Source organism: Cyanistes caeruleus, chromosome 5, assembly GCF_971803275.1.
Source record: "Cyanistes caeruleus chromosome 5, bCyaCae1.hap1.1, whole genome shotgun sequence".
NCBI classification, from domain to species: domain Eukaryota; kingdom Metazoa; phylum Chordata; class Aves; order Passeriformes; family Paridae; genus Cyanistes; species Cyanistes caeruleus.
In genome coordinates, this window is record NC_141705.1 from 73,668,128 (window position 1) to 73,740,216 (window position 72,089).

Below are 72,089 nucleotides of genomic sequence, written 5' to 3' on the forward strand. Positions count from 1 at the left end.
TAATCTGTGCATAACTGATTCCTTAGTGAAGTTTTCACGTCAGAGATAGGTTTTTGGATATATGTCCAGAATGTTAATTTTCAAGATGTAGTGAAAAATCATCCCATTGACATCATCATATGAGAAGGAGAAGCATTCAACTAAGAATTTAGGAAGATTAAGTAAAATTAACAAATAAAATCAAAACTGTTGTAACTTTTCATTATGGTTGATAAAGTAATTAAAAGAGATAATTGAACACCTTTTCCTGCTGGTCATAATTGTTACCAAACATCAAGCTTTGTGCGTTGTATATCACCTTATCTTTAAGCAATTAATTTGGCCATAGCGAAAATAATTGAAAATAATAAGCAGAAAGAGTCACAAACAACACAGCAAGACAATGGAATACTAGCAAAGAATCTAGGATGAATTAGTTTTAAAACTATTGGTGTCTCCATCAGCCTCAGTAGAAACAATTATTTTCCCTATTGACTTAAAAATCTGGGTATGTGGGAAAGAAATGATTCATGCCTCAAACACTGTTGTGAAGGAGTTTTGACCATTATGGCAAAAACTGTATAAACAAGAAGAAATGACTGATGTCCTTGAAGATGCCTGGCTGGAACTTTGAACTGTGAGTTAAGCCACCTAGATAAGATAAAGGTGACACTATTGTTCAATCATCTCAGGTCTAGGGAAAAACAAACAAGGCTGAGGGAAAGGAATGCATCCACAAGAAAGCCAAACACAGCAAAGAATCATCCCTGGCTGGGTTTGGGGTGAGAGAAACCACAGCCCACAGAGGCCAGGTTTGCAGAGAAGCACCCAAAATGAGGAGAGGAGGTTTCAGGTGTGTGGCATAACCTCTGGTTAGAGGCAGTGAACACTCATTCTTCCTTACACAAACCAGCCCAGCTGTGAAACCCCTAACCCCACAGGCCACATCCATGAGACATTCGTGTGGGAGGCAGCTGAAGGTGTGCCATAATCAATCAAAGACCCCCAAAGCACCCCCCTCAGGCCTTGCAGCAGAGCACTGCACATGATGCAAAATGATGCAAAAAATACAGAGTCTGCTACAAAATCTGGGCAATCCCACCTGGCCTGAGTGTGTACTAATCCATTTTATGCTTTTTGGGGAATCCTCACCACACCAAGAAAACCAGCTGGAGAGGTTCACTGGGACATCGGTGGGATCCATGGAGTGGTATTTTTTTATTCTGTCACTTTTTTCTGTCCCCCATCTGTTTTCTATTTCTTTCTCTTCCTTTTCTCTCTTTCTCTCTCTCATTCTCTCTCTCTCGTATATTTGCCATCAAATAAAACCCATACTAACTGACAATGGTGTATGGTCTTGTTTGCATCTTAATTTGGGGCAGAGGCATTTCTAGTAACTTTAAAAACTGGACCATAACAGTGTAATAAGGCAATACTATTGCACAGGAATGTGATCTTTGGTATCTGCTGCAGTGGCTGTTAAATGAGTCTGAAGTTCTCTGAGAATCTCTTGCTGCTCTACCTATTTGTGCATGCCAGAAATCCCTATTCAAATGCACATGGTGTCTGAAGAACGAGATAAGGTCAGGCTGCACAATTGCTCCAAATTCTACTGAAACCTGATCTGCTTGGGAGAAGGAGATATCAAAGTGCATAAAGAGTGGAGCTGATAACATCCCTTCTGAAAATGAGGCTGACTAGATTAATTTCTTAATGAGATGGATGCAACTGAAAATTCCAGATTTTCTCAGAGCTGTATGTAGGAAACTTGAGCTTATGTTCAAAACAGTTTTTGCTACTAATTATAAAAGTATGAAATTTGAAATTATCTTTAATGTTTTGACCTATTCTACATCCCTATTTTTTTAATTCCACTTCTTTTAATCTATGAAAAATAGAGGAATCATTACCTTCCATGCTGCAAGAGATTCTACTAAAGAAAAAATAGCAAAAAAACCCCCAAAAAACCCAAAAAACCCCACCAAACCCAAACAAAAAACCCAACAACAAAATCAAAAAACCAAGAACCTTTACTTCCTTTTCCAATCCTGCTGCCTTCAGGAGGCAAACTCATATCATCCTCAACAACTGTTCAAATATTAAATTTAAAGAAAAATCTGGAAATCTATCATGTTCCGTAGAATGATCATTAAAAGCACCTGAAATCAGCTAAGTGTTCCAATAAATGTTCCAAGAAATAGGAGGAATAGAAATATTCATAATTAAAATATGTCCAGACATAAGGTAAATGCCTATTTCCTAAAAGTCATTGTAACTTTTTTTGACTACATTATTTTAATTTGGGTTGTTTCTCTCATTACCTTCTATATTGCACTTAGAATCTTTCATGTTTCCTTTGTCAGTTTAGGAAATTTATGGTAACAACATACAAAGTAGTAGATGGAAGTAGATTTACATTTTCTGTGTCATTGCATGCTTTTTGTATACTGTAAAAATTAAAAGGCAGGTGGCAAATTAAAGCAGAATTCATAACAGTGCCCATAAGAATTGAATTTTGTTGTCTTGGCACATCATCATCAGTAAGATAGAGGTAAGTTTTCTCAGTATAAATAAATACTCTCTTGATAAACAGCTCTCTACGTCTCAGTAACCAGTGATGCTCCTGGGTATATTCTCGCTATAGTTTGCTCAGTTTTGCCACCATGCAAATACTGCAAGTATTCTCCCTGAAGGACAATAACAATCTTGTCTACATGATTCTGTGTAAATATGCATTAATGAACAATAGATAAAATTGTCACTTTATTTTGCATTTTTACATATATTTTGTATTTAGAACAGTACTCTTTTCAAAACACCAAATTGATGCATAAGCTTTTGTTATGGAAACTTCACAAAACACAGCAAATTCACAAAGATTGACTATTTCTTCATAGACTATGCAATAGGAGATATCCTAGAAAAACTTCCAATTCATTTCAGATAGAAATGGAACAGCTTTCTCTTGAAATGTTCCCAGAATTAACTGAATTTTCATAGAGAAGGAAGTTAAGCTTGTACAAAATTATTTGTGAGATAATGGTTCATAGATACTGCTGGAGAAATTTGATATGGTAGACCAATTTTAATATGAATTTTTGACTAAGGGGAAGGTGTCTTCCTTGAAAAGGCCTAGTGAAAAGTGAGAAGATAGAGCACCTTATCTCTTGGACAGCCATAATGACAACATCATTCATTTGCCCTGAAGAGCTTCTGATCTAAAGAGATGAGATGAACAAAAGAATAAAAGTGAACTGCATAGGCAGCAGGTCAGCACCAGAGCTGCAAAGAGAATTCAAAGTGTCCATTAGCCCATCTACCTTTGGAAAATCTTGTGTGCAAGGCATAAATGGACAAATGATGATGAGAGATAATTCTTGTGCAGTAGATCTTAACGTCTCACTGTTTTGGTTTTTTTTAATATATAATAAATGTAAACCATTAGGCTTCAGCATACTAGAAAAAAAGAAGCTGAAAGAAGAACAGAGCTTGTCACAACTCATTAGGGAAGCTATAAACTTTTCCTTCCTAAGAATTAAAGCCTATCCAGATCTAGGCAGAGAAAAGAAAGTAAATGACATTTAGACTCTTGAAAAGTACTTGTAGCTACTGATGAAGCAGTACCCATATCTAACTTGCACTTAAGCAGCAAAAATCATCTGTATTGCTGCTCTGTTATCTTCTCTTTAAGAATCTTAGGAAGGTTTTGCAGGTCAGTGATTATATCCTGTTTGCCCTAAGTTTGTTTCAAGTCTGCTCAGGTTCCATAATCAAAAGTTTCTTAAGTTACTTCTATGAGGACATTCCCTGAAATAATTATCCACTGAGAAAAGTTAAGGAATTGGTTTCTACACAAAAAAAAAAACCAAAAAACTATACCTTTTTAAAGTCAGTGAAAGTAAAAGTGATATCTTCTGATTATTTCTTAAAAAAAAATTCCACAATAACTAAGTTATCTTAGCACTTATGTAGATAACAGGAGTGTAGGTACATTGAATTTATGGTATCTACTCATGCTGTTTTCTGTATGAGAATTCTGTATGAATGTAACACTGTATCTTACTTGAGTCTGAATATTCCATCAAACACAATGTCTGCTGCATCTGAACAGTGAATGTGGTGATACAAATTTTTAGTGCCTGTAGCTGGTGTCTCCATTATTCAGGGGCAATAAGTTACTCTTAGTTTACTCATCCCAGCCTCTGTCAATGTCAGTCTCTGGAGTCCAGCTATTCCTAATTCTTGTTGCTCAGAGGAAAATTGGTGCAAGTCCTCTAGGGGTAAGGAAGAAAGAAATCAAAAAAGACATCTGTCTTTGCCTCTGGAAACCTCTGCCCTTCTTATCTTTTTTTTATCAACAGGAAAACTTTTACCATCTAAACATATTGTAGGTTTTGCCTCCAGGTTGCAGAAAAGTCCCTTAAGAGTGTCTAAGGACTGTGATTTCTAAAACTTGCTGTCAAATTGTCTCTGTCTAAGTTTGGAACTTCAGCTAAGAGTTTCCATAGTTGGGTATTAAACTAGAAGAAATTTTAAAACTTATTTCTGTATTTTAATATAGTACTCAGTTGAAACTGTGCTGTTTCAAAGATAGGCATGCATATAAGTACCAGTATTTTCAGGTTTTTTACACAGCTCCAGATATTTTGGTACACAGGTCACCTTGTGTTTTTGAACTAAACCAATCTACCAGTCAGGAGTATCTGGCACTGGTCATTATCTGGAGATGCTTTTATGACACTCCCTTTAGATTTTCTCTGCACCAAAATCCTATATTCATGTATAGTCACCTTACATGTTGGTGACTACTGTGACTTTATTGGCAGCCTGTTTAATACCCAAACAAGTTCATCTGAAATGAATGGAGGAAACATTGTGTTTTATAGTGGGACAATGTGACAAAGCTCAGCAGTGTAGTGGCATGGAAAATAGTCTGCCACATTGTGAGCCCTCCAAAGGTCCTAGAGGCTGAGTGATGCAGCTCAGACCAGCCGTGTGCTGGTGATTTCCAAGATATTTTAAGGGTAGAACCATAGCAAGTGGCTGTTCCTTCCCTCTTCCTGCTCTGCTCCGTCCATATGCAAACTGATTTGTTTTGAGTATTACACAAAAATTCAATAAGACCAAATTAATTCTATGCTATTCTATATTAATTATTTTCAGATTATAATTTCCTTCAGAATTTCTTCTTTCACTGTACATTCTCCACAAGTATGGAATATTCTATGAAATCTATTCTTCATCCACTTGTCTAAATTCTGGATACAAGAATATACTTGGACTTTTAAGCACTCGGCACATGTACACCAGTGTCAAAATGGACTGAGAAAAATGGATTGAAAAGTCAAACATGCAGGCTAGAGACGGTAATACTCTGTCCTGGACCCTTATTTGAATGACTGCAAGAACAGGAACTAAGTGGTTGTTATTATGAAAATATTATTCATTCTTAGCATAACCTTTGTCTCCTCATGAATTAATGAAACCCCATAAAACACATTTTAAAATGAATACTAATTCAATCTTTGTGTGAATTGGACTATGGGGGTATATCATATTTCAAAAATAGTATGTAGTCATCAAAAAAAGATTAATTGAAAACAGAGGTAATGTAAACCAAATATTGAATACCAAATCAAGCAGAATATCTGAAACATGAGTGGGTTTACTTGAACGTTACACTACTATCTCTAAGGATGCATACCTAAAGTTATGGAAAATAACTTTCCAAGGCTGCACAATGACAGCTTTTCATGTCCTCTCTCCATGAAAATTTTATAGAAAAAAAACATTCAAAAGTTTTGCAAAAGCAGCTTTCTTGCTCTGGAAGAAACCTGCCTACCTTGATGATCAGCTGCGAGTAGCAATGTGGTCAGCAAGACAACAAAACTGCCTACAAGGTAAACAGGCTTTTTTTCTCCTTTCCCCCCACTCTCCTCCCTCTCCTCTTTTTCAACACATTTGTTTTTAAATTAGAAAGCCAGACTCAGCCTACCAGTGTCCTCTTATCAAGATCAATTGCCTAAGTCATGGTGAATGTTTCAGACTAAACTGTTGACCTTATGATAAAAAACGTCATCTGTCATCAACAGATATTCTCTACAAAGAGACAGGAGAATGTCTGCAAATGTCTGCAGCTTGACACATGTTGTACATACATTTCTGCATGGTTTGAAAATATTGGGCACATCCCTTTCACAGCTCTAGAAGTGTGCATGGAGCCAAACCTAAACAGGTGAATGAGTGTTGGAGGTTAGGATTTGCTCTGTTTTTCTCTTTGGGAATTTTTCTGCCATTTGTTGCTTAAGAGACCAGAAAAATGAATACTTAAGACAGACAAATGTGGCAAAGATGGGGGGGGGGGGGGGGGGAAGGGGTGCAGCTGGCTGCAATCTTTTAGCTGGGGGGCTTTCTCTTGGGAAGTACAGAAATACCCTCAGATTTTGGCTGAGGGATCAGGTGACTGGGCTCTGCCCTCGCTCTCTCTCCCTCTCAGGACCAGAGGTGAAATAGTTTCCTTCCGGTGGGGGGAAAAATTTGGCAGCCACGTGGTGTCAGTGTCTGACTGGAAATACTGGTTTTTTTGTGTTTTTAGTCTGGTTTTTTTTGTTGTTTTTTTTTTTTTTTTTCTTTCCTTCAGCACTGTGACTCAGGCTTGCCTCTCTGCTCCTCCACTTGCTTGGGAGCTCAGGGTTGGTGCGTGCTGCGCTGGGAGCCGGGAGCATGCTGTCCCCCGTCAGGCCGCTCCTTCTGCAGGGTGGCCTTACCCCGGGACCAGCCATCACTGGTGAGCTATCTGGAAGAGCGAACCCCCACCCAACCGTCCTGTTTTCTGCTGATGCTTCAGGGCTTTTTGCTACACTAACCTGACATCCTGTGCCCACACCAATATCCTTGTGGGTCCTAGCACAGCTCCGGAGTTTTTGCTATACTTTGTTTTGTCAAATAAAGAAACTCACTTTTGTCAAACTCACAGAAACTGATTTTAGAAAGATAAGTTTGGCAACAAACAGGCACACCATAAACCAAAAGCTGGAGACAAAAACCACAAATGCTATTGAATTGTATCACACTGGATCTACCTGGACGCATGCCTTCCCTTCCTGTCATAACCATACCATTACTCTTTTCAGTTTGTTTTCCAATTTTGGTTTGAATACAACAAAGTTACTGAGAGAATCAAGCATAGAATAGAAGAAATATCATTAGTGCAGTTTGCATTTTGGCATTTTCAGTACTTCTGGACACAGCCTTCTAAACCATTACTAAAATGTCGATTCAGTTACAAGGCCTAGCTGATACAGCTTAAGAATTTTGGCCACAGGCCCATAAAATCGTTTTAGAGATTCACAATGTTTTTCCCTGGCTCCCACAGAAGAACTGATTTCCTTGTGTGAAGCCTGGGGAGTTGGACACATCAGAGTGTGAGGCACAACAATAACAGCATTCACATGAAGCAGTTGTTTGCTAAAAAAATATTTTATAGTCCTTGGTGTAGAAGCCAAAACATAGTCCAGCTTCTGGATAAGTGCCTTAACTTCAAGGCTACCATGTCCTTATGCATCTTTAACCCTGGGTTATGAACCATCTGCTAAAATTAATTTATTTCCTCTTCTCTCACTCAGTCTTTTAATCCTCTGATCATTTTCATGAAGAAGTATTATCTTCCATATAGATGTGAGAAATGAAGATAGTCTATATTCTAAGACTCCCTGTAAAATTTTGTTCTGTGAGGGAGCCATGCCTTTTATTGATGTCTTTTACTAGTCCAGAGCTTTCATCCTAATGCTGACTTTGTAACATCAGTTGCTCATACATGGAAGAGTAACTCTGGTTGCATCTACATGTTCCCTTAGTGGAACTGCTGCACATTTGATGCAGTCAACCAATTGACTTTCAGAGTTCATCACTGTACTCACCAAATAAAGACAGTCAAAATCCACAAACTTTGTATTTATTATTTTTATTATTATATTTTGAAAATGTCTTACATGTGCTTTTTGCTTTTAGTTAGAAATTTTCTTATCTTCCCCTTTAGCAGCTGACACTGGGAACTGCTTTGTGCTAAGCAGAGTTGAAATTGTCTATATTTTTACCATTTTACCATTAAAAACTACAGTTGTGATCTAAAGCTCTGAATTTCTCTAAACAATTATAAATGATTATTTGAAGCAGAGATGAAAAAGTATCAAACTGGGTAGATCAGAGGAAACAATTTGGTAGTAAATGACTATTCTATGATTGTTGTATATTTGAAAATATTTGAAGGGCTGACTGAAAACTTTATACACTTTCCCATAATACTGAAGCATATGGCAATAGCTCTTGCTTCACAATATGAATCTCCAAATAGTACAGAGCCAGAGCTAATTAGAACAAATTTCAGTATATTCTATATTGCTATAGTTGAACAAGTTAAGGATTCTTGCTTAGAACATTCAATGGCAATTGTAGGAAAAGTTCAATATAGAAACCCCCTTTTGAAAAGTTGTTAGTATTTTTGTATTTATTTATTTACTTATTTACTTATTTATACAGGTCTTCTGCAAATGGCAATGTTAAGAACAGTCTTGTGACTTCTTTCTCACATCCATCTTTTTTTATTTTGTATCCATTTTCATGAAAAATTAGTTTACACCCCCAATAAATGGTTGTATTATGCAATTAAATGACTGTTATTTTTTTCAGGTTTTGCATAAATAATGGTGGCTTTTAAAATATCAACATTTCACGGCCTCTGTGCAATTTTTTAGACAAAATTTAAACTGATATCAATGAGAATTTTCCACATAAAAATACATAGTGGTGCCTAAAGATGAATCAAGGTATCCAAGAGTAGCCCCGCTGTGTAGCCCGATGGGGGGATACTGCCCAATCAGACTCTCAGTCTGTAGAAATAAATGTATTATTAAAGATAAAAGTGGTACATTATGAAGTTTCTCTAGAGCTCAGAAATATATCCAGACAGGTCCTCTAAAATGGTGAATAATAGATTCCTGGAAAAGGTTTTTCTCTCTTATTTGTGTGTCCCTAAGAGTGTAAGATGTATTGTTGTGTGCTTCTCAATAACTCACCCATGACTTGGGTAGGGGCTCACAAGAACAAAAACATTAGCTGAAGGCTGATTTAGATAAGGCTATAAAGGTAACTTCTAGCTTGTTTTAAGGGCCAAGTGTGAAGAACATGGTTATCTCCTGTATATAAATGTGATATATCATTGACTTTTTAAAATGTTGTTGAGTGTATATCATCAGCTAGGGGAAAGATTATTTTATTTGCTTTTCTCCCTGGGAATTAAGACACATCTTTGTCATCCATACCTGGTTCTACTATACTGTGTATCAGAACTGGACAACCTAACCTGAGAACATTCCAAAAAGTCTTTGATCCCTTCAAATAGTTACTAACACAGTGATGATCCATCTACTAACTGACTCAGCCACAAAAGGAGAAAGCGCATGATTTCATTTGCAGAATGTGAGCAACTGTAAGTAAATTTGATTGGTTTTTAAAATTTTTTAAAGGAATATAAGTTTCCTCCGGACAACAAATAAAAGTTTTAACTTAATTGTCAACATTCATTTTAATTAATGCACTTGGGGGTAAACTGCAGAATTGTATTGTTTCTCATTTTAAAAGTTACTTATAAATAGCTTAGAGATGAATCAAATTTTAGGTCCATTAGTTTAATTTAAATTATTTATGTCAATAAATTTGCACTAGAAATCAGCTTCTTTACCCATTCTAAGATTATTCATATTAATGTTAATGATAATACTTATGAATGCTAAACAGTTGATGTAGCCATTCTTTTGCCACCCATTTCTACTTTTCCTGAAAATATAAAAGTTTTACTGGACATCTGCTTGAAATATCTGACAGAAAAGATTCTCATAGTTTTAATGCAATTATTTTTTTCATTACTTCATGTTTCTATCTTGTGCTCTCATGTTTAAATTATCTGTAGCCATCCTTAACCAGATTTTATTTGAATGGCTCTTTATTAGAAATACCTCATAATGCTCTGTGACAACAGAGCAAAAATCAAACTGTTTAACCAAGTCATGCTTAGTAGAGATGGAATGTGGACAGAAAAGGCTTTGCTGAACAGTTATTGATCCAACTGTAAAAGCTTTGGCTGCACAGTCTCAGGTATTCTCCATTAGATTGTGATTGCCATCTTATTTACAATTATTATTTGATATTTGAGCACCTGTGTTTGTTTATTGTAACAATGTAAGAATATAAAAAGCAACTGCAATGAAAGCCCCATTGGTTTTCCTTACTTTTAACCAGTTTGGTAAATTACAGAAATAATATTTTATTACCATGGATATAAGGAAGTTGAATAGATTTCAGTTGGTGCTATATGAGTCTTCCTGTCTAACAAGCTTCTAATTGTATAGGTCTCCAATGTACACAAATGAAAAACTAATGTCATAATATAAAACTATGTTTATTATTTCTGTTCTCAACTTCATCATATAACCATGACATCTAAAATTCCAGTTTAATTAGTGACAGAAAAGGTAAAAAGCTAAAAATTTGTGTTAAATTGGGTAAAACAACATCTTGGATTGCAGAGCATCATATGGATAAAACAGGATGGTAAAAGGTTGTCAGGGATTGGAAGAGTTCATGCCTTAATCATACAAAATTTTGTCCATTATAGCAAAAACTGCATAAAGAGGTCACAACCACAAAAGCTTCCTTGGAACTTTGGGCTGTGAGTTAAGCCAGCTAAATAAAATTAAGTGGACACTGTTGTTCAATTATATATCAAGTTCAGGATGAAACAAACAAGGCTGAAGGAAAGGAACGCATCCACAAGACAGCAAATGCAGCAGAGATTCTTCCTTGTCTGGGTTCGGGGTGAGAGAGACCACAGCCCACAGTGGCCAGGTTTGCAGAGATGCCCCCAAAATGAGGGGGGAGGAGGAGGTTTCAGGTGTGTGGCATAAAAGGCAGTAAACACCCATCCTCCCTTACACAAACCAGCCCAGCTGTGAAACCCCTAACCCCACAGGCCACATCCATGAGACATGATGTGGGAGGAAGCTGAAGATGTGCCATAATCCATCAAAGACCCCAAAGCACTCCCCACAGGCCTTGCAGCAGAGCACTGCACATGATGCAAAATGATGCAACAGATCCAGAGTCTGCTGCAAAAGACTGTGTCAAACTGCCCCTGCCAGAGAGGTATCTGGGCAATCCCACCTGGCCTGAGTGTGTATTATTCCATGTTATGCTTTTTGGGGAACCCTCACCACCAAGACCAGCTGGAGAGGTTCATTGGGACATTGGTGTGATCCATGGAATGGTGATATTTTTATTCTCTCTCTGTCACTATTTTTCTGTCCCCTCATCTGTTTTCTATTTCTTTCTTCTCTCTCATATATTTACTATCAAATAAAACCTATACCATAGACATTGGTGTATGGTCTTGTTTGCATCTGAATTCGAGCAGAAGCCTTTCTAGTAACTTTAAAACTGGATCATATCAAAGCTGAAGGTTCTAAAGAGAAAATTATAATATAGCTGAAAAAAGGCAGTAGCTGTGATTAGAACACAAGCTTAGAGGACCAGTTGGGAATCCTGTTACCCTTCTGCGCATGATCTTCTTGGCGTAAAAAAGGTTTAAAGAGACAAACTGATTTTATTGTACTTTTGATAAATGTAAACAAGTTCTGAAAATTATTATGATGTGGAAGACTTGTTCCCTTTCCAGCCCTAGGTAGCTCCCTGAAATTTTATAAAATTTGTATAAAATCCTCTTACAGTTATTTCATTAACTACAAACAAATTGGTTTTTTTTAAGAAATTGAGTCTTAAATTCTCATTTAACTTTTTTAAAATATGAATTATGTCATAAATGATTTAATATCCTATTCCTTATGACATCCATTTAAGTCAAATAAAACTGTATATATTCCTAAAGTCTACAGTCGTATGACATGTGATTGAAGTGACACAATGAAAATTATATAAACTTATAATTTGTTAGTAAAACATATCCTTTCTGATTCTACAGCATATACCTTCCTGGTATGGGTACATTGTCAAAGAGACCTGTATCGTGGCTGAGGGGTTGGTGGGATGCAGAAATCCCGCAACTCTCCCTAGCTGTGTTTGTGATTTCTGCTCTGAGGCTTTATAAAGGCTGTTGTGAGTGAAAATCAGCTCTTCAGAGTGACACAGAGGGAAGAGAGGTGGGACTTTGTATCTGATCTCTTGGAGGCTTTTAATCCATCTCTTTGCCCCAAGAAATCTGTAAATGAATGTCAACAGAGAAGTTGACTTTTTATGCCCTGTAGGTCAGAGTGGTTCCAAGGAGATAACCAATGAGAAACATAACATGAAACGGGGTAGGGACAGGTGGCCTCTAAAATCTCTCTTCCCTCTACTGAGTGATGGGTGTACCATGGGCTGGCTCACTGTCCCTCACATATCTGGTTCATTTTCATTTGGTCTTTTTACAAAATAGTAAACTAACTAACTTCTCTGATTTCTTAACCTTTTCTAGAACATTACCTTCTTGTTGCCACAGAGCTCCAATGGGAGAGGAAAAATGCATAAGTGGACTTGTAATTCTGTGGGAGTTTTGTCGCATATTTGTGTCAAACCTTTGTGTTTTGCTATGTTTTTAAAGGCAGGTATGGCTGTAGATTTCTGGGCTTTATTCCTGCTGGAAGAGGAGGAAAGCTTAAGATGTTTTCAGTTATCCTTTTGAAGTAGAGTTACCTTGTCTGGACAGCTTCTCTTTCCAAAAGTAAATGGCAAATCCTTTATGACTGCATTCAAGTTGAGTTTAATTCACCAGGTCCAAAGGTACTTCCAAATTTGTGTATCACAAAGAACACAACAGCACCACTCTACAAACTGACAGCTGTGGAATATGTGTAACAACAAGAGAAAGTGACTTAAAATTCTTCAGTTTGTTATGAAGCAGAAAGTGATAAAATAACAGATTTTTGTGTGGTTTGTTTGTCGCTTTGTTTTTTTATTTGTTTGAAATATACAATTTAAATAGTATTGTCATTTCAACATATAATAATCATTCTACTTCATTTGAAAATAGAAATTTGACAGATGTTATGACTAATTAGGCAGACATGGGAATTAATAATATCTTGATAGTAGGGGCTTTTAACAGACAGTGGCATTCCTTACTATCCCAGTTTGCTCCATTACTTTTCTTAAACTTATTCTTCCATGAGGGAAAGAGTGTGGAATGTTGTATTTATAAATCAATCATATTGATGCCATGATCACTTAGTACACGTGGATGTGAGAATACTTAATATTGTAATTGAAGTATAGAAAAATTCCAGGTGATTATTTTGCATAGAAGCAATAAACAAGTTTAAAAATACATCTGTTGTCAGCCTGATGGGTTCAATATAAGGACAGACGTTCTGTCCAAGCAACAGAGATCTCCAGGAAGACAAATGTAACACAGATTTTTGCATTTCCTAATATGCATACAGTCAGGCTCCCGCACTAGAATAATTTAATAATATATTTCTAATCCTTGTTTTCTTCTTCTGAGAAAATACAGTAAGCTGACAATAAAATTTGAGATAAAATATATTTTTATGATGTGGATGTCCATTAAGTTAAGAATCAAGATGTTGAACTGCAACATTTCAATTGCTATTTAATGCCCTAAAGGGAAATTGGATGGTTTATTGACTTAAGAATTGTGTTCAGCTCTTTCCTTTTCCTTGCTCTGCAAGGTAACCATCATTACTGATAAAATGGGGGGGCATGATAGTCTCATTTCTGTAGATCATATATGTATCTATGGATCTATCTATATATAAATATATATAGAGAGAGACTTGCTGTATATAATAATGATGTTTCACTGTGGTTTGAATCATGTCTGGGAAAAAATGGTAAATTTGTTTATAATAATTCTTGATTACCTCACGCCAACTTAATGAGAAGGATGCAAAAGGACCTAACACGTTTTACAGACAGGTGGCTGCTTCGAAATCTCTTCTATATTTTAATATTCTCAGGCTGAGGATTGGAACCTGGAGCAACCTGGAACTCAGATTTCCATTTAAGCAGATTTGCCTGTTCCATTGCCTGTGCCTATCAAATGGTGATCTCTCAACAATTTTATAAAATAAGATATATCTCTGCTAGTGTCCTCTGACAACACAAGCCATTAGTCATTTGTTCCACAGTCCTAAGTGAGGGGCAGCTTTGTCGTATGTTAGATACTTTTATCCTTCTTACCTTTTGCTATTCTCACCTGCATTCTAAGCATAAATATTTATATTTGTTCTTCCCAGTGAGATCTGATGTGGTGGGTTAATATGAATGACTCTGAGCTGACATCACAAAACAGTTTTTTAAAATCTCAGACCTTTTCTGGGCCCTATTTGCATTTGGAATGCAAGTTTTGAGTCCAGAGATAACATTTGTCAACTTTGCAGTTTAGAGCTGGTAATTCAAATTCCAGAGAGCACTTCCAATGTGACCTTCTCACCCTCCCTACTCTCTCCTTTTCCTTCCCCTCTGTCCTCTCCTAAGTTATTTGAAGCAGCACTTGCTGAACAACTCTCTGTTTTTCCAGGTGATGGTAACAGCACTGCCAGCTCTGCACAGCCAGTCCCAGCTCTGGCTGTAAATACTTTCTGAACAAGTCAGTAATTAATGTTGCACTGATGACTGGTGGCATCTGTATGAGTTTATTATCATCTGTACTGAAACACAATGTACAATGAAAGCATGGGGGGACTCTAAAGAAAGAGGCTAATAAATTGACATGAATTAACATTAAATTTAATTTGCCACATGCCAACCAAACTGTGCAGATCTAAATCCTTTAAAAAATATAGATTTCTCTGTTGCAGCTGCTTCCAAGGCCTGGCTGCTACACTTCAAGACTTTGTTCTATTTCTCAATTATAACTGTTTCCCCACATGCTGACTGATATATAGGATATATATGAAGTATTGTTTTCTCAATTAGAGAAACAATGTATTTCATTTTATTTCTTAAGAATATTGAAACCATTAATTTAACCATGCTTTTAATATAATTCACAGAATAAATATGATCTATTAGTGCCATTTTCTCTCTTGCCAAAATATGAAAGGGTGCTGGAAAACTAACTCTAATGAAATTATACTTTTCTTTGTAGTATTTAGGCTAAAAATATGATCACATCAAACTTGATAATAAAATGTAATTAAAAAGGACATTACCACCTAGTTACCTAATAAAGAACGATAAGCTGACTCCTTCTTAAGGGTTTCTGTAGTGGCTTCTGGCATCCCCCAAAACACCAAACACAGGAATAAATAATGTTAATATTTATGTCACTGTTCTAACAACCATGGTGTCAAAAAGAGCTCAAATTCCCAATAAGCATAAAACACAAAGAAATAGAAAGAAGACAAAGAAAGACAGAAGGCGTCCTGGTTTGGGATAAATCTGGAAAGGTACTTCCAAAGGGATGATTCCCTAAAGGGCAAAATTCAGCTGCCCTTCCCCCCACCTGTTCAGGAGATAAGCCTCCTTCGAGAAAAGTAGAAAAAACCTGTTTATTTACAAGCAAAGTACTCACAAACATGAAAAAAATTAGTAATATTAAAGAATAGAACCTCTCGCTCTTCTGAAGAGATGGAAAAGTCCTTCAAAAAGTCCCTCTGTAGCTCAGAGAAATTCCTCTGTGGGCATTTTTCGGGTCACTGTCTCTCAGTCCCTCCATTGCTGGAATGCAGTTTCCCGGGCCCTTGTGGGAACCCGGGTTGATGGGACCATGACCTCTGGGTGTTCTTCTGGGTTTGCAGTCCAAATCAGGGCTGAACAGTTCCAAGTAAAAGAAAAGCCACAGTCCGGGGAACTTCTGTGCCTCAGCTAGCTAAAGAAAACTAACTAAAAGCAAAGGAGAGCTCTCCTATTGTCCGTGCTGCAGACAGCACAGCCCAGGAGCTGGAGGAGAAGTGCAGTTTCTGAACATAAACTGAGAGCTTTTTCTTTCCTCTCTTCACCCCTGGAACCAGCCTTAAAGGTGAAGAACTTAATATCCAGCATAAACAGAACAGACAATTGGGGATACAAGCATCATAAAGTCACCCGAGGGCAGCAGAAGCAAAACTTTCCATCAGAGAAGTTTGTCACGATTTCATAGCTCAAAAGCATACATTTGTCCAGTTTTAAAGGGAAGTGAATGTAAAATCAAAGTCCAAATACAGATTTCATTATAGTCCATGCTTCTACTACAGTTTTGAATGTACCAGATGTCACAGAAAAAAAAAATAAAAAAAAAAATTACATTTTCCTGGGAACTTGCAGGTTTTTTGACTAGATTTTTTTCAGAAAAACTGAATGAAATAAAATTTCCTAAATCAAAGTATACAAAATTACATTGAATTGATTTATTATCTGAAAAGTGTTTGGTTAACTGAATCTAGTGAAAAGCTGAAAACTGAAAGATTCTTACAGGTACAGAAAATTCTATTGATTTTAAACTTTAGCTTAAAATTTTGGTAATTGCTGCAGGCCATCCATGGGGCAGCCAGAGGTGGTTCCCTGCAAGGACAGAGGAGCCATGTGCTTACTGTAACTGAGGTGTCTGTTCCTTGGTAGCTACTGGTTTCTCTGAAGCTACAGCTGCTGAAGGGCATCTGGGTCCCTATACCTCAAATTAAAATCTTTCTGGATGTATTGTGTCCCAGAACATCAGTTTGATTTTACAATATGTACTTTAGAGGAGATACTGTATCTAAGCAATTTTTCAGTGCCTATATTTGCTGCGACTCCTACTGTAGGGGCTGCTTTAGTAGGTCAGAAAGAAAAAAAAACATAACAAAGCACCATTGATAATATTTTCAATATAAACTAGTAATTTATCATAAAAGCATACTGCTAGTATGTAATTCTGTAACCAGTATAGTTTTCAGTGAAAAAGTTTAATTGAAAAGTTGCTAATTTCATAACAACAAACTCCTGGAAGAAAGGTGGCTAATCCAAGTCTGTAAAAATTAATGCAAATGAAAACATATTATTTCTGTTAATTCTTCTGTCTTTCAAAACTTGCCAAGGTTTATGAGTAACAAGGAAATGGCAGGATGGCGAGTACTTATATATCACAAAAGGAAGAAAGAGGTTTGAAAAAAGTTAGAGCTACACAATGTTTTCCTCAGACATATGCATGTCATCACAGATTGCATTGGAAAAGTGCTGTCAAGCCAGCAGTAGTTAATGAGTACATTGAAATTAGATTTTCAGTTAGAGAAATATGACTAAAAGAGTAGAAAATGCAATTGGTCACCCTCTTTTGTTTCTAAGGATCCATTATTTTACATAAGGGTTTTCTAGTTTACTTATACCCTGTCCTTCCTTTTCTCCTAATTTTTGTCCTTTATTTTAAAAACTGCGAATGAAAGAGAAGACTTGTTTGAAATAAGATTAGATTAATACCTTCAACAAAGTATGTTTAATGTGACTATGAGAAAACATCTCCTCTAGTAATAAGAAAGTTTCAATACTGAGAAGCCAGAGCATCTGTGAAATAGTATATTTTTTTTTCTGAATGAAATACAACAAGCTGCATATTACATTTTTAATTATAAGGAGAAATTTAAATATATTGTCAACTTTAAACAGGTGTCTTTGACAGAAAAAAATCACTTGTACCCTGTATTAGAAGATATCAAGGATTTCACAGCAAAATAAAATGCTCTGAAAATAATTGCTATGCTTTATTTTCACATCCCTAAATGTACTTTAGTTCTCATATACAGCTACTTAATCAAATAGTTTGGCAGAAAAACTGTTTCCACCTTCCTTTTTGGTTGTGTTTGAAAAGAAGCAGGCCAGAGAGTAGAGAAAGGGGTTATGCCTAACTAACTAACACACTATAGGTGTCCATTCTTTGCAGTACAGATTCTGATGCCTCTGTTGAAAGGAGATTTAACGTTTCCTTCATAAGTGAGCATTTTTATTTCATACAGACTGCTTTAACTCATCAGAGAAACTATAATTCTTCATATGAATTACATAGGGTAACTGAAATATCCCAAAACAGGCAAATCAATGTTTCATGTTACCAGGTTGGCTCTAGAACAAAGCCTGACCCTACACGTGCAATTCTACAGTGTTTAGTTTAATCTGTTACAGACGAACAGTTCATGTTTAGATCTTCTGATCTTTAAGAAGGATTAAATGTTTCACCTTAACCTGTTTTGTTGTCATATCAAATAATTTGAGGTAACTGGAGAGAAAGATAATTGTACCTGAAGCTCTGCACACCAAAGTGGTTATTCTGAAGGGTTATCAAGTCTTTCAGTGAATACAAGACTCCCTTAGCTTTTTCTCTACAGTCTTCATCTACAAAACAGTGTCAATTGTCCAAGAAAAAACAGGAAGAGGATTTTGCTGCATCTCTGTGTTTCTGAACAGCTTGACTGGATGACTTTTTGAGTCAAACTGCACAACTCTTTGCTCTTCTTTATCTGCAGTGTCAAGAATAGCATGGAGCCGAACTGAACCTGTCATCCATTCCCTGACCTTCTGTTCCTCTTTCCTCCCTGAGATATGCCTAACAAGTAGGTAAAGAGGATCTGGTTTCAAAGGTGAGTATTATCTTGGTGCTTATCAAAACTGAGACTCTCATGTCACTTTTACCTGTGAAAACGCCTGAAAGTGTTACCTCTAAGAGAATTCAGATGTAGGTAAATGTCTAAATTCCTATTGAAGTCTTATTACTTGTATTTAAATTGTGTTTTTTTGGAGGTGGGTGTTTGGATGTAGGTCTGAAGTGGATTGATGTATACTCACCAGAGATGGAAACATGGGTTTTTAAGAAAAGTTGATAGCATGACTGCGTGGGATGAAGGTAAACTCGGTTTATAACTATAAGCTATGAACTTCAGCCGCAACAGAATTGCCAATCACATCTTGTCTTACTAGTATACAGTTGGGCAAAACTATAAAAGTTCAGGGGAAAAGTTGCTTTTGCCAAGTATTTTAAGTAGCATTTTTAAATGTGCAGTTACTCCTTAAGTAATAGTATAATACTACTATTTTCAACAACTTTAAGAAAATACGTCTTTAAGAAAAGATTTCTCCATCTCTCTCAATCATTCTTTAACATTTTGCTGTTACAGTTCTAAGATTTTAGGTTTTATTACGTTTCTATGAATGTTGATTAAAATGTGGTTTTGGAAAGTGTGATTTTAACAAAGTGATTTTCAAATTAAAAAAATCCAAAAATGAGGAAGAAAAAGCTGCAAATTTAAACATTCTATGTATTTTTTAGCACTAGAATGTCACAGTATTTGTCATCCATCTTAATTTTTTATGATGAATATAACTGGATCATTTTTTTCATCACAGTATATTTTAATTCCAGTATATTTTAAATCACTTTCCAAATGAAAAATAATTTACTACTGAACTATATTTCCTCTGGAGAAAAATGTCATCTGTTTGTCAGAAATCAAAGGCTCAAATGTATCCAGCTGTTACTGAATTACCTAAAGAAATTGTCTTTTATTTTCTGATGGTTACTGCATGAACAATCTGGCTAAAAGAGAACAGTAACTACAATTACTGGATGAGAGATTTGGATAGGAGTTACATAATCTCATTATCTGTAGGGGGACAGAGAACTCAGAGAGAATACAGGTGTAGGTTTGTTAATGAGTCAAGCAAGAGGAATACCTGAACTATCCTGAAAAAATTTCTGAAATGCATTAAGCGCAATTGTATTTTAATGAAAGCTCTGTTTTGGATAATGCATAATGCATAGAGGCATCAACAAAAATTAACTGGTGTTTCTAAAGACAGTACACAACTTTCTAACATCAAAAATTTATGCCATAGCATAAACGAGTGTAAACTTAGCATAGCCAGGAGAATAAAAATCATCAGCTGATAACAGCATTATAGCAAAAAAGGCTTTCTTGCTATAATATTACATTTCATCTATATCATCTATATCATCTATATCTACATATCTATATCAGCTATATCTATATCTCTATAATCTCTATATACCTCTATCTGTATACACTTACGTCTTTATCTGTGAAGTTGAGGTGCAGTTTCTACAGGAATTTTAAGCACAGTTGAAGAGAGGAAGCCAGAAAATTCTGAGTAGAAAGAAATAGTTCTTTAGCAGAAGACATGCAAGTAAAAGTGGATCAAATACCCATGGTTTTATTAAGTTGGTCATTTTGCTGTTATCCAGGACAAATAATGGTAAACATTCAGTTAAAATACTGGTTACAAACAATTAAGTGAAATTGTATAATTAGTTGCAGGAATATATTTCTTTAAATAGAAAGTGTATCACAATAAGATGAATTTATTAATTTTTTTTTAATTTCTGAATCTGGCTAAGGTAACTTGGGAAAACTATTATATTGCCACTTAAGCAGGTAAAAGGACGATGATTAAAAAATGCAACAAGATATAAGTACAACACTTTTTAAAAAGACTGAATTTGACTACTTAGAGATGGAGAAAATATTTTAACAAAAAGAATAAGTAATAGCAAATAAGTAGGGTGACAGGGGCAGCAGCAATCTGCATTAGAATTTGTTAGTCTCAACATTTTCATGATTGATGGGGAAATTAATATTAAAATACATGTGAATTGCATTACATTAAAATATTTGGTGATACCAAGTTGGTGAAATGGTAAGAATTATAATTCACAATCTTATATACCTGAGTTATTTGCCAGCCCTGACAGAGCCAATAGGTGAGTGAAGGCAGTGCAACTCTTACTGTCTGTGTGCCTTATCCTAGGCTCCAGGAGTGATACCTTGCATAAAGGTCTGAAGGCATCCTAAGGTATTTCATCAGTGTGGTAATGAGTGGATATGGCTTTTCTTCAGTATCTTTGCATTTCACTAATTACATTAGTTGTAATTACATGCTGTTAGTGGCATTACTAACAATGTTAATGAGTCAAATACACTGGACTTTCTCCTGCCAGATAAATTTTTAAAGGCTGTTAAAAAGTTGGAGTAGGTCTCAGGAAAGACCTATGCATTATTCAGTAGTATTGAGCAGTAGACCTATCTTAATGTGAGAGCTTTAGAGAACTCAGTCTAAAAAGATTTAGAGGCAATTTGATTATTCTGCACAAGTACTTTCTAGGAAAAAGGATAGTGGATTCTGAAGGACACATTAATATAATAAGAGCTAGAAACCAAAATCAAGAATGTTTGCTTTCCCTGATGTTTAGCTGCATAGACATTCCCCCCAAACACAGTCTCTTTTCAGGTGTAGGGTATTGATGACCTACCAAGCATGCTATGGAATAATCAGTGCAACCTATGTTATCTTTGAAGGAACTGGCTGTGTTTCTGGAGATGAAGTCTACCGAGGAAGGGTTCCCCTTACTTGGCAGAGATCAGGTCAACTGCTGTGGTCACGTTTTGGAAGCCTAGGCAGAAACTAAAAGATATTTTTACATTAATAAAGAAGCCATTTGAAAAATCACCTTAAAATTGCAGATATCTACTCTTTTGCTAAATAGCATTCTACTCTGTTCTATGGAAAAGCATTGAGCCATTTTACCTTCTTTCCCATCTATCAATTAAAATATAAAAGGCATTTGCTTTCTCTAAGGAATATTTGTATTTATTTATAATTTTTAATATCTTAAAAAAATCATGAAATTATTGCAAACTTTTAAAAGGATCTTTTGATCTCAACATTTTTTCTAGTTTCCTTCATCTGCAGTTTTTTATTTGATTTTTCCTTTGCACTGGTATATATCACAATGAAGTCTACTCAGCTCGTGGAGTTACACGCATGTATGGATAATAAAACCTTTTCTATTTATTTGACAAACTTGATAATTTTATAACACTGATTTAGAGAACTGGTGAAAAGAATTCTCATTGCATCTCACATTCTGGCAATGTTTATATTAAAGTGAGTTCTTATTGTTTTACTGGCTGGAGTTTGTTTTAGCTCAGCTTGGGAAAACTGAGTGTTAGACCTATAAATCCTACTGGAACTTAGTGGTAGTTGCTGCTTTGGTGGTTTCCCAAGATTCGGAAATTGTCTCACTGTAATAAAGCCTACTGAAATGCTCACCATGCTGAAAATGAAAACAATGCATATTTTAATAAGAAAGAATGAATGAAAAAATATTTTATGAACAAGTTATATACAAGAATCTGATGAATGGTATGCATTGCAATATGTACCTTTTAGTTATAAACTTTGATTTTCATTGTCTGAATTTTTATTAAGATCTTCATGAATTTTAAGAGCAGTTTGATAAATTACAACCAGAAAACCTTAATAGAACATTTAAAAACCAGAACAAGAGTATTTTTTGTATTATCCTTGTAAATGGAGTAATGAAGAAATGACACAATGTTTTGCTTAAATGCATTGCTAAATCTTGGAGTAACATAAGACCACGAAAACTTTATAAAGTTTATGTACTTTTTCTTCGACTCAAATAATAGTTTTTCTGCATACACCTTATGGGATTTCAGTGTGGGAAACAAAGCCTAAGGCTGTAATCCTTTTAATTTCCATGGTCATCATATTACTCCAAAAGCAGGAACATTTCGTTGAATGAAATGTTTACTTGAAAAATAAATAATCTGGAAAAAACATGACTTATCAAGACACACTGTTTATGTTTCTTGGCACATTTTTTTATGCACATGACACCAGAGTTCACAGTAAAGAGGAAGGTCAAGGCTCTGTTTAGGCAACAAAATAGCATTTAGTGTAATTTAAGTAAATGACATGGCCTTGCCTGGGAATTCTATTAGCTTTGACCAAACCTCAGACATTTAATTTTTCTCACCACCTTTAAATTAGAGCTTGCAAAAAGACTACTAGAACCAGCTTTATGCCCAAGTGGTACACACAGAGCTTGCCCTTAGTTTCATCCTATCTGTATAGAAGGCATTTCTTCACTGCTGAAAATCACAAAGGAAGAGCAAATTAAGAATGAGGTTTATACACTGCTAAATTAAATTTCTAAATTTAAAGCTTAGCAGTTAAGGTATTAACAACTTTTTTATTTTCTTCAGAGTGAGGAAAAATGTATTGTAAAGTCTTTTAAATTATTCAATATTAATCCAAGATGTTTGTTTTTTAAATAATTATTTTACTATGCGTATTATATTTTCTGTCATATTTCAACTTTTTAGGTAGAAAACAACTTTTTAAGTTGATGTGTATCCAATATAGAAAACAAAGCTTTTATAAAAGGGAATCAGTACAACATAAGGAAACTATAAGAGCTTATCAAATCACATGAATGTAAATCAGCAATTATAAGTACTACTAATAATGCTGTTAAAAAATACTAATAACAAAAAATGATCAACCCCAAAACCCCAGTTTTTGATTTAGTTATAAATTATTACCCATATATAGCAAAACAAAACAATATTTTCAGATGACTTTTTTTGTTTTTTTGATAAAGGGTTGTTGGATTGTTTTTTTTTTTTGAGGGGAGGAGGATGTGAAAAGGAGGGAGAGAGAAATGTTTGTACATATCTAATTAACTGATTTTTTTAAGTATATTTATTTTACATGGTAATATTTATGAATGCTTTATTTGCTTAATTTAAAGCTACCCAATGCATATTAAAGTAGCCTCAAGAGTAAAGACGGGAAAAATCTAATAGCAGTATTCCTGTATCTGGTGTACAAAAATAACCAGTTGCTTCTCTGTTCAGAGATGAAAACAAATTATTTAGGCAATTAATCTGGCACTCTGACATTGAGGATGATTTTTTTATCCTGATTCATTTTCTTTAGGCCAGGGAGAAACTTGTGTCTGATAAATTAAGTGTGTGTCCTCATGAGATGGTCCCTTCTGAGGCATTTCAATGTAAAATACCTGATGGGATTTGAAAAGAGAAAAACCAGAAGATGTTCATGAGGACAATAGTTGAAAACAGGTTTAAGAGAGAAAATTTCTATTTCCATTAAAGGATTAATGCCTGATTTAATTGATAACTGTTATTTTTCAGAATGTGAGATGAAACTCAAGCTATTTAGAAAGCATTCAGCCATGGACATGATGCTTAAACAAAGGGGTTTTTATCCTTTAGACTTGGGAATATTCCATCTTTACCCTCGCTTCCTTTACTGCTCATGGTTAACTTTTACCAAAGTAAAATACAAATCAGGGCATTCCTTAGTCTCCTCTTTTCCAGAAGCAGTTGATTCCTTGTTGCTTTATAGCCGTTAAGCATAGACACACACCTACCCCAGCAGTTTGTGTGTTATACTTTTATGATTCAGCAACCCTGAGAAAATACAAGTCATTAAAATTTTGCTAAAACAGCTTTCCTACCCAATGACTGTTTAGTGGTTTTGTTATTAAAAATGATTAAAATATAATGTGAATTTTGAATCCCTAGAAGGTTGCACTTAAAACACAATAAAGGCTCACTGTCTAATAATATTAAATTCAACTTAGCATGAATATTATCCAAATGCTGTTATAGTAGAATTCTGTAGGTAAGATCTACGTTATTGTTAATGCCAATCTGCTGACATTGCCTTATACAATATATTGTTATTAAGTATCTAATAATTTTACAGACTTTCATTACAGTCAGCAGGACTTAATTCTGTAAGGCATTAAGAAGATGTAGGAAACCAGAACATAAGCAGCTAACCTTACACAGCACCGTAGGATTTCTGCTTTGCTCTTGATGTGATGAATCACCTTTGGGTAGAAAAGAAAACCCCATAAAATCCTTTATTACTTATACCTATTAGAGAGGATATTTACTGTGCTGTGGTTTAGAACTTAGTTCTGAAAAAGTATGGATTTTAAGAAAGCCATGTTTATCTGTTCTTTCTCTGCCTGCTTCTTTCCTTTCCTCCATTTTTGCTTCATTCTCTACAGTATGTCAATCATTAACACCAATTTTTCTCTTTGAAGGTTTATATCACATATGAATCCTTACAAATGAACTATTAATGTGCAAGCACCAGGATCCTCCATTCCCTCACAGCAGGCACTTTGTCCCTGAAGCTTAGCCTTCTACCACTCTGATTCAGACCATTGGCAACCTCATGGCTCGGAAAAGTGATTTTTTCCATTTGAAGATATGGTATACACTACGTGGCTCATCTATCAATAGATTTCAGGTTATTAATTGCTCATAAATGTTCATGAATTTGTGTCACTCTGATGAACCTCTTAACTTGCGTACAAGATATTAATTATTCATTTGTAAGTAATTATGCTGATGATTTTTGCATTCTCTATAGCAGTTCATTATGTAAACTAACCATGTTAACAGTCCCTGTACTGATTTAGACCTGAGATACAGCTTTCCCTGACAGCAGATGAAGACTGCAAGATTAGATTACTTCTTTTAACAAAGTACAAATTATTGATAGATATTAGTTCTTGCCTTTATAATTGACAAAATAGAAATATTTGCTCAAAAACACAACAAAAAATCTAATCTTTTTTTTCATTTCTTAAAGAAACCCATAATCATCATCTTAGTCTTAAAAATGAAGGGTGAAGTATTAATTTTTTAAAAATTGATTTGTATCTTGAAGAAAAGTATTTAGTTAGATGATTGGAGGTCAGGGAAATTTGGCTGGGGTATTGTGGGTGTATTAGGGATGGGTACCCCTGATGAAATGTATCTTGGAGATCCCAAGGGAATATTTGGAGGAGCCAGTTGGAGAATGCCATTCTGAATAGCAACATCATGTTTTTCTAACCCCTTTTTGATATCTAGTTTTGAGAAGGTCAACACAAAATGAGCTTATGACAATATCCAGAGAGGTTAACAAAACAGGGTATTTAGATCCCCATTAAATAAATGAGCATCTAAAAAAAACTACATATTTTTGTGAGAGAACAAGGAGTTGTATTTCTTGGAGGTAAAGTGTCATGATAGAAGAACAATGCTCTACAATCATTGTTTAATTAGAAGGATTGGTTGAAAAATAAGTTTCAGAAGAGATATAGAGAAAAAGACCATATCCAAACATGAAAAAGCAGAACTATACTAGTTCTAGAACTATGCTAGTTACTAGTTCTAGGTAAATTCATGATTTACTGAGATGATAAAGCACTTGAGAACCAAAATTCATTGAGTTGTAAAAAGCATGCAAAGTATTTTCAAACACTATCGAAATCAAGGAGTTTTTTCCTTATTTTATTTTATTTTCAGGGGAGGATAGACAGAAACTTATTTTATTCGTACTTAAATTCTGCCACTTTTGATTTACATTTATCTTCCTAGCTTTCTGTTCATACTGTACTGTTGAGAACCGACATGGAAGGATAAATGGAAAAAACCCCAACAAACAAACTCTGAAAAGACCCTCCTGCTTGTCTTACGTCTGAATATCCTAGGAATCTCAACTCCTTTGCATGAGGCACTTCACTGCACTGGAGTCTGTGATGTCTGCTTGGTAGGGCTCTCAGGGACTCCAGAACAGTCTTTTAAGGACATTTCCTAAAATAGGGAAAGCAATCAACCATAACCTGTTCGCTTTTCCATTTCATTATGAAAAATTGTGTCAGACAGGTGTCCTTTTGCTTAATAAATGTATAAAAGAAATGTAAGAACAATTTCTTTGTCAATGGCATTATTTTCATGGTTCCTAGATAGAAGGGCTTTTTTGAAATTTGTTGTGTGGTCTTTATTGAAGGTCTGGTGCACTGCTACTCTGGCAAAGCTCCACTGCTCTACATAATCCTCTTTTAACTTGCAGTTAGAATCTTGAATTAGGTCTTGGGGGTAGCTTGAATTGTGCTTAAATTTTTCAGCTGATGTACAGAGCAATTCACTAGTTTAAATTATGTAACACTTCCACATTCTGCCTACTATCTCCATTTTCGCACTTTGTAAAAGAGTCATATTAACTTGGGAATATATTATTTTATAATAAAACTGCTTTTGAATATACTCCTTACCCATAGGAGTAATGAATATTTGTTAATAACAATGGTAGCATTGTCAATAATCTCTAGCTTAGTAATAGATTTAAAGAGTTGCTGGACTATATGAATAAATACATGTTCACAGAAACTACCAAGCTGGTGTAATACTTCCTGTACTCACTTTACTAAAGAAGTGGGAAGCTGCTTTTGAAATTTTTATATGTATTTGTCAATGAAGATCATGAATACCATTTCAGCATTTAAATATCATGTAGGTACTTTCCTAAAAGCAATCAATAGTGCATATTCATCAGAGATTTATTACCAGCCAACACAGCACACCTATCAAAGTTCTTTTCCTTTCAACTGAGGTGCACCTCTCTTATTAGTGACATGCATTAACCAACTTCATTTGGGATTTTGCATCACTTGAGTAACTGCAGGATAATGCTTAGTTTATATAATGAGCAACAGTGCAAGAAGCAAAATATTCAGCATAATTAATTAGAAATGAATAATTAATGTCTTCCATATACTTACAAGTTCATCCAGCTGTCATGTACTATAAATGCATGAGAATTTTAGAAATTTAGTATCCAAAGTGATGCAAATACATGGTTGTTGAATGTTATTTTTATACTTTTTGATCAAAATCCTACTGTCTACATCAGACTTCAAGCTCTAGGGAACTGTGGGGGCTTTGCCTATGACTAGTAAAATATTATTCATCAGGAACTCTAGTGATAGGACAAAGACTTATGGGTTCAAACAGAAACGGGAAATTTAGGTTAGATATACGGAATAAAGTCTTTACTGTGGGGGTGGTGGGGCATTGGCACAAGCTGTCTAGAGAAGTGGTGGATCCCTGATGGATCCCCATCCCTGGAAGCATTCAAGGCCAGCTTAGATGGGGCTTTGTGCAAACTGTTCTAGTTGAAGAGGTCCTTGCCATGAAATCATTCTATAATCCTAGTTTGAGTAACATCCATTTTGATAATCAGATATGCAAAGATAAAAGTAAATAAGGTATAACTTCTCTAAGAGAGTATAAAGATACTAGTTCTTTGTCTTTTTGCTAACTCAAATTCACATATATTTAGAATCAAGTGGATAATTTCCTGTGAAAAAACACAGAACTATCCTGGTTTTATTCATGTCTGAGAAGCCCTCTTGAACTGATAGAAGTAGAGAGTTTCCAGGGAAAGCTAAGACCCATACATTAATGAAATATGGATGGAAAAATATAACATTCGAACATAGATGATAAAATTGTCTCAGGTGAACAAAAACCCAACAATCACCCATTATTAGATATTTCAGCAAATCCTTAGAGAAGATAGATCTTATATGTAAGTCTACTTCAGGAAAAGTTTCAGTTTGAGCTCACACATTTCTTGACTCAGAAAACATCTTACCACAGGGAACAAATCAGAGGACAGGCTTCATTAGTTTCAGTTCTACAGTTTCATTAAACTACTTGTTTGCTTTTTGGTTTTTTTAATCTCAAATCCTTGGAGGTTTAATTCTACATAGTCTGATTTATTGGCCTATAATGGTAGTTTTGTTTTCAATTTATGAATGTTTTACCTTATTTTAATTGATATTTCTGGGCTTTTAAATTATTTCTGTGTGGATCTCATTCTCAAAGGGTTTAATTTGGATCTGTGTAAAAACTGATGAATGTACAGAGGAATGGGAAAGAATAAAAGCAAAGAGCTGAATACAAATCTCGCTACTCAAAACGGCTCCCCAAGGGGAGATTCTTTCAAGCAGATCAGTGTCTTTCTGTGTTGAAGTCAATGGATCTACACTGGTTTACACCTCCTAGGGATCTGGATACACACCATTAATACCTGATTCAAAGCCCATAGAAATAATGTGCTTTTTGTAATGTAACTTTATGGCTGAAATAATCAGCTGGTATTTATGAGCCTCCTTCTTAATGAGTTCTGACGTTTGTTAGGGAGCCTGTGATTGTACCCTGCCCAGGGTAAATCTCTGAGGAGCAGTTTCTTTCCAGAGATGATCTTGGAGTAGTGCACACCTTCGTGATTGCTGGATATAAATAGGCAACCCAGATGTTGCTGTTGAGGAGATGTTGACTACGTGGGGGGAGGGAGGGGGATATTCTATGAAACTGTTTACTGTTTGTTTGTTTGTTTTCTGAAACACACCTCAGGCAGTTTTTGGCTTCTAATACTAGGAGCTGCAGTTGTTAATTTTGAAGCCCCTGTGAGAGTAGTAGAGAAAAAAAATGCTTAGAAGGGTTTTGTAAAATACACCTCCCACTCATTTATTAGTAGCAATATGGCTACTAGGAAATTTAGTCTTCTAACTATTTAGGTACTTAGGACATTTGTGGGTTTTGGAACAGGTGGAGTCATATGCCTTGCATATTTGCATGAGGAGGGTACCCTGAATCTTGGCTGAAATAGCTTTCAGAGCAGAACTGTAGCATAAAAATGGGTGAGGGATGACTTAGTGCCTGCATGGTAGTGACCTCATTGGTTTTTATTGTCTTAAAATATGAACATTTCACAATTTTTCTTATTTCTTTTCTGCAGACCGTGCTTGAGAACCTCACGAGACCAGTAAGAATTTTATTATGACACTTCTGTATGTTCTATTTTTGAGTAGGTTTCATCTGTACTGTTTAAGCAGTGTAGTCTCTGTCCCAGTACAGTTAAGCCTGGGCAACAGTAAATAGTAAGCAGCATGCCAGACAGAGAGAGCTGGAAGAAACACAAATGGCTTTTCATCCAGCTTGGGGTTTTTTAATTTCAAAATTATCTGCTAATATGTTTCATTCACTAAATGGTTTATCATTGAGATGCCTTATTTACTTGAGATAGTTCAGATGAATTTATATCAAATACTTTTGGTGGGTTTTTTTGTAAAGTAGCAGATAACTTGATTAAATGATTTCTGACACTTTGGGATGCTTACCAAAGACAAGGAAAAAATAATGCACCTCCATGTATCTTAATATACTGGATGAAATGTTTTCATCTCAGTTTATCAAGATGTAATGGCTATCTGTTACTCCAATAAAAAAAGAAAATATAAAATTAAAATAATTTGATAGATCTCAAAAAACCCATCTCATTAACTGATGATGGAAAGGATTATTTAATCCTTATATTTTGATTATTTATCCTTTATTTATTGTCATTCTTTGTTTAACTTTGCAATATCAATGCTATCAGTCTGTTCAGACTCGTAAACACAGTTGACAAATAAAAAAATAGAACAATTAGAATTTTTTTCATGTTTTACTTGGGTAAAATACTTGCAGTTACTGCAGTGCAAATGACCTTGAAGTCTCTCACATTTCTGATGAAATTCTCATTTTTCCTATAAATTCAACATGACTAGATATGTTGAACACTACCACTCTTAAGGCTAACTAAGAGTGATAAAAAATAGAAAAAAAGTAACTTTTAAATACAGAGGAAATGTAAGTAATGTGGTTCTCAACATGTGCTTCAGACTATTTTCTGGGTGCCATTACTCTTCTTTTAAGCTTTTTTTTAGACTCCTGTGCATGCATGCTATTGCTCTTTCCTCAAGGTACATAATGCCTATATCATAAACCATGAGAATTTTTGAGTGATACATTTTATGTAAAACTTTTAAATAGCATGTTTATAAACTTTTAAAAGAGATTTTTGTCTCCTAATTATAAGCTGAAAATAACTTTTCTTAGCTCTTTCAATGCCTGGATGTTATAATTCTCATTAGAGGAGAAATTACTTTCATTCATCCTATAGAGGATGAATGATGAATTCTTCTACTTTTAGAAGAAATAAAAATTCCAAAAGCCCTGACACAGAGCATTTGCAATGACTTTAATTGCTGAGGTAATTAATGTTAGTAGTACTTGTTCCCACTTAAATCCAAATTAAAAGTGCTTGGTTCCAGGGAAGTTGAGACCAGTGACTTTGTGACAGCTGTAAGATGGTATTCCTAGTTGTTAGGGAGTTGAAAAGCGTGGTGGCAGCTGTGCCAAAATTTATGGTGAATTGGTTCATAGGAAGCTGGTATGCCCCAATTTCATGGCAAGATGCTGGCTGGATATGAACTGGGAAAAGCAAAGTGTACACTGACATGGAAGTTGTTAAGAAGGTAGACAAACCTTTCCAAAACATAAAATTATTTTCTCAGAGACAATTTTTTGAGTAAATTTTTATTGCCACATTTGAAAACTATTTGGATAAAACTCACAAATTTGTGTCTGAGTCAAGCTTAGGTGTCCAATGCCTAGGAGAGAATTTGAGGATCGTTTGCACATTTATTGTGCATTCCTTTGGTCGTATTCTGTCTGATATTGGTAAGAAGTTGCACTTGTGGGGATATGGAATGCTAGTACCAATTGTCAATAGAAAGTAAGACATCTTTTATGAATAGTATTCTAACATTCCTGCTACTTAGTACTTACTTACTACTACTACTACTTTGTACTACTTACAAAACCTGATCTTAACTCTGAGACTGAGAGGATCCATAGCATTGTACATTGATACTGAAATACTGAGAAGATAAGAACTATATCAAAGTGGTAAACTTCAATGGGCTGGACATCTTTTGAGATATCCTTTGGGATAAGCAGAGGGTTTCCTCTGGGGTTTTCTTTATGTGTTCCCAGTATGTTGGTTCTAAACCTCTAGTTTAGCTAGACTTCTTTTTTATCAAGGAATAAGTAAACTGTTGGAATGAACGCCAAGTGATCTTCAATGTGAGCAGTAAATCAGATGAATATTAAAATTATATTTACCTCTTGTTTTTTCATGGTCAATCTGCTGATTCACAGATTGAATCAGAGAGAGAGAACTTCTGAACACTACAGTTTGCTGTGATAACATTGCTTAGCTCTTTTTTACATCTCTGTCATACTTTGATAACAGAGGCATCCACAAATATAAATACATCTGTGCTGTTCATTGCTGCAATATTCCTTCTCATATAGAAAGTACAGAATGAAATCATTTTAGGTCACCCTAGTTCCAAAAGTTTACATACTGCTGAGTCAGAAGCCAGGAGCAGAAACTTCTTAAAATATGTTTTTTTAGAATTCAATGTGACTACTTTATGACCCTAAAAATGTCAGCACAAAGTATCTTAGCACTGGTGTTGTTTATTTGAAAATACAATCACCTTAATACTACATGTATTTACTCCCTGCAACTTTTAAATAAAACTACAGCTTTTAGAAAGAAACCAATGCCTTTTGAGATTTGGACAATATATGCGATATTTACTTTATATGTTTAATCTCTCCCTCACTTTCCTCTATCTCAAAGCAGTAAGTCATTGGATAGCTAAGTTATATTAAGAAAGCTAGTAAAGATTACTTTTATTTTTGTGGAAAATCACATCAGATACTTATAAAACTACTGAAAAAAAAAAAAAGTAAAAAAAAAGGATTCTTTACAGTGAGCAGAACAGTGAAAAAGATATATGCCTTGTAAATCTCACCACGGATATGAAAATAAACACCCAGAATAAAGGGATGAACTTACTAGAGAAACATAAATGATACAGACAATACTTTGCAGAGAGCAACAAAATCCCAAATCAGATAAATTTTGTATTAGAAGAAATATTAAAGCAACAAAGGGCAAGAGAACATTGAAAAACCATTTCTTACATTTAAAGTAGTTGAAGAGTTTCATAAACACTTTTTAGTGACTGACTTTCAAGTGTCCCAAGTTGAATAAAGGGCATATGCAAGAAGTTCCTCTTTTTAATGACTCTAGCATTCTCCATTTTATACCTGAAAAAATAAAAGACAAATTTTCTGTATTTTTTTTTCTAACATTGCCAGAGGTCACCTGTAACACTGCTGCTGAACATAGCCCCTTAATGGAATAATTTCTCAAAGGCATGTATCTTGTTTCATCAGAGGTGTAGTAAAGTCATGTTTTCCAAAAGATGTTTTTGATCATACATCAGATTTACATTACTTAGGCTTAGGAAGCCCAAGAACTCTGAAACTGATGTTTCTTTTCCTTTAAATTAAACAGGAGATTTTTCTCTTTCCACATTTTCCACCCAGAAAAGGTCTGAAAAGAAATATCTTCTGAAATTTTCCCTAATTCATTTCACTTTTGCTGTGAACAAGAGTGCCATAAACAAGAGCCAAGCTCTCGAGAGCAGTGCCTCAAACAAAGGAAGAATTAGGTATTTGTTTCTGCATAAACATGTGCATTACTTCAGTCATCTAACATACCAAACCTCATCAAATTAGCATGATTTCAGTCTCTGTAGATATTTCCTTACATGCAAGTAGGAAAAAAAAAAAAAAAATTGGGAAATCATGCAGTTCTGATTAACAGTCTGGGTTTGTTAGAAATTTCAGGCTGTCCTCTCTGCATAATTCTGATTACAGGGAACAGCAGTAAACAATGTGTCTCTCCTGGACAGAGGCAAGAATGGGGTAGGGGGAAGAGTGGAGTGTGATAGATTGGCATTTGAGAAAACAAAGAAAAACACCTAAGGAAGTTAAAACTGCTGGAGGCTGATGGGAGTTTTTCTCCTAGCCAACAGCTGGACATTTCTAAGAATTGACAGCAGTTTTAACCATTGAAAAGTGAGATCAACCTGTGAACACCACCTTAAGACCTAAGCCTGGGAATTTCTTGGTCTCTTTGTTTCCTGGCTGTGAAAGGTAACAGAGCTCCAGGCCTCCTGTTCCCTCCCCAGGCCATGCGGCCCGGGCAGGGGCTGGGCTGGGCCTGCCGAGGCTCCCGGCCGGGAGATGGGGCCTGTGGGGCTTCTCCCGGGCCCAGGCCAGGCCAGGCTGGTCCCTGGCTTGGCTGCAGTTTTTGCTGTGACTGAATTCACCAGAGACTGCCGAGTAAAGACAGAAAAAGCTCTGGACCTGTGGCAGGCTGAGACACCGACCACACTCTCCAGAGCAGGCATGAAGAATCTTCCATCGCAGACAACTCCAGCTGCTGCTCCCGCAGAGGTCACAAAACCATCTACAAAGCCTGGGCAAGATTTTAACCTTTCATTACCCAGATGAGACTTGCAGATTAATCCTTTTATCCAGAGCAAGGAAAAGAGAGTAATCAACATGTAAAGAGACTTTATAAACTATCAGAGACAGTAAAGAAAAGAATTAAGCTTCAGAAGAGGTAGAGAATAAGGAGATGCTTTATAAGCTGAAATATTTTTCTGTTAAAGCTATGGAGATGGACAATAATGTTCTGAAAAAACTCCTTTAATTCATGACAGAGTATATAGAGAGGAGTGGAGTGTTCAAAGTTTGGATTTTGAGCAAAAGGTAGAGTAATTATGATACAGTGAGGTGCTGGAACAGAAGGAGAGAAGTAATAGTTGAAGATTTGGGGCTGCTTGAGGGAAAGAGAAAACTTCTGTTTTCCAGGGAAGCTCACAGAGACAGATGAAAAGAACTTTTGCCTTTGAATAACTCATCCTTAAAAATGACACCCCTAGACTCATTGACCCATACACACCTCAGAGTGGTGTGAAATGGGAGGGGTGAACTGATGACAGATTTCCAGGCAGCTGGCATCAGAAAAATAGAAAGCTATAACAGAAATAGTTTTCTTATGAGAAACTCCATAGATTAGCACAAGAAAGACATCTGTTTCTCTACAAAGACTTATGAAAAGACTCTAGCAGGAATTGGGACTGTTTTTAAATACCAAAGTTCCAAAGTTTTTTGTCTCTATGTTGTCATGTGAACGAGAGAATGGTTAAGTAGTGGGGGATAAAGGGGTTTTCTGGAGGTTTATTCTGGTGTTCTTGTAGTTTTGTTAATAAGCTTTCTTTATTCCTTTTAAGTTTTAAGCCTGTTTTGCTCTTGTTCTTATCCATATCTCACAGCAAGAAATAAGTAAGTTTTCTAGTAATTTTTTTAGTTACTGCCTTAAAACCAAGACAGTGGAGACACCTGCATTTTTGGGTTTGTAGAGAAGGAAAACTCATATACATGAAAAGACAGCCTAACATTGAAAGTTTCAAAATAATCTTGGGATATAAGGGCCCACAGAATTTGATGTGGGCTTTACTTCATTAGGATTTTCCTTCCAAAGAAGTATTAATTATTTTAGATTAACCTGAATACAGGATAAACACTGACTACACTAAAGGATGAAATCAAGGTTAATTAAAACATCTAAGTCTTTGATTACAAAAGTGATAATTGCAGTAGAATTAAGAACAAAATAACTCTATTGAGTAGTTCCTTATTAGGTATGCTCAACCTTTCCTATGAGAGCCTCAAAGAGTTTTTAACACCTTTTTTGTGTCTTTATTCTTATACTCTTTGTGTCCTAGAAAGACTGAAAGAAAACAAGGAAATGAAGACTGGAAGGGAGGAAGAAGGGAGAAAAAAAGTCTTGTAACATTTATGCAAAATATCTTCTTTTACCTGTCTATTTGTGGGTAGCCTGCTTCCGTCATGGTATGCTTTATTTCCTTATTTCCAAGACACACAAATATTTGCTGTTTACAAGAATTTGGTATAAGAACTGTAGAAGAGCAAAGTAAGCATTAGTTTAGTTGTTAGTAATGATGATGTTAGTAATGTAGAATTTTGTTTCAAAAGCTGAAATTGGGAGGAGAATAAAGTACTTTACCAGGACTAGGAGGAAAAGCTCCTAGTACAGCTAATAGTCTGTGGTGTCAGCTGCAACTGTGACTTTCCAGGAAAAGGCTGTAAAAGCTTTTTATCTTCCACTTTTTTATTCTCTTTTCAGCTTTATGCGTAGTCCATCTTATAAGAAGACTGGACTACAGTGTAGCAACAGGAGTAAAAGTACTGCCTCTGAAATATATTCTTTCTTTTCCTAGCAACGAAATTTCAAATTCTTGAGGATAATAGCTGAAAGGAAGGAGGAACAGGAAAGATTGTTAAAATGGAGGTATACTTAAGATGGTTATGAGGAGGTTCCTTGGGTGGCCCTGTTTCATATTGTCAAACACATTTTTTTATCATGAATAAAGTGCTCACTGTTGGAGAGCTGCCTTAGTGCTTCCAGATCCAGGTTTTCTGAGGTAGGTATGGTTGGTAGGGCTGAACATGCCCTTTGCCCAGACCATCCAGCTCTCAGGGAATGGATTCTGCCCACTGTTCAGCTTTCTCCATGAGGGGCCTCAGTGTCTGACTGTTCAATGGCTACAGGTGAAGGACCTGCGCAACAAAGCAAGGGATAATAGCACCGCTAATGCCGTGGACCTATTTCCATGATCATGGCTTTAAATGACAGGCTTAGCTGCTCTCACACAGTCAGCTTTGAAGGGAAGCTTATTTCACATAACATCTTGATAATAAATGGTATTGTCTAGAGTTAGAGCAACACATATAAAGCAGGCTGGGATCAATAGCGTGAAACTGAGAGAATTCATTAAACTGTGTCTTGAAGTAGGCCTCCAGAGGTGTGCCAAGGACAGGCTCTTCCCAGTTTAGATGAGGACACAGGCACTGCCTTATGGCTGGTGTGCTGAGGATGGGGTAGCCAGAGACAGGGGCTTCCAACCATGTGGAGAGGAAGGAGAGGACACAGCACCTGGGCTGGTTCCTGCCAATATGTTCATACATGCCTTAGAGAAATGGGGGTCTCTGGGGTGCCATCTGAGAAAGGTCAAAAGCATCACCTACACGTTTCCATCTCACTGTGCCTTTGTAAAGGGACCCGTAAGACAGGCCGATTTTGCTGCTCCTTGTGTTACCACTGGAAGATGGATGCAGCCCCAAGGCCTGGTCAGTGACTTCTGCTGCTGCCCCCCACCCTGTCTCTCAGCCACAGCTCTCTCTGAGCTGTGGGCTTGGGCACCTCCTTTGTGGGTCTGTCTGGATCCAGGAGCTGGTGCACTGCAGGGGTCCTGAAGAGTTGCATCAGCATCTCAAGGAACCCCACAGTTTTGGTGCAGGGAGCTCAGGCTGAGATCACAGACTTACAGAATAGTTCTGACAACAACTACAGAACTACTTTTTGTCTGAAGAAGTGGCTAAACAGAAAGTTTCTCTGCAGCTGGGTGAGCCCCTGAGAGTGAGATGAATGGGGCAAAATATCTTTTGTAACAGGGTATTTCTTGCAAAAGTTTTATAGTCCCTTCGAGGTGTCTCGTTAACCTGCATGCATCAGGGAAAGTCAAAAGTTTGGAGCCCTGAGTAGCCCTTGCCATGGAGAAAATAGCCTGGTTCATGTTGGCAGCGTGCACATGTGTACAGACACCATCATTTAAATCTCAGCCCATTGCCTACACTGCAAAAATTACAAAGATTTAAGAAAACACTCAAGGGATTGGGCTAAAGACCTTGGCTGTGATCAGAAACAGCAGTGACCTCAGGCCCTTTCTTATATGGAGACAGGAGAAACAAGTAGGAAAAGTGTTGAGTTGCTCATGGGGGTCTCTTGGTCATTAAGGAGACAAGAGCAGTTGTTGGTTGCTATAAAGACATTTATTGTTGGGGTCAGAAATACAAGATGTATACCTTTATCTGTGATGCCTAACTCTGACGCCCAAGAAAGCAGTGAATTTCACATAACACCATGCGGACTACTGTAAAAGTTAAGTTGAAGAAGAAGCTGAAAATGTGAGTGTGGAAATTAGAGAGTTTTCTTAAGTCACTGGGTGAAAAAAATAAAATTTAAGCTAGTTTAGAAAATAAGAGGGAAGATGGGGTAATTAGAGCATTGTCTCTTTTCCTTCTTCCTTCTTCATTTTCTTCTTCTAAAGGTTTTTAGGTAGTATTAAGTGATTAGATAGAGAATGCCGCAGTGTAGCACACAGGTGTTGGGTCATTGGGTCACTAAGAAAAATAATTTACTTGGCATTTTTTAATTGGATAAATAGACATATAAAAGACCTTGAAGAAGTTCTTTGTTAGCCATTTTGCACCTTTCTATCTTAGTGCATGTAGCTACTTGTACCCTGTATATATGTAATACAGATTAGAGAAGAATAAAGAACTAAGTCTGAACAAAAGAAAACTGCCTCTCTCTCATCACTCAGTCCAAAGGGGGAAAAAGAACCCAGCCACAAGTGTCCCATCAGGGCAGTTTATTATATGAGTACATCAATCTCAAACAAAAAGAATTCAGAGAGTTAAAGTCCTTGCTAAAAGCTTTTGGTATAAAGTCCCGAACTCTGAGCAGCAGCTTCCCGGTGTAGAGTTCTTTTGGTCTGGACAGCTGAAGCAGTTGCAGTAGTTCTTCTTCTGGTGATGATGATCATGATGATGGTGCTGTTGCTCTTCTTCATATGTGTCTTCCAATACAGGGGATTAAATTCATAAACCATCCAATCAGCTAAAAATATGAATCTAAAACATTCTACACCAATCTATGCTTAATTCTTAATGCACAAAAGCAGTGTCAGTTTTGCCTAAATTCTATGTATAAAGCATTATCTGTTTATGTGAGTATTCCTATCTGTTCTATCTAAAAATGCAAGCTATGTTTTCATTGTGTCTGAGACTAAGTTGAATCTGTGAAGGGTATCACTACTGAACTTTAAAATAGGCCTTAGGGCTTTTCACTAGCTAACACAGACTCTTAAGGCACTTAAGCTATATTTCTACTTACTTAAAACTAAAACCTGTGCTCTTCTTGCATGTCTATGTGGTTTAATATATTTTATTTCTTTTCTTTCTCTGAGGGACCCAGAGAGGCTTTTATTTCAGATTCCAACAGAAAAGAAATACTGTGTTTGTTGCTTTTAGGCAGATGCTCAAAACTCTACAGCTTGGGAAATGTTACATTTAGCTGTCTTCATGGTAATTAGTTGCTATTCTTTATTTGCTGAAAAGCTGGATATGCATTTTGGCAAAAGGGGCTGTGAGAATTTTTCAGCTGTTCCTTTGCTGTACCATATTCTTAGTCAATTAATTTTAGTCTTTCTGTATGTTACAGCTAATAGTACAATATTACTAGAATAACAGGGCTTTCTCTGATATCTTTAGTATTTTAAAATTAAAAATTATTAAAACTGAAAGGGCATTTTCCATTAAATTCTTCATTATCTTTTGTAGAAACAAGTGAATTAATTTTGAAATTCATGGCTCTTTTTACATAAATTACTACTTTATGTTGTTAGTAGGCAAATAGTTTTTCTTCTGTTTTCCTATTAATTCCAATAAATCTCTTTGAATTTTCAAGTGGCTTTTTGACTTCATATTTAAAAATATTATTTTGACTTTAAATTTTGAATTTCATTGTTTTAGGGAAGGTTTCTTAGATGTTTATGAAATTAGCTTATAAGATGGTGCCACAGATAAAGATCTTTCAGATCGTGGTTTTAAATGGTGAGCTTCCAGAAAAGCAGCCCCCTTTCTGCTCTTCTGGTGAATACAGCATGAAAACATGCCTGATTCTCTAACTCTACCAGGTTTAAAAATTTTTCTTGAGCTAACTGACTTCCTCAGTTTCTATTAGCTGGAAAGGCATATATATACCTTTATGTATATAAATGCTTTTGGCACTGCTTTGAATTGAAACTGTACTTACACTCAAGTTAATTTAACCAGAAAAAAGGAAATCTTAATAATTTAGTTTTGGTTAATTTTACTTATATTTTGCATGCTTTTGAATTCTGGTTATACAAAAATAGAGGGATGTGGTGATATTTTTATTTTCCCTTTCCCAGCTAAATTAGCTACTGCACTAAATTAGTTATAAGCTAAAAGAGCTTCCAAATTAATATAATTTGCTGGGCCCTCACTAAAAAAATGAAATACATTTAGGTCTTGAGACTCTCTTTACTTGTTTTAAAAGGTAAGGCAATATGAATATATACATTTCTCTCCTAACTTGCCACTTTTTAATTTAGTGAAAATTAGTTTGAGATTTTCATATTCTTAATTTTCTCTCAAGTATGGTTAAGAAATAAATTTTCCCTGAAGTATAATTAGGTTCAGTAAAAAGTTCAGCTTTGTCTCTAACTTCAAGGGAATTTTTTGGAGAAATGTATTTTCTAGTAGGTTTGTTGTTGTTTTTTGTTGTTGTTTTTGAGTGAGTTTTCTAATTCTAAAATTCTGAATGATAGGTTTTTACTATACATAAACATGCCCAAATTTTATCTGACAGATAAAATCTCACAATATTCTTTCAAGTTTTCTGCTAAATTTTAGCAACACAACTGGACTGTGCTCTTTTTCATTCTAATTTGATTTTGATTAGATACCCCTGCTTATCTTGATATAAAGTATTAAAATTCTTCACTTATCCTTTTGAAAAAGTATATGACCTTTCTCTTTTCTTGCATTATTATTCATTCTTCTTTAATATCATTGGTATATTGGTATATATTGATATATTTTCAGTGCTCTGACCTTCCTAGCATTCTGTCATGTTCTTCATGATTTTGACCCAGAAATATTAGAAAGGGAGGCACATTTTCAAAGAAGTTTCTTCCTACAGGAAAGGTAAACACATTGTTTGAAAGAAGCTACTTTTCTTCTGTCTTTGTGCTCTTGTTTTCCTTTGTTATTCTTTTCCCTTTGAATAATTAACCTTGATGTATGTGATCACCTACATTTGACAGCCTGTGAGGAAAACGCACATCAAAAATCATCGGGATATTGTGGTGTGGGGTATAAAACCTGAGTTAAATCAGATTCTATGTTCTTTTGTAGCACTCCAAACAACAAGGTTATTGAGATGAGTAAGATATAAAAATGATTTCGCATCCAATTCTTACTATAAAAGTCCCTGATTTTTTTATATTTTTGATGTGATAGACACATCTGAAAAAATTTGAAAACTATTTGAAAACTATTTCTATGGTTTGTTTTTTTTTTACTTCTGCCTATGGAAAAACTTGGACTCTTTAAATAAGCCCATTGTGAACTGAACACTGTATGTCACAATCCTCCCTCTGATAGCTTAAAAATAATTTGTCTCAACTTCCTTGCATTTGCAGATAACATGCACCAGGAAGTCATGCAGGATGATTGTGACATACAGTGTTACCAACTCTTCTGAAGTAATTTATTGTCCCAACAGTTATGTGATTTGATTACTGTTTTACTGTGAGCATATCACTCAAGACAGTTTAGCAATAAGCAGTCTAGTGGAAGCAGTGTCTCTAAAGTACTATTAAACACTCTGTTTCTCCCTGAGACCAAAATAATAATTAAAGACTATACTGAAATCTTGTAAAAAATAATCTATCATTCCTGACCACTTGAAGTAGATTTTGAATGACTGGCAATGAGCTGACTGGAAAATATCTGTAGGTATGATCCACCTTTTGGAAGCTGAGGAGTTATTTCATATTCCATCAGTCAATTAAAACAAGAATATGACTGGACTGCAGACTTTGGCTTACAGATTTCAGAAACTGGAAAAAAAAAATTGGCAATCAATGTCACCTGGTAAACAAACTGGGGTTCCCTGTGTTTTCTTCACTTTCTTTAGGTGTTTTTACTGGAAATCTTATCTTGACGTAATTTTAAATTTCTTTTCAGGTTTTTCCATCTTTCCTGTCTATGATGCACTTGTTTAGGTTCTTGTCCTACCTTACACACAGAGAAAATTAACTTTTTGAAAAAAACTTAATTTTTAAGCAAGTACCAATTACTTCTGCATGATACTGTCTTTTCAAGAGACCCAATCTTTTTATCTACATAATAGCTCTGTATTAATTCTTGGGATCCTTTTTCTGATGAAAAGTGCTGGTGCACAAGAGTAATGAATCCCAAGAAAATGATGTTTTAGTGTTAACTATGGGCTTGCAAAGGATCTTAATTGTTACTCTCTATACAAGGGGTTTCTTCCATAAGGGTTATGAATCTGAACAAAAGCTGGACTAACAGACCATGGAAGTTTAGGCTTTTACAACCAGACATTCACTTCTAAACAGGAAATTGAGACTACTTGTCTATTTTTAAATCTGTTACTTAACACATTGTCATTTCATCCTTAAATCCTTAGCAATGTTTTTCTTACAAGAATATGTTCTGGGGATAGTATAAAAGGCTAAAACATAATAGAATGTTTGAAAGGTTCTAATTTATCACCTTTTAACTGATACTATATGGCATTTTCTCCAAAATTATGAAAATAGCATTGTAAAACAAGAGATGACAATCCTAATATTGGTTTCAGGTAATGACTGATAAATAAATTTTGCCTGAAGATCTTTTTACTTCCTCAGGTCTTTCAGACATATTGAATAACTGCCTAGTAAAATAATTTAAATTTTGATATTGCTTAAATGTCTTTGCATACATATTATTTCTTTAGTTAATAGAAAAAAGATTTTTTAACATTTTCTTTATGGGTATATCTGTGACGATAATAACATGAATTTAGTAAACTGAGTGGCTGTGCTGAAACTGAGAAAACAACAGAATTGATTTAAATTAAACCTGCCATGAAAATCTGTTATTTTGAAGCATTCTTCTTTCACATTGTAAACCAGAATTTTTGTAGATGACATTTTTATAGTATGAAAAAATAAGCTTTGATGAGCAAACTTGTTGGATTGCTGAGGATGAGCTGACCCAGTTGCTGAAGATTTCAGACACAGCAAGTCATGTAACAGTATATAAAGCAATGAGATACACACAAACACATACACATATATAAAAATATTATTGACCCATATGAATAAAATGGTTTATAAGGCAGTGAGCTTGACAGGGGAGGGAGAGAGATTTCTCCCCAGAACACAGATTACCTTGGGTGAAAAAAAAACTTTGGAATTTTTTTTCATATGGATCAACTATGATTTCACATGCTAACACATCATCACATGCTTCTGCAGCTTCTAGGTTTATGACGTGTCATTAGTGATAGCATTATTGATGACATTGTTTCTTTTTATACAGGACTTGTGTAGTTATTACTTTGACATTGTTATATTTAATATCAATTTTGCATGTTATCTTGAAAATAGCTTCTCTTGAAGTCAACACTGTGCAGCTTCCGAATTCATCATTGTAAATCCATTACACTTCCTTTTTTCCAGTCAGTTTGATCTCTCTGGGAAAGTATGTCATGCGTCTATATAAACAACATGTTCTGCTCTGTGGAGATGTGCAGTAGTAAAAAAAAAAATCAACAAAACAGAAACAAAAGAAAACAAAAATCTAGCATGGGTTCCCCATGTAAAAATGTTTTCCTGTTGGTGAGCTTTCTTCATAGTTATGCAAATTAAATTTGGCAAGATTTTTGTGACAGCAACAATGCATGTTGACAGCCATGTCAAGACTAGAATTTGAGGTAATTATACTGTGGATTTTACTATATGGTGCCATGTCTTGATCTGAGACACAAAGTCACTCACAGTGAAATCCACCTGCTTATAAATATTGATGTTCCCAACATGACTTGTCAGATTGGTGATGAGTACAAGCCCTTTCTTATAATCCAGAAAATTATTGAACAACATAAGTTCACTGTTGTTTATCTTGCCAGCTTTGTTGTGATCAATTGCTGCATACCAGATGTCAGCTGCCAAAGCAGCACATTGAAGTCATCTGTGATGAGCAGTTTGCCTGCCACAGGATCTATGCCAGTGTTGTAGTGAAGGCTGTTGAACTTTTTATTTCCCCTGCAGAATTTGTTTTTTGTTTTTTGTTTTTTTCCAGTTCCAGTGACAGCACTGTTGAACTTGCCACATAATGGTAATAGCACTGGTTTAAAATTCCTGCTTGGTCGAGTTTGATTTTGGTTTGTTGGGGATTTTTTGCTGGACTACTTTACTTGGTAACTGCAAATTGTGCAAGGTTATTGGTATTGCCTGGGCATGGTCTCTGTGTTTGGGTTCCAGAGATTATTAGCTCAGCTGTTCCTCCCTGGATCCTCTCAGTACTGATATGGTTCTATAGCCTTCACAACACCCTTTGCTCCATCAACAGGGAGTTTTTGTTTTATCCTTCACTCATATTGTGGGAATGCTAGTATTGATCATTTGAGCTATCACCAACTTGCTTCGGTTTTCAATAGGATCAGACACAGTTTTTGTGCAATTTTCTCACACCTGTTTATTTTTACTCACAAGGCAAACTGCTTGTACTTGATTCATGCTTTCTTTTAAAACATATCTGAAAGATTAGTAGTTTCTGAATTAGGGTTTTGTTAGTAAATAGTTAGTAAATTGTTAGCAGATATGAGAAGCAGTTTTGAAGATCTTCATATAATCTTATCTATTCTTCTATCCAAAATTGAAGCTGTAACTCTTTTGAAGGTCAACTTTTGTTGTTCTGGAACTGATACACTTAATATGATTGGAGATTTTAGGAATATATAAAGGTTAATAAAAGATGGAGTATACAATTGTAAGGAACTGGGGTCACTGAGTTGTACAGTGGATAGTGGGATCTATCAATAAAGGGATGAACAAAATGTGCTGAGTACTCCTCCAGAGCTATTCTTTAAGCAAGCTCTATGATGAACATTTTAGCTGTCTCCTAGGTCATACGAAACATTCCTCATTAACTCACAGACTGTTGAGGAAAGCTTCTGAATGAATAATCTGGTTTTTTTCTGCTGAAAATCTCCACTGTTCTACTTTTCTGTGTCACTGATGATTACTTGGATAAGGAGTAAGAGGCCTCCTCCTCCTCCCTCAACTCCCTCAACTCCTAGAAACGAAAGAAAAACTCAGCAGAAACTGGGAGGTGCATATGACTTTCTTAAGCCCTACAAGTTTTTAGAGAAATGTTGTACAATACATATGAACATTCCCTTTTAAACCAGGTCCTTTATCAAAAATAGTTACTGACAGCTCTATGAGGAATAAAATTAAGGATGATATGATTACAGAATACTTATACCACTACTTTCCAAGCTTGGGCATCCAAATGTCATAATTAGGCTGTTTTTTTGTTTGTGTGAAGTGTTTCTTACAGTAGTTGTAATATTTTTTCAGTGAGCATTTCATGCATAACCAGTATATATATGTATTTTCTGTGCATCTAATTGTCATATTACAAGCAAGCTCCTCATCAATATGAAATGCTGTGGTGATCAGTTTCTTGTTTTGAAAGGATATATGAATTGAACAGTGTTAGAGGGGGAAGGAAGACTGAATCTTGAACCAAGAGACCAGGGATTTCTGACAGGTCATTGGTAAGGCTCCCAGGTTTAAAATTTCTTCAGTACTTCTGAAACAGAGTAGTTCTATTTAAAATCTATTGTGCTCTTGTTGCTATACCGAATTTTCTTATTTTAAAATGACATGGAACTTACTAGCTTTTGGAACTTACTAGCTTTGACAATTATGTGCTCGTATGTTAAACATATGTGTACACGTATTTATACATGAAATAGTTCAACTTCCACATCAAAAGATAATGACATTTTAATTCCATACAACTGAGCCAGTTTCTGTTCAGTTCGAAGGGATAATAACTGATCAGAATAAATGTCAGAAGTAAGACAAAAAATATGTATAATATTAAAAACAATTTTAAACCTTCCTAAACTGCTGAGAAAGTAAGATTCAATGTCACAAAACCTGCATCTGATGGGAAAATTAAATATATGTGCTTACATCTATGGTGAAATGAGCATTGATTAGAGTTAAAATCAACAGTGAAAATGTATATATACACCTGGAAAAGGACCAGTATCTGTTCCTGTATATTTCACATAAGATACATGAGAACCCTCGACCAGAGAGAAACTATCTATTTAAACCATCAGACTTAAATTATAGATATAATATTTTCTGAAAGCAATATGAGAGCTGGAAGAGATAATTAAAAATCTCAATGAATCCTCCGTAGTCCACATTTGAGTCCTTCTAATCAAGCAGGAAGAAAGTCTTAATGCCAGTGATAACTTCCTTCCAAAGAAATAATAGAAACAATTTTCCTATTGAAAAAAAAAAAAAATATAAGAAAAGTGCATTTCTTTTGCATGAACGATGAACTGAGACTGAGGAAACAGTCTAAGAAATATCGTTGGAATTATACAAGTTTCTGGGCTTGTTTCAATTTAGAGTGATGTGCTGTGAAGGATGTGCTGATGATAAGGTATTAATGATCTAATAAACAAGTAATCATCTCTTCTAACTTGAAATTTCAGCTGCTGGAGGATAAACAAAATGTTCCCTGGAGCATGTTAAGAACATCTTAGACTTTACTCTTCATACAGCCTTGTAATACAGTGCTTGTCCAACAGTATCCATCAGAATCCAATTTTATATTCAGGGGTGAAGAGCTGAAATGGAGCTGTTTAATGTGATTTAAGCCAGTATATTCTGATGTTGACAGTATCAGCTGACACAGAAAAGATCAGCGCTTGGAGCTCAAATCTCACATATTATTTCATTTTAGCTGTTTTAGCTGATTCACCTGAAAGGAAGGAGTTACATTTTTCTTGTATGCATTTGTGGTTGTAGAATCATGGAATATCCTGAGTTGGAAAAACCTTAGGATAATCATTGAGTCCAGCTCCTGTCTCCAGTGTTGTCCAAATATTCCAGGACTAGGGCCACAACTATCTGGGGAGCTTATCCAGTGTTTGACCATCCTCCCAGTGAAGAACTTTTTCCTGTTATCCAGTCCAATGGGGTAGAAAAGCAGCTGGGAGGCTCAGAGATCCAGTTATGTAACATACATTTATCTAAATTACTACTTGATTCTGGAAGAACAAATAAAAGCATTGGAGAAATTATTCAGAAAATAAATTAACAAAGGTGGAATGCACTGCTAAGGCTGCCTACAATCATACCCAAAACTTGGCCCTTGGCCTTGGTAAAGCTGACAGTCTTCAACAGAACATGGTTTCTGTGGTGAGAATGCTGGAGAAAGGAAGCAAGAACAGAGGGAAATCAGCTCAGTCCCTCTTAGAGAAGGCAGTCTCCTCAGCAACACTTAAACCAGCTCCAGGATATTAGAACTCACAAACACAGGCCAGATAGATATGGGAGAATAAAAAGGTTAATGATAAGGCAAGATGTTAGCTTTTTAAATGGAAATAAAGGGAGAGGTGTGAAAACTTTTAATTTTTCTCAGAGGACTTTTTTGTAGATAGAATGAAGCATTCCAAGGGAACCCATTGTCAATACTGAAGAAAGCCCTGAATAAAAAACTAAAAGTGAGAGAGGGCCCTTTTAAACCAGTCTGGTTAATTTTTTATTTTCATTTCAGACTCAAATATTGAGTAACAGTTATAAGGCTATGCTTTTTCTGCTTTTTTCATTTGTTTTAAATCAAACAGTATCCTGGAGAAAAATGCTGGGACACTGTCCATCACTGAATGGAAATAGAATAATATCTTGAAAAATTTTCTTTATCTTTGGTCTGATCTCCAAATTCTTAATTGCTGACCTGTACTTCCCACAAATTTATGCATAATAAATTATTTAATATTTTTATAATTGATCTTAATATAACTATACAAATATTATTTCATATAAAATCATAAAAATATCATGTGACTTAAGTTGCAGCTATCTGGTTACACTAAGATTCAGTTTTGATCTTGGACTTTCCCTTTGCCCATGTTTTATATCTGTTTCTTTGATTTTGCAATGAGATAATTTGCTTGTCTGGTAGGGAAAATCTTGTTGTATCATGAGCTATTCTTTTGCAAATATAAATTTGCAGATCTTATGTACATGGGTGATAATATGTTCTTCAAAAAGAGCACAGCTTTTTTTTCTAATGGAGCAACACACTCTAAGGATATTGTTGAAATGGTGGCCATGAGAAATACTGCAAGGTATCTGCAAGGTTAATCAGTGCAGGTTAAGTGATGAAGGCAGACTCCTCCGGTGGGCTCTGAGGACTTACTAATCTCTTCTCTGTGCATTGAAGTATCAAGTGCAAAGTGCAGTTTTTAGAATGTGTTTATTGTCATGGCTGTCCATCACGGGACCTGCACAAAGCTGTCCTCCCTGGGGAGGGAGGAAGGTTAATATCTGCCCACAGGAATATTGAAAGGCTTTGGCACATCTATAGTATAAACACATCATCTGAAACCTATGAACCAGAGATAGTAGGAAGTATGAATGTGTTGCAGAAATACTTTGTGGTCTTGAGCCACTTGGTGGCATAATTTATTGAAGTGTAAATTTAAGCAGGGTTGCAGTAGTAGCTGAGGTGCTCTGATCTGGATATATGAATGTGTTAGACAAATGGCTGTATCATTTTGTACCTGATAGATTGCTTAAACTGTGGAATTTTCAGCTCCATGATCAGCTCATTTTGACTACCTTCTCTGACACTTTTGGGTGATGTGAAACAGTTTCCATTTACTGAAGCAGATTCTATTGAAAAAAGTGCCTTAATCTTTTTTATTGATTTATTTAATGAAAATTCAAATTAATATTTCCATTCAATTATTTAGTGTTGAACTTTAATCTCATTGAAGTTTACTTCAATTACAGCAACCAAATGCACAATACACATACTCTGACAAGACCATTTAGTAATAAATAAAGAGCACATTCATAACCTCCAGTTTGCCAAATATTTGGCTAAGTTATATTTCTCAATAGTGGCTCCAGAATATTAGGAATATTTGCCTTGGCAATGGAGGTATAACTTGCTGAAATATCACAAATCCATGATAGTATCTTTCCTGATAATATAAGGCAAAATATCTGCAAGGTAACATTTCCCGGCCTATGGAGTCAAAGTTTGTACAACACCTCTCTCTCAGTACTTTTCCAGTAAAGTTTCTCAGTAGTAGCAATTTATTTAAATTTTCATGTAATTGTTTTGTTTAAATTTGGCCTAATTCCCAACCATAGCATTCTTTATGTATGCATTTTAGAATTACTAAGTGAATATCCTAAAACTAATTCTGAATAAGTAAGTAAGCACTTAATTCAATAGAAGGTAGAATTCCCTTAAAAATCCAGGTGCAATTAATCAGTGCTCTGATGGAGCAGTCAATGCTGTATGATCTTTAGATATTTTACAGTAAGGTAAGATCATCTCTACATTTTATGGAGATATATCATTCTCATTTACAAAGAATATAATGCAGTACTTTATCACCTGATTCAACTAAACCAGCTGAGTTATCTTGAAATTTAGGTTAATTGATTTATAAATGACCTACTGACAAATGTTTTCTGTTGAATTGCAAGACTTGGTGTAGTGTCAGCATATTTTTGTGAATAAAAGGACTTTCTTTAAATGAAGACAAACTAGGCTTTGCACAAACATATTACAACCACTGGGTTTTTTTTGTTTCCTTTCTAATTGAAGCTGTGTGAAGTTGTTTTTTACTTATCTTATAACCAAGTTTAAAAGATTCATAGTAGTCTTTTGTAAAAAGCCATCACAATAGGAAAGAACAAAGAGATTATTAACCAGATTGTCTGCTTTGTTGTTACAGAGATGTACAGGACTATTCTCTTCACCTATAGTACCAGGTGGTACTGACAAATACTTATCTAAATTTTAAATGGTTATGACATTTCATATTCTCTGTAATCCTTCAGTTTGTTTAGAAATCTACTTTTGTTCTACTCATGATTTCTTTTGTCCAAAGAAAAAACATGACCAAGCTCACTTGGTAATCAGAAGATCATAAAGAACTTTCTATTTTAGGGTGTTAATATGAGAACTTGTGTATGCATATGTATAACTTTGTATACAAGTAATAGAAATTTTTTGCTGCAAGGGACTATAATTTATTCAAGACAATTTTCCAGTCTGCTCTGAAACAGAATTTAGTACATCTGTGGAATTCCATGCTCATGGAATTTAGTTGGTTCCAAACAATTAATCAACTTGGAGGTAGAAAGGTGTTTGGTTTACTTTTTCATTTATGAATATGTTCTTCCAGGACCCTTCTGCTGTTTACTCTGTTCAAATCCTAGCTGACATTTAAAGCAACCAACCACTACCTCCTGTGCAAAAGGAAACCACACTATCATTGCACTGATCACATCCTTCTATTTTTGCAAGACAAACTGTATGTTCTTGCTGTCCTCAGGAATATTTCCAAACATGTCTGTAGGAAGGATACAGTAATATATTATGGCTTAGTTTCTCTCAGAGGCCACCCTTGCATCACCCCTGCTGCAAACACTTTGTCACATACAAACTGTGCTAACATCTTAAAAAAATTCCTAGAAAGAAAATATGCATATATAAAGCATCTTCTAAAACTTTTCCATAAGGCTATAGAAAAATCTGAATTTCTCCAGCTTTCCAGATGAGTATTACAACAATTAGTCTGAGGGAAAATTAATATTCTGTTTTCAGATATATTTTTAAAGTTCTGCACTCCCAACATGGAATTTTTTCAAAGCCTATTTTCAGTAGAGGATTCATTGCTATGAATCCTGAATTCAAGATGGTAGCAAAGTACCTAGTTTTGGCTAGAATTTAAGACAGATTACTGTCAGTGGTGTTTCTTCCAGATAGAAATATCCCTTCAAATTACAGTTAGTTCCTGGATTGCTCTGGCCATGAAGAAACTTGGGTGGTATATAAAATCAGACTGAGACTCTATCTTCCCATTTATTGTTCAGTCTGTAGCTCCTTGAAGGAAATCTAAAGTTTTTTTTTTATTAATTCAATGGCATTGCTACAACTTGCACAAAAAATTTGATGTCTGGTCTATTTCTTGGTCTCTTCTAAGGCCAAAAATGTAATATTCTGAAAGGGCTGAGCCATTTATTTAATTTTAAGGAACTGTTCTAGAAACAGAAAAGTGCTGATACTTTTTTTTGTTCAACATGGGCATATTGAGAATGTTCCACTTAGGCAGACCACTCACCCATCCAGCCCAGTATTTGATGTCCAGAAGAAAAGAAACACAGGGATTCTCTTGCCCTCATGCTCTGTCAGCATTGACAACTGTTGTGTTAGGGATATTTGAGGAACTGTCACACTAATCCTTTTTGTACTTCTGTTGTCCAATAATCTAATTCATATGTTAACTTGCTGTGTGTATGTGTCTGTGTCTACAAATTCTACCACCTGCTATGATGAAGAAATATTTTCTTTTATCTCTGTTCATCTGATCCCCTGCTACTTTTACCAAGAACACGCTAGATCTTGTATGCAAGCACCAACTGTGCATAAAATGCCTCTTGCCATCATGATTTTACAAATATTGGTCAGCATTTTCTCTCCAAATGAAGGAGCACCAACCATATAAGTCTTGCAGAGCAGCTGCCCCATGCCTTTGATCACCTTCTCTAATGCCAGTAGTCTCTTCCAGAAATGGAACACCAGAGCCACATGCCGTGTTCATATGTAGATTTGGTCTTTATATGTGGCAACAGAATGAAAAATTTTGTGGTTTTCTCAATATCTACTATGTTGAGGTACAACATGTCATTGTCTGCTTTGCCAAATGCTGAACATTCAGCTGATGAATTCCAAGGTCTCTAAAAAAAAGTGATTCAAAGAAATCTCTTCTGAAATGCAACAGCTACTCCAGTTTTTCAGAATTTATGCTGCTTACATAATATCTCATTTAATTTTTCTCATAAACAAATAATTGGCAATTTGGGGCTCCTGGTAAAAAGAGTTATGGAAAAATATTTCACTTGGTGATCTTTCTTTATTAATTTTAAAATAATCATAAAAGAAAATGGTGACAGAGTTATAGTGCTGGTACAACTTGGAGTAATAGTTTGTATACTTTCTTGTGAGTTAATTTGAAAAGGTAGAGAATAATACAATAATAATTTTGTCTTGCAGAAGTAAATATTTTTATTTATCTGTGAAAAATAAATGAGGACTGGTCAAACATTCCAGTCAGCTGAAAAAAAAAAAAAAATTGACTGGAAATGGTGAAAGAGAGACAGATTGCATTCTGCATGAAATAAAATATTGTATCACCGGGGAATTTTCTTTACCTTGCAAAGTAGGAAACAAACAATTGGAAATAAGTGGATGAAAACTAGTATATTGAAAACTATATTCCAAGTGAAAAAAAGAATGGAAATGGTGACTGCTGCACTCTGCTATTTTTGAGGTTCTGTTTTGATTCTTGTGTGATCTCTTGGGGGTTATGTCTGAGTTTCTCTTGAAGAAGGTGATATGGATTATCAGCCTTTCCTTCTGTTACAATTCAACATTGAAGTTCTCTGCCCAAATTAACGTGCAAACAAGAGCAAACACCAATTCAATCACACTGACTTGATTTTATAGCACGGAGTACCCAGAAGGCAGAGGGTTGGAAACAGACACAAAAGGAGTGAGATACTGTGAGAAGATGAATCCAGTTGGTCTTCAGTGCCCTGGGTTTCTTTGGGGTGACAGACAGTCTAACCATATTTGCTTAAGACTTACTCAGAGGACTGAGATGACATAGAAGAGGACTTGTTTTATTTCAAGGCAGGAAAAGGCATGATTCTTCACAATTCAGAATTTAGCAACAGAGCATGTTCTCTTTTTTCTTGTCATAATGGAAAACGTGTAAAAAAAATGTATGTGTTTCCATAAAGCACTTTTTATTCAGTTTCTTAAAATTGAATATGATGTTTCAGTAAGTGTCAAAAGTGTCAGTGCCCTCTACTATGAAATTCAGAACAGCACATGTCATCTGATACTAAGGCACTGTTATAAGTGGTAGATCATTTTGTGTATTGATTGTATTAAAATTGATAATATAGTACCTTTAAAATTTGTTCTGGATATTTCTGTAATATTTTGACTGTATTGACATAGTTTGCTCTGTTTATTCCATGTTTCTTATATTTTTCATTTATGAATAAAATATGTAGAAGGCTGTTAAACCCCCACAGACTGTTTAGCAGAATTAAAATTGGGTTGCTCAAGATCAGGTTCTCTACAGATTGATTCAGCTTCTTTGATGTACCAGGCATAGTGCCAACTTCTGCCAGCAGAGAATTTTCTCCTCATTTAAGTTCTATCAGCTCGTTGTATTGTGCCCTTTTCCATTTGCCTCTTCTAAATACTCTTTCATTACGTGATCATGGAGCGTTATGTTAGCTAGCATACATTAATATCAAGGAATCATCCTCTTCTTTGACTGCAAATGTCTACAGACATGGTTTGTTTCTGTATGTACATAGGCCTTTGTATGATAAAATAACCCTAGAGTGAACACACATATTTCAGATAGCAATATAGTTAGTACTTTCTTGACAGAATCATCTTCAGCAATGCACTACTATTGTGCTGATTTCTAAATATGCTTGGCTTTATCTCTATGTTTCATGTCTATCTTCAAGTTTTGATTTTTGACTTGATGGGGTTTTGAAACCTGTTGTTAACCTTTTCTCATTGGTTATTTATTCTGTTCCTTACAGATCATCTAGCATGTGAGGAGCAGAGAGACTCAGAGGCTTGAATTCTCACAAAGATTCTTGTTCTTTGCATGAGAGTCAGGACAGGGCTGCTCTCTCTGCGACCTTTTTTCCTTTATTACAGTCTGTTCTGCTTCTCGGCAAGTTAGATAGATGCTGTTGCAATGAGACATTAAATTTGCTTTGCATTTATAGCCTGTCATCCATATATGCAAAGCTTTGTGAACTTCAATTTCCAAATTTTCTTGTCTCTTACAATCTGCTTTGCTGCATCTGAGCTTGCTCAATTCTTACGAATTAAGGCATGCTGCCCTAAAGGGATTTGGTCAAAGTTATGATGTTGCTTTATTATTCCCCCTGCATAAAATTCTTTCTCAGTCTTACTATTATTTCATTGTAATACACCCCAAGGCCAGTTTGGGTTGCTTTGAAGAGCCTTGAAAGACCACAGCATAAACATTAGCAATTCATGTGAACAAAACATTCTAATAGCTATGCCGGAAATCTTGAAATATTTACTGGAAAACAGTGAAGATGAAACATATCCTTAGAGATTCAGCACCAAAGAAAACCCAGCAGACTGGTAGATCCTCTGAAAGAACCTAAAACATATTGTTTGTTTTCTGTGCTGGTGATACTATAGCAGCAATTAGAGAACAATGAAAAAGAAAGCAGAAAGCAAGTCAGAAATGAAATCTTTTAAACATTTTATTCCAAATGTGTAAAAATTAAGAAGCAATAAGAATCATATAAACAAGAAGGCATAAAAATGAAAAAAAATATATAATCATTTAACTATCCTTATACAAACACGTCGTAATTCAAAATGTAAATGACTGGGGAAATATCAAGGCTTTACTTTCTTTTTATGTGAGACTTTCTCACAATTGAAAGTAATATTACTCACAGACAAATATTCCCCATATTTTTAATTAATTGCTGACTGTCCTGTACAAAGTCTGTATCTTTCTTTTTCCCCCAGCTTCTCTACATAAGCAGAAAATAGACTTATTATGCTTTGCTAGACCTAATATTTTCTGCAGCACATACTTCAGGGTTTAAAAAAAGACACACACACAAACAGAACGCAAACCCAAACCATCTTTGATAGGACTTGCAGTGTGAAGATTAGTTATCATGCTGTTAAGTGAATAAGTACTATATCATCATGAATCAATACCTTATCAGAGCTATCCAAAAACCCTAGGGTCAAATAGTATACACAGACGGCAGAGTATAAATCAAGTTACTGGATTTGCAATGGACTGTTTTGTACTGCATTCATTTCCATTGGAGATGCAAATGCATTCTCACTGTCTTACACAGGGTTTTTTACAAGTGCAACCAAGCAATATAAAGAAATATGAAGTGTGTAAGTTACACAGGCAGTACTTCTTGACATTCTTCCTAAAGTACACAAACATTTAACTGAAATAATGACTGGGCCATTACTAATTATCTCTCAGAGGTTTTACAGGACAAAATGGGAGTCCCAGAAAAGTGAAGATGGGAAAAGATAAATTACTACCTTAGAAAGAGGTGAGGCCAGAGGGAATTACAAGTCCTGTTAAGCTGCATTTTGTGAACAAGTAAGGTTCCAAACCAATCTGAGAAACAGTTTCTGAACACCTTGAGGGGAATAAATTAAAGCTAATAAGAAACAGCCATGTCTGTGAGTCATGATAGACCTTGCTCAGTGAACAGCAGAAGCAGAAGACTCAATAGTTCTAAATTAAGAAGTGCTGCTGAATTCTTCAAAAATTCAAGAAGTTGTTATAAGCTCAGTGGTCAATTGCTCCCAGAGGAAGACAAAAAGAATGATCAAGCTAATTTGATCATCACATATCTGTGTTTAGGTTGATAGTAGAATAGTTTTTTCCACATACAGAAATGGATTTTTCACTTGATTAGAAATTTTCAGGAATTGATAGCCAGAAGTATTTCAGAAATAATAGTAATAGTTAGTACTTCAATATAATTTGGAAGTAGATTATATGACTCATGCTTTCACACCCTTATGTCTCTGCCTCAAAAGCAATTATATTTTGCATTGTCAGACCTCACAAATTTGCAATCAAGTCAAGGTGTTCTACTTCCCACCTCTGTTTTAGAAGTGGTGGATCAGGAAAAAAAAATATTTCATTGCTAAGTACATATTGTGGCAAATAATTACTTTTGGGAATAATGAAAGAAAACCTCCTTCATATGCTCTGAATGAATGTGTTTATATTCCAACATAACATTTTTTAAAGGTATTGAATTTGTTCTGGAATTCCAACAATAGTAAACAGAATCTTGTTATTTTGATGAAAAAATCAAAAAGCTGAGAGGGATGAGAGTTATATGAAGAATATATGAAGCTCATAATTTGGTTTACTAGAGCTTCACTTTGGAGAACACTTGCAACAGTGATATCAGCTGTTGTGTTGCTCCTGTAGCATTTATTCCTGTTTCACCAAATATTTAATGTATTGAATGACCCATCTCTCAAAAAGACATAATGGGACAACATAGAATGGGAAGACAAATAATTTGCAGAGCTTTCTGCAAATGAAGTGAACAGCAGATGTTAACTCATCATTCATATGTTTTGCCTCAGCTGAAAAAAAATACAAGATAGTTTGATTCAGTGATGTTAAAGGTCTTTTACAACCTGATTTATTCTATGATTTTTTTTTCCACCTTTAATTAATGATAAAGGAGGATAATGTAAAGGCATACAGAATACAGAGTAATTGCAGAAAGAAAGAGCAAAGTGACAGAGGGATATAAAGTCCCTAAAAGAGAGGTGAATTCAACACAGTAAATAATAGAGTTTCAGTTAATAAAAAGTTGTTGTGGGTCTCAAATGAGCAAGGGAGGGTATTATATTTTGGGGATCTGCCTTTGCAGCCCTCTGTAGACATGTGCTCTTTGCACATCATAATAGCGGCATCAGCATCATATCAGCAGCATTCATAACATACATAACATAACATCATCGTGCCCATGTGCAGTTTGGCCTAAAAGATTTTGTAGGATTCTCTGGTCTTGAAACAGATCCCTCGGAGCAACAGCAGATATTTCTTGAAATTTCTCTCTCTATGGAAAACTAAGATGTCCATATTGCTGATCTCATTTGTTTGCAAAATACACAGTTTATATAAAAGGAGAAGATTGTATGGTAGGGTTTAAATCAATAATCAAGTTACATAATTGAAAACAAAAGGTTACAAAATAAAAAAAATAAAACAAATATCACTAACATCTTCTTTGTTAGTTATATAACTGGGCTTTGGTCACACAATCTGCATCCCAAGTACAAAGAAAATATCGAGGATATTTGGCCTAGGGCCATCAGAAATCCTGAAAAAATGTGTTCTTCAAGGCAATGCTCACAACCTAAAGAAAGCCTGGAAAGCATGTCATCCTAGATATGAATAGGCTGTAATGGTCTTGGCTTACTGTAGATCTAGAGAAACTACTTTGGTTTCTTCTTTCTTTTTTTTATTTCTTTTTTTTTTATTCTTCACTTTTACCTTAAGCTTTCAGAATCTATAATTTCATTTTCATATACAGAAACCCTGCTACAATCTCCTCAGTTCTAGATATCTTTTTCAACCTCTATTTTTTACCTTTTGAAACATCTAACATAGTCATAATTGCTATGATTTCTATCACCCTTGGTTTTGAAAGCTGTGATTGTAAAAAATAACAGAATTTTTCTCAAAGGGACTGTTCTGGTGTTATTTTTCTCTCCCACCCATACAAGTGCTCATGTAGGAGACACACCTTTGTAAAACCCCTGATGGCTGCAGTTTGCCACTCTCCCTGGAATATCCATTTCACACTCCACAGACTTAAGTGTCAGCTCCTATTTTATTCATTATGTATTAGGCACATTTATTCCAATACTTCATAAACTACGATGAGTTACCAGGTGTCATTGGAGAATGGCAGAGATGTGTCTATTAGCACATTGTCTTACCTGGACCTGGCTGTGGGAGAAACTTATTTCTTATCACCACCACGTGTTCATCCCCAAGCTCTTGAATTCTGTTTGCTGTGACTGAATTTTTATTAAGTAGACATCATTACAATTAAAATAACTATTCAAGTCATTCTTCAGCAAAACTGTTAGCAGAATCAACTTCATAACTAATTGGCCACTGGAGATCATTAGTGTTGTATGAAATCATTGTTTGAAAAAAAAAAATATTTTCTTTGTATGTTAAAAAGCAAACACAGCAGATTTAGGTAAGTGCAAATCTTGCCTGGTCTATGACAATAAAATACACTAATGAAAAGAGAAAGTTCTTAAATTGTAATAGAACATTATAAATGCATAAAAAACAAAAATACCAAGGCATTAAAGGAAATATGCAGAAAGAGGAAATGAAAATTAAATTGATTGATTCCAGCTGCTATAACGTCTGCTAGTAGGTGTGAAAAAGTATCATATAACAACTTCAAATACATTTTTTAATAAATAGAAAAATAAGAATATTATGTAAAACATTATCCAAACATACAGCACTAAGATGAGTAAACACTGTTCCAATGTTTTAAAAGGATGTTATAATCTATTTTTTGCATTTTGATTATTTTACTTCTGATTTTAAATTTCTGTGAATTTTTGTTTTCCAGACTATCATGCCACTGTTGTTTTTACTGGATTTTTTTATTTCATTAATAAAGGTCAAATTCTAAGGAAGTATTTCAGTTAAACATGTACCAACACTAGAATCTATGATAGAAATTATTGATTTGCCACAACTTACGGAAATTTCTGCTTTCTTGGTATTACAGTGAAGAATATATTATTTTTGTAGGCGTCTGCTAGTCATATACCTCAGTACACATGGCTTGACTTCTTTATAGAGTAAAAAGTAGCTACTCTAAAGAATATATTGCGTTGTATGTGAGAAAACTGCCAAAATTTAGTAACTATATAGCTTTTAATTTTCAAAATGGTGGTTTAGGGAACCTCTCTAAATTGTTCAGGATACCCAGAAAAACAGTGGCAATCTCATGGTTTTTAAAGTGCTCTTAAAGTTGTAGATGGTTATAAAACCCTGAGAATGGGAAATGTCCAAAACAGCAGGCATGATGTTGCTCCTCAGTATTTCACAGCATTTTGTTCTCTGACATTTTCTTGTGTGTTAACCAAGCTGCAGCAGGGAGGTAATATGCACATGTACGTAGTCCTAGAAAGAATTTGAAAGGCATCTGCTGGCCTGTCCTTGCACCAAGGGCTTAGCTGAGGAGATGAGGACTGCACAGGTGATACCAGTATATAAACCACTTATATAACGTAAAAGCCAAAACTGAGATTTTGAAAACCTCCACCTGCTTCAATGCAATATCAGACTCTTTGAAGAAGGGGTAGGAGAGGAGTCTTGTGATGCTTTCTTTTATGCAGTAACATGTTACTAAAGCTCTGTAATTCAGACAAGAGCACTTTCCTTGTGAAAAAACTGCTTTATTCTAGGAAATTGCAGAACTTGTGTGAGTTTCTTACTCATTTAGCAGGCATCTGCCAAACTACTGCATTTAACAGCTAGAATTTGTCCTGTTACAAGAGACAGTTGTGACTGTTCTTCTCTTTCATAAACAGTTTAACTTTTCTTTTTGCCAATTATTTTTCAGCATAATGATAATGATTTTTTTCTGCTATTGATAAATGAACAAGAAAATGTAGGTGGATTTTTCTTCTAGAGTAGGAGGATTTTTTTTCCTAAATGCCTGCATAAAGTAGTTATAAATTTGAAAGGTACTTTGATATTTTTGTCTTTTCTTTTTTGAAAGAATAGCAGTTAAAATGATTTAAGTGTCTAAGGAATGTTAGACATTAATAGCTAACATGTCTAAGAAAGCATTAGTTCTTCAAGAATAGTATAAAAATACAAAATATACATAAAACAATATAAAATTATTATATGTTGGATAAAAATTATTATAAAGTTGGAAAGGGCTACAATATCCTAAGTTGCAGTATCTTAGTAAGAGTGAACATCTGTCACTCATTAATCAGTAAGACTGTAGTGTTTTGTACCTTCTTGCCAGCAGCATTTCATAAATTTTGATGAACGTTTTCATCACCGCTGGCTGGTGATGGCTTCTGTCTTTTTCTATATGATAGGAACAAAAATAGAGTTTGACTACAGCAAAGATAGAACCAGCATTTCTTGGATTCCAAAAGAAGTTTTCATTCCCATCAGAAGCAGTGAATGACAAAAGAATATAGAAATAAAAATATGATTCCTCCATGTAGCTTTTAGGATCTTAAATCCATTCAGCATGTTTTATACAGTAAAAATTATTCCCTACTGCAAATTATTTTTTACCATGCCTATTTTTATTGTAGTAATACTTTTGAAACCTATTTTTGCTGTACTTCAAAGAAGGTGTCAACATTATCTGGAAGAAAGTAAAGAAGTCTGAGAATCTTCAGAACTTTTGCATGTAATCCTGTCTCTACCAGTGACTCATTGGGTACTTGAGTGAACTGACTTCTTTACGTGCCAAATCAGGAAGTCAATGAGATTATAGGAATAGATCAATCCCCCAGACTCAATTTATCTTGTTCTGTCTCTTTTATTTTTTCTTCTACAAAATTTGAGAAAAAAAATTCTTTAGTGATGATAGAATTAATTGAGAGTCTATATTTTGTCAAGGGCAGTAGGTTTTTGGCTGCAAGAAAAGTGGTCCTAAAAACTTCTGCCTTCACCTGAAAATAAAACTTGGACGAGAAATCCAGTCTCCCACTGCCTTTTAATCCCACTATAGAGAGACTTGCAATTATTTCTGAGTCCACCTGTTTGCACTGTATTGTAACTGCATTGCTGAAAAATATATACAAACACTGTAAAATTAAGAAGGACTCACGAAAGGACTCTATTAGATGTTGCAAAAGATAATATATTTAGTTTTAAGTCAAAATATAGAAACCCATGCAAAACAGAAAAACTAAAATGTACAGTGAAGAATGGCACATTTGTAGACCTTTCGCAGCAATGTATTAAATGTTTTTTAATATATTTAGATAATGTGATGAAATGTGGGAAATAAAATTATTTAATCTTCTTGATTTTTTAAATATGATATTGAAAAACCACAATGAGAGTATGTGAAATTAAGAAGGCATATATTTATAACCACTTATTTGTCAAAGGCCAACATTTACAACAATAAACAGATGTTGTATTTTTAGTATCCAGTAAAAATTCTTTAAAACAGTCTGTTTTCTTTCTCTCTTGTAGAGTTAGTGATTAAACTTTTAAGAAATCTCTGAAAGATTGAAATATTCTGGTTTGTAAGACAAAATGTAGAATCTGAGAATTTTAGCTGAGTATTCCCAAGAAGTTGGCTATTAGCAGGAAGAGAATAAATAATAATTCAATCAAGAATGACAAGGCCAGCATTGATGGATTCTATTGTATCATTCACAAAATGTCAACAATTTATGCCAATTTTTTTTTCTTGGTAGTACAAAATAATTTAGATCAGTTTGTATGTTTATGTTTAATTTAATTGCACTAGAAATGCCATTCACTTTTGTGGGCTGCCCAACATATAAAAATTTACCAGTGTGTCCATAAATGTTTTCCAGTGAAAATTTTTTTGCACTTAGTTACATATCATGTTTGTTTTTATGTTACTGTTCCTGAATAAGTAAAAGTTTTAAAGTATCAAGCCAGTTCAGGTGAAAGTCATGACCAAACTACAAGTTTGATATCAGTCTTCATGACACTGTGGTGACATCAGAAAAATGTTTCTGTTCATGAAGTCAGAAAATTTAATTTTCCTGAAGGGCTCCCAGTGTGGCTGGCAAATCACAGATGAAGGCATCCTTTGTGCTTTGTTCTCTAATCAAAATCATTCATTTGTGAATTCCTAGTTCTCTTCTTGCTGGTAATAGTACAAAGCTATGCTGAAGGTCAACAGGCAGTGCCAAGAAAAATTTAGAATTGATTTTGGTAAATGTTAAAAGATATGCCTCTCAAAAACTCTGATGTGGCACCAATTACAGTGAGAAGCATCTGTCTCAAGTGTTATGGATGATTTTCTTGCATTCTCTATAGACTTTGCTAGGAAGAGCTTACTCTTTGCCTTTGTTTCAAGTTGCAGTTCTCAGCTAAGCAGAGATTTCTTTATTGAATATTGTTCATGTGATGCTTCTCATAGTGTGTGTTTACTTTTTTTTTAGTCAGAATTCTGATTCTCTTTGAGCTTATGCTTTATAATTTTCATATGACCTTCAAACAGGACATAGAGCTAAAGCAGAGTCTGCAGCAATGTTGTTGAAAGCTTGCTGAATAAAGATTGTTGTCAAACTATTTTTCTTTTCAAAATCTGATAATAAAACTTAGACTTACAGTACATTAATCACCAGAAACATTTATATTCAGTGTGTCTTCTGTGTGTATACTGTTATAAATATGTTAAATCATAGCTGATAGCTAAAAATGCTGAAAATACTCTTTTTTTTTTTTTTTATTCCCCAAATAGAGTAACTTTTGTATTTATAAAGTCTTATGAAAACTAAAGGGGCTTTGGATATTAGAGACAGAAGACATCTTTTACAGTATATTTTATCTTATCACAGATCATATAAAACATGGATAGTTCCCAATTCCAGATAACTTGAGTCCCATATGTATTACTAGAACTTTTGAAAAATTATTTGTGATAAGGCATGGGATTCCTAATCTTAAAAAAGTAGGGTTTTGTTGCAAAATAGTAAAATGTGATATAAATTCATAATTTTTTATATATTGCAGGTTTTTTCTTTATAGTAGAAGTGCTTAGAGAAGATAATGTCTGTTGTCTTCTTTATATACTTCAGACACAATATTTGGATATATAAGTATCTAATGTAAATTTGGCATTATAATTGCATGTCAGTCAAAATAATATCTTTTCTTTTATGGTATGAATATATAAAGATCAGTTCTTAAAAATAAAAAATTATTCTATTATCTACACATGTTGTTTTCCATTAGATGCTGTGGAAAAAAGTTTGCTGTTGAATTATTTATTTTCTGTATACAATGCAAGAATTTCAATAGTGGACAATTGAAGTAGAAAAAAAACGAATAACAGAATTTATTCTGGTAAATAAAGCTGGTATAGTATATTCTGGTAAATATTCTGGTATATTCTGGTAAAGCTGGTATAATATCAGGATTTTAGGATGACAGAAGAAAAAGTGATACTTGTTGAGACACTCAATATAGATTTTGAATGTATTATAAATATATTCTACATTTCTTTGGTTTTTTTTATTGGTTTAGTTGTAAAGAAATGCTTATCTCCTTTGAATATTGTGTTAAAAGATATTGTTATTGGCTTGAAAAAATGTTAAATAAAGAATGTTAAGCAATCATTCAAGTTTTAGAAATATTCACCAAACCATGCAAACCATAAAAGAGTCCAGATATTTTCAATGTCTACTAGCAGCTATGGTAAATATTTGGATATTAGAGAAAAAAGTAATTATGATCCTTTTTCTTTATACTGACCATGTAAACTTCCTGTTTTTGAAACAGAAGATATACATCACTGTTTCACTGTTTATAAAATTATTCTATGGATGATTTGTATAGCATTGAACACAACTTTTACATGGTCCAAACTAATATAAACATATCTTGAAGCAAAGAGTATTTTCATAGCACATTACATAATAGACTAGGTGTGAAATTAGTTTTATGGTCAATGGAGACCCTAAAGGTTGCTAGCCTTTTATTATGTACGGCTTATTTTCTATAGCTACATTAAGTTTTTCATAGATAATAAAGTATGTTTCAATGAATTAATTTATCTTATAGTATATAGACAGATTCCCAAATATCTCCTCAGCTATTTTCACACTGTTATATTCATAAAAAGATATAAATTTGCATAATCTACCTTGTTAAAAATATCAATATGTCAAGAAAAATATTAATTTTTTTTGGTGAAGTTTGAATTTGTGCTAGTTCTATGGTTAGAGTTTCTCAATATCTCTTTGATACATAATTTTACTTGTATTGAAAAGATTATGGATCAGGAAGAATTTTTAAGTCTTGTTCTTGTTGCAGAGTTTTTTTTAATGCTGTTATGGGACATCACCAGTGCTGTTGCAAAGCTTTTGAAGGTATCTCCCCAAGATTCTCAATTCCGAGAAAAATGATTTGCTATTATCTATGTCATTCTGTATAGCTGAATTGAAATTGTAGACACACATGAGAAACTTCTTATGTACAGTTTTAAGCATTTAATCCAGCCGTATGTGTATAAGGTAGTTTTAGAGAAGATGATTTAATCTGAATATTCTGATTATATTATATCAAAACTTGGAAAACCTCAAAGCAAGCAGAACATTCCACTCACAGAACAAATCTTTAATCAATGATATTTTTTGTCTTTCTGGAAAGTTTATTTTCCAGAACAGAACAATTTCCTCTAAGTACAGTAATTACCATCTAAGTTTTTCAGCTGTAGCAGTACAGGCCAGTAAGAAATCTAATAGTTCAATAACTGGAAATGAATCAGTTGTGTAGGACACAAAAGGGTTATTTTTTCCTCCACCTAATTCACATCTTAGTATTAAACTACAGCTTATCCTGACATTTGTCACTTTGCGCGCCTCTCCCAGTTCTGATGTTACTCCAGAAGAACTGCTGCCTGGCAATGAGTTAAACCCTGTAAAGGAGTGGATTCAGATATGTGTGTGTGCGTGTCCTGTGCCACCCCAGCACCAGCTGTGCTGAGAGCAGGACAGCCAGACAGTGAGGTGGGCTGGCAAGGCAGTGGTGCTGCAGTTGGCACAGGAGCTGAAATCTGGGGTTGCCAAGCTTGTCCTCTCAGTCTCAGTACTTTTAATCATCTCACCACTCTGTGATTCCACTTGAAGTGGTTTGATACTGTTGTAATTGGAACACTTAAAACCTCAAAATCAACAGTAGACAATAATTTGTCCTTGATTTCTGGCACATGTTTTAGCTCTTTGACCTAGATTTATTTCAAATTTCCAAGAGATGTCAATGCAAGTTGCTTCTGAAGAGTATGCAGAGAGTATGCGCTCAGCATTTAGAATGTTTCAGTATGGATTAGTAGATAAGCAATTACTTTTCCTTAACAGTTGCCAAAGAGGTCACAGATAATAACTATAAACCATCACCATTTCAATTTAGGCCTTGTACTTTCTTATTAAGGCGCTGGCTCAGTGGTTTCATGACATATCTAATCTTTAATTGAAAGATTTATTGTTAATTTGGGAGCACCTCTTGCTATAAGTTGTTTTATATTTCACATTTTTTCTGTAATTTCTCTATATTGATATAAATCTGATTACAGAAAGGTCCTGCAGAAAGTCCTCTGGGAAAGACTGAAAGAATCAAAAGTAACACTCTTCTCTACCTAGAGAAAAATTGGAAAAGGCAAGACTGTCTGGAAAGCAAGAGTAGTTTAAATTTGTACACAGTCAGTGCATACTTTTGAACAGTCTTTGCCAAAAGGGCTACTGTTGAGGCTCCATTGAAAATTAAATCTGACCCTGACCAATGGAACTCCTAAGAAAGAAGAGACAGATTTGTCTTTTCTGTCTTGAGAATGATTTGAAGTTCAGTTGCATTTGCAAACAATGTTACAAATGTACAAATTACATGAAATGCACCCCATGTTTGTAAATTACTTTTGGAGACTGAATGCTATAGTGCATGGCTTAAACATCTTCAAGAAGGACCTTTTCCTATTACAGCAAAAACTGTACAAAAGCAGCAGAGAAAACCACCAAAAGCCCTGGAATACTTGTTGATGAAGATAAGAACGCATTCACAGGGGGATCAATCTTAGCACCTCAGGGTGGAGACCACAGACCTGGGGCTATCAGCTTCCAGGCTGGCACAGACCCTCACACCAAAGTTAGGCGAGGAGGAGAGGTTTTGGGTGTGCAGTGAAAAAGCCTCTTGTCAGTGAACGCCCATCCTCCACCATGCAGACCAGCTCAGCTGTGGGTCCTTTCACCCCAGGGAAAGCTGCATCTTTGTGAAGGACAACAGAAGGGATGTCATGGTCCATTAAAGGCCACCCTCAAAGGGGTCCCCAGAGCACTGCAGCATACTGTAACACATCCACAGTATTGCAAGGGACAGTCTCAAGCTTGCCCTCCCCAGGGGAGGCATGTGGGCATTCCCTCCTGTACCAAAAGTTTATTAATCCACTGTACTCTATACTCTTCTGCATGGCACAGTGTGGCATTGCCATGGGGGACCCTCACCACCAAGACCAGATGGAGGGGAGCAGTGAGTGTTGTTGGGACTATTGGATGGGTGATATGCTTCCACCTAACCCATGTCAGTGTCTCCCTGCCCCCAGCCCCCACGTTCGTTTGATCCTTCCTTCCTTCCTTCCTTCCTTCCTTCCTTCCTTCCTTCCTTCCTTCCTTCCTTCCTTCCTTCCTTCCTTCCTTCCTTCCTTCCTTCCTTCCTTCCTTCCTTCCTTCCTTCCTTCCTTCCTTCCTTCCTTCCTTCCTTCCTTCCTTCCTTCCTTCCTTCCTTCCTTCCTTCCTTCCTTCCTTCCTTCCTTCCGCCACTTCCTTCCTTCCTTCCTTCCGCCACTTCCTTCCTTCCTTCCTTCCGCCACTTCCTTCCGCCACTTCCTTCCGCCACTTCCTTCCGCCACTTCCTTCCTTCCTTCCTTCCTTCCTTCCTTCCTTCCTTCCTTCCTTCCTTCCTTCCTTCCTTCCTTCCTTCCTTCCTTCCTTCCTTCCTTCCTTCCTTCCTTCCTTCCTTCCTTCCTTCCTTCCTTCCTTCCTTCCTTCCTTCCTTCCTTCCTTCCTTCCTTCCTTCCTTCCTTCCTTCCTTCCTTCCTTCCTTCCTTCCTTCCTTCCTTCCTTCCTTCCTTCCTTCCTTCCTTCCTTCCTTCCTTCCTTCCTTCCTTCCGCCACTTCCTTCCTTCCTTCCTTCCGCCACTTCCTTCCTTCCTTCCTTCCTTCCGCCACTTCCTTCCTTCCGCCACTTCCTTCCTTCCGCCACTTCCTTCCTTCCGCCACTTCCTTCCTTCCGCCACTTCCTTCCTTCCTTCCTTCCTTCCTTCCTTCCTTCCTTCCTTCCTTCCTTCCTTCCTTCCTTCCTTCCTTCCTTCCTTCCTTCCTTCCTTCCTTCCTTCCTTCCTTCCTTCCTTCCTTCCTTCCTTCCTTCCTTCCTTCCTTCCTTCCTTCCTTCCTTCCTTCCTTCCTTCCTTCCTTCCTTCCGCCACTTCCTTCCGCCACTTCCTTCCTTCCTTCCGCCACTTCCTTCCTTCCTTCCTTCCTTCCTTCCTTCCTTCCGCCACTTCCTTCCGCCACTTCCTTCCGCCACTTCCTTCCGCCACTTCCTTCCGCCACTTCCTTCCTTCCTTCCTTCCTTCCTTCCTTCCTTCCTTCCTTCCTTCCTTCCTTCCTTCCTTCCTTCCTTCCTTCCTTCCTTCCTTCCTTCCTTCCTTCCTTCCTTCCTTCCTTCCTTCCTTCCTTCCTTCCTTCCTTCCTTCCTTCCTTCCTTCCTTCCTTCCTTCCTTCCTTCCTTCCTTCCTTCCTTCCTTCCTTCCTTCCTTCCTTCCTTCCTTCCTTCCTTCCTTCCGCCACTTCCTTCCTTCCGCCACTTCCTTCCTTCCTTCCTTCCTTCCGCCACTTCCTTCCTTCCTTCCTTCCTTCCTTCCTTCCTTCCTTCCTTCCTTCCTTCCTTCCTTCCTTCCTTCCTTCCTTCCTTCCTTCCGCCACTTACTTCCTTCCTTCCTTCCTTCCTTCCGCCACTTCCTTCCGCCACTTCCTTCCGCCACTTCCTTCCGCCACTTCCTTCCGCCACTTCCTTCCTTCCTTCCGCCACTTCCTTCCGCCACTTCCTTCCGCCACTTCCTTCCGCCACTTCCTTCCGCCACTTCCTTCCGCCACTTCCTTCCGCCACTTCCGCCACTTCCTTCCTTCCGCCACTTCCTTCCTTCCGCCACTTCCTTCCTTCCGCCACTTCCTTCCGCCACTTCCTTCCTTCCGCCACTTCCTTCCGCCACTTCCGCCACTTCCTTCCTTCCTTCCGCCACTTCCGCCACTTCCGCCACTTCCGCCACTTCCGCCACTTCCTTCCTTCCGCCACTTCCTTCCTTCCACCACTTCCTTCCGCCACTTCCTTCCTTCCTTCCTTCCGCCACTTCCTTCCTTCCTTCCTTCCTTCCTTCCTTCCTTCCTTCCTTCCTTCCTTCCTTCCTTCCTTCCTTCCTTCCTTCCTTCCTTCCTTCCTTCCTTCCTTCCTTCCTTCCTTCCTTCCTTCCTTCCTTCCTTCCTTCCTTCCTTCCTTCCTTCCTTCCTTCCTTCCTTCCTTCCGCCACTTCCTTCCGCCACTTCCTTCCGCCACTTCCTTCCGCCACTTCCTTCCGCCACTTCCTTCCGCCACTTCCTTCCGCCACTTCCTTCCGCCACTTCCTTCCGCCACTTCCTTCCGCCACTTCCTTCCTTCCTTCCTTCCTTCCTTCCTTCCTTCCTTCCTTCCTTCCTTCCTTCCTTCCTTCCTTCCTTCCTTCCTTCCTTCCTTCCTTCCTTCCTTCCTTCCTTCCTTCCTTCCTTCCTTCCTTCCTTCCTTCCTTCCTTCCTTCCTTCCTTCCTTCCGCCACTTCCTTCCGCCACTTCCTTCCTTCCGCCACTTCCTTCCGCCACTTCCTTCCTTCCTTCCTTCCTTCCGCCACTTCCTTCCTTCCTTCCTTCCTTCCTTCCTTCCTTCCTTCCTTCCTTCCTTCCTTCCTTCCTTCCTTCCTTCCTTCCTTCCTTCCTTCCTTCCTTCCTTCCTTCCGCCACTTCCTTCCTTCCTTCCTTCCTTCCGCCACTTCCTTCCGCCACTTCCTTCCGCCACTTCCTTCCGCCACTTCCTTCCGCCACTTCCTTCCTTCCTTCCGCCACTTCCTTCCGCCACTTCCTTCCGCCACTTCCTTCCGCCACTTCCTTCCGCCACTTCCTTCCGCCACTTCCTTCCGCCACTTCCGCCACTTCCTTCCTTCCGCCACTTCCTTCCTTCCGCCACTTCCTTCCTTCCGCCACTTCCTTCCGCCACTTCCTTCCTTCCGCCACTTCCTTCCGCCACTTCCTTCCTTCCTTCCTTCCTTCCGCCACTTCCGCCACTTCCGCCACTTCCGCCACTTCCGCCACTTCCTTCCTTCCGCCACTTCCTTCCTTCCACCACTTCCTTCCGCCACTTCCTTCCTTCCTTCCTTCCGCCACTTCCTTCCGCCACTTCCTTCCGCCACTTCCTTCCGCCACTTCCTTCCGCCACTTCCTTCCGCCACTTCCTTCTTTCCTTCCGCCACTTCCTTCCGCCACTTCCTTCCTTCCTTCCTTCCTTCCTTCCTTCCTTCCTTCCTTCCTTCCTTCCTTCCTTCCTTCCTTCCTTCCTTCCTTCCTTCCTTCCTTCCTTCCTTCCTTCCTTCCTTCCTTCCTTCCTTCCTTCCTTCCTTCCTTCCTTCCTTCCTTCCTTCCTTCCTTCCTTCCGCCACTTCCGCCACTTCCGCCACTTCCGCCACTTCCTTCCGCCACTTCCTTCCGCCACTTCCTTCCGCCACTTCCTTCCTTCCGCCACTTCCTTCCTTCCGCCACTTCCTTCCTTCCGCCACTTCCTTCCTTCCGCCACTTCCTTCCTTCCTTCCTTCCTTCCTTCCTTCCTTCCTTCCTTCCTTCCTTCCTTCCTTCCTTCCTTCCTTCCTTCCTTCCTTCCTTCCTTCCTTCCTTCCTTCCTTCCTTCCTTCCTTCCTTCCTTCCTTCCTTCCTTCCTTCCTTCCTTCCTTCCTTCCTTCCTTCCTTCCTTCCTTCCTTCCTTCCTTCCTTCCTTCCTTCCTTCCTTCCTTCCTTCCTTCCTTCCTTCCTTCCTTCCTTCCTTCCTTCCGCCACTTCCTTCCGCCACTTCCTTCCGCCACTTCCTTCCTTCCGCCACTTCCTTCCTTCCTTCCGCCACTTCCTTCCTTCCTTCCGCCACTTCCTTCCTTCCTTCCTTCCGCCACTTCCTTCCTTCCGCCACTTCCTTCCTTCCTTCCGCCACTTCCTTCCTTCCTTCCTTCCTTCCTTCCTTCCTTCCTTCCTTCCTTCCTTCCTTCCTTCCTTCCTTCCTTCCTTCCTTCCTTCCTTCCTTCCTTCCTTCCTTCCTTCCTTCCTTCCTTCCTTCCTTCCTTCCTTCCTTCCTTCCTTCCTTCCTTCCTTCCTTCCTTCCTTCCTTCCTTCCTTCCTTCCTTCCTTCCTTCCTTCCTTCCTTCCTTCCTTCCTTCCTTCCTTCCTTCCGCCACTTCCTTCCTTCCTTCCTTCCTTCCTTCCTTCCTTCCTTCCTCCCTCCCTCCCTCCCTCCCTCCCTCCCTCCCTCCCTCCCTCCCTCTCACTTTCTCACTCTCCCTCTCTCTCTCTTTCCCTCTTTTACTATTAAATAAAATATATTGAGGTTTTTTTAGCACCAACATCTAACCTAGTTTTGTTTTAATCATGTTTTTGGGTATATTTAGAATCTTTCTGGGTTTGATCTGCACAGAGGCTTACCTTCCTTTAAACTTCTGTGTTTAAACAATTTGAGATGTTTGTCATAACGTCTCAATTAAAATACTACCTAAATCTAAATATTATGTGAATTAACTTTTCCTATTATACAGGGACTTGCATGATGACTAAGGCAATCCAGTAAACTTTAAGACGCATGTAAGGGTAATATTCCATATTAACCTTTCAAAAGTTTTACCATTATACAGGAGGTGGGGGTTGGAGTGGAACAAAACAAAACACAAGAAAAACCTAACTTTTTAAACTTTTTTTTAGGGAAACTTTTATTGCTTTTTTCTCTGTAGGAGTTTTTGTAAGCTACATAGAAATAAGAAAAAAAAAAACAAACAAAAACCCCCAACAAATCCCAGAACTATGTACCTACTTCTAAAATAAGTAAATAAAAGTTATCTTCATAGAGAAAAAATGGAAAAAGGATCTGTTTTGACTAATGCGCTTGGAGTAACCTTTGAATATACTATAAAAGGTGGTATGTTCACATGGTTAAAAAGGTCTGATGACATAGGGAGAAGATGTAGGGGGAGTTATTTTTATCCACAGTATACTTGAAGGAACTGAAGTTGCCTTTTGAAGGCTTAAACTCTCTAGTGAAAAACTTAAAAGGAAAAAAGATATAATAAACATTGCATTACAAGCTTTAATCAGAGAATAAATAAAACAAAAGGTCTTCAGGGACTGAAAGGTATTTATGAGAATACCTTTCAGGAGAAAAATTGTATTCTCATAAGAGTAATTAATTTATTAAGTAACCCAGGAGATTTGGTAAGTGTATGACAAAATGTCTTGTAACATTGATCCCTCTAAACAACTGCACAACTGTGGTGGAATTTTCAGGTTGTTTTCTGTGGATGAAAACAAGAATGCTGTGGGCTGGGCAAGAAATCAGTGTGGTCACTTTACAGGAAGTGGAGAACTGTTCTGTGTTCTCTGATGATTCAGAATGGAGCTGCCAGTGATCCAGTCCAGCAAAACTAAATCAGCATTGCTTGCATAGAATAGAACAACTCCACAAAGGATGTGCAAGCTTTTCTAACTATAATTCTGAAGACAAGAACATGCCATTTCTCTGATGCAGCCTTCTATTGGCACCTATTTTATGCAGTTTTATTTTTTAAGGACATATATTGTTCTTCCGGTTTCCATCCCCACAAGAGTGTTTGGAGACTTATGCAATGTGGTCTCTTTTAGCAGCTGAAGAAGCTAATTGCTAATAAGGAAACGTCACTAAGAAGCTGTTTCTAATAAGAAAATCTGCTTCTCTGGTTTTATATTACAATGTTGCTACATAAACATTTTAAGGGTAAGACTGATGTCTTTGCTGCTTGAAAAGAGTAGTGATTGAAAAGAAAGACCTGGGAATAAAGACTTAATGAGTTGACTTAAAGGAAGGAATAATAAATTTTATTTTAAATAGTGGGAAGGCAGCTAAACCAAACAAGTGATTACAGAATTTAAAGTGTTGTAGCACAAAACCAAAGAAGTAAAAATCAGGGAAAAGAACATTCATAATTATCAGGGGAAAATTAAACCAGAAATATTTATGCATAAATCAATTTTCTAAAAAAAAAATCAATAGAAATAAATCTTAGAGACGTTATAGTTTCTGATTTTAAAATTCTTATATGCTTAGAAAAGATAGAAGAATTATTTCTTTTCATTGGCAGTGTTGAAATTTCCTTCTCCTTGTAGATGTGAGCATGTTATGCAACAACTTCTTGATACATACAATTTCATGCAGAAGCTTGAAATCCTGTATTTTGTTATTGTGGTAGCAGATTTGCATGTACACAAAGATGTTGTTTGCAAAAATGTGCAGCTTCGACTATCAATTTCATCCCAAGTATGTCTCTAAGTTCTTTTACCATTAGTATATTTCACAAGCAGTATTCCAGCCCCAGATAGACTAAGTTCTTAATGGTATAAATTGTGATGCACCAATATAAAATAAATGATGCCTATTATGGGTTGATAAAACTGAAAAAAAATATATTTCTGCAGCTACTACAAAGTTATTCACCCTCTGCTTATTTTAAACTATTTTTTCTCAAACTGATCTCAAATTACAACTGCCAAATTATTTATTTGTGTGCTGAGACTGTTTTCCATATCTTTGTCATCAGTGGCACATTTTGCACTTCAGTGTAAGCTCTATCAGCCTGTCAGAGGAAAAAACTTCCTTTCCCTCCATGCAAGGATAAAGTGGGTATGCACCAGTCAACACCTTACTTCAGAAAGACTGGAACTTCAAAAACAGCAATAGTCCATGAAGAGAGTAGCAATAATAAAAAGGATAATGACTGTATTCATAATCAGTTTTATTTAGTAATTTGTGGTATGACTATTACATATACTAGATTATATAATATAGTCTTTGATTTTAGATGGAAACTTCCTAAAGCAGCCACAGGAGGCATTTGATGAGATTCTGTTTCTGTTCCTGAGTTTGCCACTGGCTACTGCATGATTTTAAAATGTAAGAGCTGTATTTATGAACTTCCACTATAAAAAAATATATATTTTATACAT

General features: G+C 36.1%; 2 long non-coding RNA genes across 5 annotated transcripts; one reads left to right on the forward strand and one right to left on the reverse strand.

Moving 5' to 3' along the window:
- Window positions 1–10,058: 10,058 nt before the first annotated feature.
- Window positions 10,059–20,802, forward strand: LOC147653254 (uncharacterized). The gene is made up of 3 exons (XR_015287214.1): window positions 10,059–10,131; window positions 18,462–18,575; window positions 18,736–20,802. It is a non-coding gene; the product is annotated as an uncharacterized LOC147653254 (long non-coding RNA).
- On the reverse strand, window positions 15,521–33,850 carry LOC147653255 (uncharacterized). Of its 4 annotated transcripts, none has more exons than XR_015287211.1 (6): window positions 33,744–33,850; window positions 32,511–32,636; window positions 26,318–26,435; window positions 24,624–24,673; window positions 20,022–20,096; window positions 15,521–18,541 (listed from the first exon to the last, which is right to left on the reverse strand). It is a non-coding gene; the product is annotated as an uncharacterized LOC147653255 (long non-coding RNA). The 4 variants fall into 4 exon arrangements; XR_015287210.1 differs by lacking the exon at window positions 33,744–33,850 and adding an exon at window positions 33,477–33,615; XR_015287212.1 differs by lacking the exon at window positions 26,318–26,435 and having other exon boundaries at window positions 33,477–33,827.
- Window positions 33,851–72,089: the final 38,239 nt, after the last annotated feature.